Below are 67,316 nucleotides of genomic sequence, written 5' to 3'. Positions count from 1 at the left end.
AAATAGCAAAGTGCTGCAGTCAAATACATACTCCTAGGAGATGGATTCTACTAGTTTCTGCTTTCACCTTTGTAGACATCCTTTTCTGGGAATTAGAAAAAGTTTGCCCATAAAACATGTGGAATTGATAAATGTGAAGTCAAGGCAATCAGTCTAGTCAGTTTGGATAAAGGAGTCAGATCATGGGGCTGGGTTTTCTTTCTTTTTCATTGTCACATGCAGTCTGTTTGTTGGTCCCTCTCATCTCCTGCATGATGAAATACTGCTCGAGCTGTATTTGGAGAATCAGATGAAAAGGTGTTTTAACATATGACCAAGCAGAGAAAAAGTCATGGAACCGAACCTACATTAGCACTTACTGCAATAATCATTAGCAGTCCTCAAATCTACTGTGTTCTCTAAAGTCTGGTGGTCACATCCCACCCTGACTCCCTGCTCTCAGCTCTGTAACAGTGCTTGGGGGGTGCTGGGTGCCTCTCTTGCTGGATGACTTCTCTGGATAAGGCTGCTTCTTCCCTTGTGTAGCATCAGCTGAACTGGGACTTGCTTGACATCTCACCTTACAGCCTTCCCTCTTTCTCATGATTTAAAGCAGGGTGCATGTCAGAAAATGATCCACCAGTCCATCAAATAGCCTTTCCTTTTCCTAGGGACCTCACTGGACCTTGGGTAGATGTGGGCTTTCTAGGATCAGACTTCAGCTTTTCCAGTCATCCCACAGATTACTGCTCACTCATCAGCTCTTCTGACTGAGCATTATCATTGAAATATATTTTACAGCTTTTTTCCCCTCACACAGTTGAAATCAGTGCCACCTAATAAATAGCTGGTGAAGAGTGATTTTAAAGATATTTGATTTCCCAAATATATATAATTGAGAAAGACCTGTGATATAATTTCTATGTATTTTCTATGAATTTTCTTGCTGTCTATACCTTCCTTCACCTACTGTTCACTTTGGATTTGTTATTCAAGGACACAAAGTATAAAAAAACCCTTTTTTGTCCATTTTTAGTCATCTGCTTGGCCATAATTATAAGCCCTTGGCAATGTAATACTGGTAAGTGCTTCAGGATCCAAAAGAAAATCACAAGACAATGCCACTATTTTCTAGATTTTCTTCCTCCCATACCATGTAGTGGTAGATTATATCCTATGCTCTTTTTCCTATGCTCCTCTTGGAAGATCCAAAAGCAGCAAAGTCTTGTTGAAGGCCCTCTTGGCAGGAAGCAAACTTCTGCAGGAGGAGGCAGAGAGAGATCTGCTGGTAAGGCTAACTCCTTTGTCTCTTAGTCTGCAAGTGTGTTGGGGAAAAGAAAGGAAGTGACATAATTAACTTTGATAATCTCTCTGGTTGGTAGACAGTCCTGGGGGAAAATGACTGAATAGTATTAGTTAGAACAGCACTGTTCCAAGGCCAAACAGAAAGAAAGAAAGGGACTGTGAACAATGCTTTTAGCTGAGTCTGCTGTACTCAGTGCCAGTCAGGCACAGGAAAAAAATAATGATTTGAGAAAAATATTCTATTTGTTCTGAACTGCTTTGATTCATATGTTGTTTCCAGTTAAAAATGCTAAATGATTCTATAGATCTCATTTGCATATTAAATTGCAAATGGGCTGGTGTGACCTACTTAATTTTGTGCATATCACAAGGTGCTTCTCTGAATATCTATTACCTGCTGTCAAAATGAGATACATACTCCCTGTGGACCAGGAGTGTACAGAGCTGCTGCCATTTGTCAGAGTTGGCTGTGGAGGATGCTCTCCTGCAACATGAAGAACAACTGAAAGAAATAAGGAAACAAAGACAAAGCTGGAAAACTGAGGGAGTATGTTTGTAGCAGCAACTACAGAGGTAAGGGGTGAGGATGAGGGTGAGGATGAGGATGAGGGGAAGGCAGGTGGGAGAGCACAATCAGCAGAGGGTCTGAGGTGCTGAGAGGTGGCAGCAACCCTGTGGCACTGCCCCAGCTGGGTCCCCCCAACACTGACAAACAGCTGATGCTCCTCAGACCACTGTGTGCCATCTTTTTTAACTTCAGCAGTGTACAAGGAGCTTGTAACAAGTGGGATATACAGCTCAGTGCCAGGAGCTGAGCTTCTCTGTCCACGTGGTGGGAGATGACATGATGTCCTTGTTGGGACAGCAGAGTGACACTGCAGTTGTTTTGGTATCTCTGCCTGCAATTGTTTTGGTATCTCTGGGAAACAGGGTCTGTAGTACCTGCCTAGGGCTCTAGGAGAGCATGCCAAAGAAAATGCTTTTTATGGAAAGCCTGCATGGTACAGATTGAGGCAGATAACACAGATATTACAGTACTATACTTCTCAGAGACCTGAACTGTAAATTTTTTCTGGTCACAGATGAGAGGAGTAAAGATCTCTATTAAAAAATATAGAACAACTGGAGTCATCAAAAGACAGTTAATAATGACCTATAAAATGCATGCAATATTCTCGTCAAAATATAAAATGTATTTAAAATATTTAACAAAGAAAGACTACTAGAGGCAAGAGTCTCTTGTAAAAGACTGTCCTGGCAAGAGGGACGGCATAACAGTCAATTATTACAAACAAAATCCAGGTTTCTTAATTAAAATACAAAATACTGGCTCTGCTGTGTAGCCTGCAATAAGTTATGTCTTGAGAAGACTGCAATTATGCTGGCGCCTGCTAGCGCTGCCATAGTTAAGTTTGTCACCATTTCCATTATAAACCCAATTTTTAAGCAATCTATAATGTAGCCATAAAATGATTTTAGATTGAACTTGGAAACTAAATTCTTAGACTGAGAAGCTTTTTCTTTCTTTCTTTTTTTTTTTTTTTTTTTTTTTTTTTTTTAATACAAATAATCTGTTTGTTCATCTTTATGCTTTTTAGGAGAGCACTAAATAAGCCAGAAGTTTTATGGTTTTGAGGCTCTCTGGCCATTCTGTAGTATAAACACATTTTATTTTTTTCATCTGCATTAACAGGATCAGTCATTTCTTGAAAGCAGATAATTTTAGCTCTTTAAATGCCCATAAATATAGGAAAACAAACTTCACAAAGCTATACAGAAATAATGGAGACTGATTAGCTTTCAATGACAATGAAGAAATGAGAACTTAGTTAACTTTGGGCCTCAGAATGGATGTTGCAAAACTCTTCTGCCATGAGTCTGACCTTCCCTTTCTGGCATTTCTCGTGCCCAAGGAAGATGTCAGAGCCAGGAGGCAGCACTGTCTCAAAGGTGGAAGCTTTCCTGCCAGCCCATTGCATCTGGTTCTTCCAGCAGTGCTCACAGGAGCATACAGAAAATATCCAAACTGCCCAAAAGTCACAGAAAGTTCCCATTGATTTGTCCCAGTGTACATTTTATCACTAAAAGGCGATAAAGAGGAGAAAAAGAGCATGGAAAATATTGGGCATCTGCTCTGAGAAATCATGATGAGAAGGCACACCCACATGCTTGGGCTATGCTTTTATCAAATGTATCATCCTAATCTAAGATATTCATGAACAAGACTTGGGTTGTTTTTTGTAATTCAATGCTTTTTTCTAGGGAGGCAAATATATTTTTTGATGATTAGCACTGAACAACAGATGGCAAAACCTATGAAAATATCGCAGATAAATCCACTTCCCAAAGGAAAACAGTCTTGCAGTCTCAGTCAGCATATCTAGCTGTTTCATAATTTGCATGGCTTAGCTAGAATTCCTTCAGGAAATACCTTTTTTATTTTTTTTTTTTTCCAATTTAAAGGTCTAAATATTAAGGAACAAATACTGAAAGTAATAAAGCTGAAAAGGCAGAAATAAAGGACTGCTTGTGTGCCTCTTCTATGTTTAGATCACAAAGTTTCAGATGCAAGGGTAAATCAGGTTCCTCTTGCCTAAACCTGCTTAACAAGAGACTTGAATTACTCTATTTAACATCATGCAGGTTATGTTTTCAAACCTTTGGCTACATAAAGGAAAGTTTAGTAGTGACAATAATCTTTCAACTTCAATGTAAAGATTTTGCAGCTAATTTACTGGAGATTTTAGGTAAATACTTTCTCCAGTATTTCAGTTTTTCTCAACCACCGTAACAAACATCTGAGAGAAACAAATGGATTTTCTAGATCAACAGCATAAACTGACTTTTCACTTTATTCTTTTGCTTTGCCAGCTTATCAAATTCTGGTTTGAACAGTCTGTTGTAGTAAATACTGGCAACGGTTATCCAGCGTTAATTAAATAAATTTCATCAGCCGTGGCCAATTGCAATAATTTTGCAAGATCAAGGCGTTACATGCTAGAAGAGAGTATGGTCAAATGAGAGAAATTCAGGAAAACAGTATTTTAATTTAAAAACTTTTCTTGATTTCTGTTTTGCCATTGCCACCACTGTGCTGTAGCAGGTTGGCTTATTAAATAGACCCACAGCTTGAACAGCTGCATTTTTTTCTGGATTAAAAACTGGATAGTTGAGCCCAGAGAGTGATACTGAATGGTGCCACATGCACTTGGTAACTGGTCACTGGTGGTCTTCTCCAGGGATCAGAGATTTGGACCAGCCCTGTTTAATGTCTTTATTAAGGATCTGGACTAGAGAATCTATTTCATCTCAGTCAGTTTGTGGATGACACCAAGTTGGGCAGGTGTGTTGATATGCTAGACTGTAAGAAAGGGTATTTGGATCAAAGGGTTGGATCAATGGGACAATCTTATGAGGTTCAACATGGCCAAGTCTTGAGTCCTGCATTTGGGTCACAAAAACCCCATGCAGACCCACAGGCTGGGGGCTGAGTGGCTGGAAAGCTGCGCAGCAGAAAACCTGGGGGTGCTGGAGTTCAGCTGGCTGAACATGAGCCAGGGTGTGCCCAGGTGTCCAGGAAGGGCAGTGGCACCTGGCCTGTGTCAGCAATGGTGTGGCCAGCAGGAGCAGGGCAGGGATTGTCCCCTGTGCTCAGCACTGCTGAGGCCACACCTCGAGTGCTGTGTCCAGCTCTGGCCCCTCACTGTGAGAAAGACACTGAGGGGCTGCAGAGAGCCCAGGGAAGGGCAGGGGAGCTGGGGAAGGGTCTGGAGCACCAGTGCTGTGAGGAGCAGCTGAGGGAGCTGGGGGTGGAGGGTCTATATCGTCTCCCAAGTAACAAGCGACAGGACAAGAGGAAGTGACCTCAAGTTGTACCAGGGGAAGTTTAGGTAAAAAATTTCTTCACAGAAAGGACTGTCAATCAGAGAAAATGGCTGTGCCAGGGACATGGCTGAGACACCACCCCTGGTGTATTTAAAAGATACAGATGTGCCACTTCAGGACATAGTTGAGTACTGGAGTTGGCAGTGCTGGGTTAATGGTTGGACCTGATCATCTTAGACATCTTTTCCAAACTAAATTATTCTACAATTCTATGTAGAAAGAACAGTTAGCACATACCAAAGATTTTAGGATATACATAGTCCAGCAGTTCTACCATGCACAACTTTTTCTTCCACAAACCTCCTCCAACAGCAGGGGATTACTAGTCTCTCAAGGACTGTGTGATTCATGGTAGTGATCACTTTCAATTGAAAGTACTGGAGCAGCAGCTCCTTTTTTACTGCCTGAGGGGCCAGCTGATCTCTTACAAGAGAGGAAACTTTGCTAAACAAAGGAAGTAATTTTAAAAGAAGAAAATAACATCTGTCTATAGATATATAGGGAAGGGAAGGGAAAGAAGAAATGTGAAAATGGAGATGGTGGGGAAAAAAGATTTAAAGTTTAAAAAGCTGAAAAAAGTCTATGTGGGATCAGAGGCAGCACATTCAAGTGGCAGACTAAATTAGGGAGATGTAATAGGAGAAAGTATTGGGAAGAGAGGGAGAGTGGGTATAAAATGAAGCACAGGAAAATGGTGTAAAACCCCCAAAACTAATTTAGAGAGAGATTAAGAGGCTGCTGCACTAACCCATTGCCAGTAGAGGTGCTAAAGCCACAGCTATGGAACAGAGTAGCAAAATGCTCAAGGGAAGAAATAATTCCTAATGTAGATAGGTAGAGTATTTCACAATATGAACAATAGTGCTGTGCAGCTACCGAGAAGGCATCAGTTTAGAAATTAATTTCTGTATCAACCTGTAGTTGAAAATAAAATTAACTCCAGCAAGAGGCAGGATAGTTCCCTGGAAAAGCACTTCAACCAGCCTGGGAACAGCACAAGTTGCTTGTGGCTGTGCTGCAGCCAGAGAACAAGGAGAGCAGCAGGTACCAGTCTGCAGCTGGGGCACAATAAAACCCTTCTACAAGCTAAGCCAAGAATAATCTTCTTTAAAAGTGCTCTACTGCTTACAAATGTTTCTTTTGTCCAAGTGTTTTGTATTTGCTTCAGTGCAGCTCCTTTTTTTTTTTTTTTTTTTCTCCTTTAAGATAATTAGGGGCTTATTGTAAACCAAAGGGAATTTCTGGGAGCTCTTTGGGTTTCTTAATTATGCAAATGATAGCACTGTGATGTTGAATTATATTATTAATTGTATATTTTGTTGTTCTTGTTTCTGAAGTGCATGTGTGAAACAAAGTTTTTTATTTCCCAGTCGTTGAATACAATAAGTTTCAAAAAAGGCCTCAGGCAGACTGTAAAATTATTTTTCTCAATTTTCTTAATGTTAAAGAAAAATATCATTTAAATGCTGCAAAGTATTCTGTGCTGATAGTTTTACAACATCGTGTATGTACTGTGAATAGAACAAACTTCACAAATTACTGTACTTAAAACTGGAGCCCTTTCTGTAAATTTTAAACAGTGTTCTATTAAATGCCATCTATAAAATGCTTGATGACTTACCTCCTAGGCTGATTTGTGATTTTGCCTGTTCTTTTGAATACCTGGATGAAAAGGTCTTGCTACAGGAAACTGGTTGGTAACTGAATAAATAACACTATAATCTAAGTATTAAACACTGCCACATAGTAAGTGTTATTTTGCAATTGATTCCTCTTGCTGTAGCATAAAATGGAAGTACTCTTTCAATAAATAAATAATACTCTGAATAAAAGGGGTTTACAAACATCATACTTAATTTATGTCTCGGCAGCCAATTTCTGCAGTTAATTTTACCAGTTTTCATACTGTGTCCATTACAAAAGGAATTATCTTTGCATTAGAAGACGTCTTTCAGTGATGCAGAAAAATATATTTGTGCTTCATTTGTATGTCAGCAGGGTAAGAATACATCCAACTCAATAAAATAAAAAACAGAGTGAAAGTTACTACACAAGTCTTTTTGATTGAACATTTGGAACATTTATATGTATGCATGCTTATGCCCAAAGTCTGAAATGTACCCCTTATGCCCATACCACTGTGAATCTGACTCGGATACAGGTAGGGTGACAGGTTTGCCAAATTTTAGACTGCCAGTGTCACGTTTCTCCCCCAGGAGATGTCCAGACTATTCGCTTTCTTTCAGCTGGGGAATCCGTAGTTTTAGCAATTAATTCTTCTCCAGCTCTCATGAAACCTTTTTGTAGGAGTCTTTCTCCATGTACCTTTTGCAGCAATAGCCTTGCAGGGAGGTGACAAGAACAGATTTAATTATTTTTAATGCTGGATCATCTATTTATGCATAATATTGATCTGAATGTCAAATTTAGCTGATCATTAAGGAGGGAAACAGTCATCAGAATCATTCTGTGTAAATGCATAGGTTTCAGATTTAGACTGCAAATGTCCTAAAGAGGGTCTGCATTTCAGCCTAATTCACCAAACAGCTGCAGAGAACCACTGCTGTGTGGAATCACCCTCTGTTGATGTGGCACTGAGAACCAAAGGGATTCTGCACTGAGCAGCCATCCACTGATTTTTGCATACTTAGAGTAGTGGGCACTGCCCACAAACCACTTCCACCTTCAATGAATACAGTGGTCTGCTGGGCAGCTGTAGTTTTTTTCACCATTAGAGTGAATGGTGATCCATTGGAATGCAAGATTGGCAAGATCAGGATTCCCAGGTTTCATTACTTCCCTTATGCTATTTTCCCTAACATTGTTTAGATTAGTACAAACGTAAGGAGCTCTGAATTCACTCATCATGTGCATACATGCCACATTGTTTAAGCAATTCATGCAGCTGCTTCCTATCTCACACTGCCAGGGTGCCTGCACTCTGCTCTGCTGCTTTCCCACCTCTGAGTCCCTGCTCTCCAGGTGCACCTCTGCCTGTGTGCTCCTCTGTCAGAGACCTGTCCCTAAGGGGACATCACTTCAGGAGGCACTTTGGTCTTCCTTATATTTTTTAAGGGCTGAGTAAGGACTGCTCAAATGATTTCTTATGTTGCTACCAAGTTTATCATCATCTGGAGAAGAAAGAAGTCTATCTGTGTATCTTGACATGCTGAAATTGTACTCGATATTTTGTCTTCAGAAGTTCATTGTTTCATATTGAAAATGCAAAATGGGGTCTATCAACAATTACAGACATCTTTCCCTTCATTAGCAAAGACTTTCAGTTTTGGAGCTGTGTCTGCCCTGTATGAAATATCCATGCTAAGAATGAGTGTTTATGGAATACAGGCTTATGCAAAAGGACATTGTGTTCATATTTATAAACTTTTTTTTTTTTTTTTTTTGTGTTCTTGTCTAGGACATTTGGTGCCTCAGTGTAGTGCAAGCTATTGTAAAATAAATGCTTTGTCTTTATGTTACTTGTCTGGTTGTGGCTCTATCAAAAAATAACAGGAGCTCTTTTCATCAAACATATGATTACTAGTTTAGATGTGCTGTTGTTTCGTTTCTGTCTGGAAAGATATTTGCTACATAAAAAATCCTTGAATTTAAAGGCATTTTTGGCTTTTTTAATGAAAAGAAATTAACTAATGTGGAACTTCAGACACCCTAGTGATATAGTATAGGAAATTTCAATTGCTGGACATACTGATGGGCTGAGGACTTAAATCCTCTGAGCAATCAATCCACTGGCTTTTATTAATGCTTAGGGGAAAAAGGAAATATATTACTGGAAAAGAAGAAAACTTGTTTCAGGATATGTGATGGCCAAAATCAGAAAAGACATATGCATGGTAAAGTCTCACATATCATTGCAACCAACTGAGCTGAACAAGTGAAAAGAAGAAAAACCAGGAAATAATGATTTCCTTTTAACAAATAGATTTTGAAGGAATACCTTAGCAAAAAAAGAAAATGCATTCTGATTATGATTGCTTTTCTGCTAAGAAGATCAAGATTTTTGCTAAATGTCTTCCGAATTTTAGGGCCAATTCAGTAGGTCTAGCATGAGATAAATCCTTTCTTGGGAGAAGCATTGTTCATTACATGTGCTGATTTATGAGAGAGAATCAGCTGTATTTAAGGTGATAGCTGGACTAGACTGTAAAACTTGTTTGTGCTTAATATACTAGACAAATTGTTCCTGGCTTCTTAGGGTGTGACTCTACTTGCTGTCACACTCCCAAGTTTACTCAAGGACTGTGTGATTTGCTGAGTAGGTGTCATGTACAGGAAAACCCAAAGGGATGGATTTTATATACCTAGTTTTTTTCCCCAATTTCATATTGACAAAACCCCTTTTTTGTCTACCCTTCATCAAAGTCTCCTCAAGGCTAAAGACAAATTTTAGCAGCGAGGAAAATGACCACCAATAATCTGAGCAGTATGAAATTTAACACGGTGATTTTGTTTTAGTGAGAGAAAAACACTAGTTACTGGCTGTCAAAAAATTCTACACTGAACCTTAACTTCATGGGCAGCAGCTTTAAAATCTATTTAATATTCTTATTTATTCAGTTAAACTGTTTCCTTCTTCAGTTAATAACAGGCTATGGGATTAAATCTTAGCTTTTCATATTTACTGGGAAAAGTAGTATAGCACTTTATGAGTAAAAATGCATTTTGAATAAATTATCATTGCAAATTACAGTTTATGAAAGTTGTGACTATAACCATAATTACAGCATTGACTGTGCACAATTTGAAATCTTGCTTGCTGAATGAATTTGTTTTCATTCAGATTGCATTCCCAACATTTTCAGAAAAGAGTGAATCAAGCCTCACCGACAAAATTTCCAATGGAGATTTTCAGAAAGGTCACCTTTGTTTGCTAAATTTGCCTAAAACATAAACTTTTCTTGAATTAGTGAGAAGCTGTTTTAATCTGTTATAAGAGTTTCCTACTCAGGTTTACTAAACCAGAGACTCATAAGGAGACTCACAAGAGCTTCCATATTACGCCATCTATATATCTTAAAATTGTTAAAGTTAAAATTGATTGTGCAAGCTGTTATGAAGAAAACAGCCAATAGCCAAAATTAGGTATATTACTGTAAATTGGAGTGCCAGGGGGAGAGGTTTAAAGCTCTATCTGGCAAGAGAAGGGTTAAGGACTTTTTTGCTATACCCGTTTCAAATTACAATGAGAAGCCTCTTCTTTCCCAGCAGGGTTGTGCTTACATTAGTCTTTAGATCTCTCTTGAAGAGAGCTGTTATATTTGTGCCTGCTACAGTTGGAAATAACAGTTCAGAAGCTGAAAAGGGTTGAATGGATTTACAGAAGGTTATTTTTTGCAAGTAAATTCATTGCAACACATTAATTTGATTAGTACATGCTTTAGAATTACTTTACACTCAAGCTTCAAAAGATGTTAAAGTTATCTCCAGGCTGCTGGACAGATATGTGTTACACCACCAAGGTACAGATCAAGACAAATCTGTGACTCAGGATTTTATCTTGGGAAGAGCGCAAGGTGTACGAAGAACTCAGAATAACGAGGGAAGATAACTCTGGGAACTACAAAGTGTCAGAAGAACATCTCTTGCTAATACAGCTCCCCACCAAAGACCTGGTTATCTAAGGTTTATATAGGAATGCCTAGGTCAGCTGACAAAATACTGGTCTTCTGCTCCATAAATGCAGAAAAAACGATAACAACAGTGGAAAATTGGAAGTCTGAATTTCAGCTTTCTTAGAAATAACTGCAACCTGACACATTCCATAATATTTAAACAGGGTGGGGGGAGAGGAATCATCAAAGATGTTACGATGTTACGTTTAGAGATGACATTGACATGAAGAATAGGTAAATTTTGTTTTTCAACTACTGGGAAAGCAGACCTCATAGGAACTCAGAACAAGTAGGAGAAAAGTTGTTGCTTTTTTTTTTTTTTTCCTTGTTCTTTTTCTTTTCAAAGATGAACCTAACTGCGCTCAAAGCTTTCGTGGGCTTGCTCTGGAATTGCTGGGTTCTGGTGGGTCACGCACAGGGAGGTTTAGGAGACAATCATGTCCATTCAAGTTTTATTTACAGGAGGCTGCGGAACCATGAGAGAAGGGAGATTCAGAGAGAGATTCTCTCTATCCTGGGTTTACCTCACAGACCCAGACCATTTTCACCAGGAAAGCAGGCTTCTTCTGCACCCCTCTTCATGCTGGACCTGTATAATGCCATGACAAATGAAGAGGATTCTGAGGAGCTGGATTATTCACTGAAGGGATCGATGGCAGGGGAGAGCAGAGGGATTCGGAAAGGATACCCTGCCTCTCCCAATGGATATTCGCGGAGAATACAATTATCTCGCATGACCCCCCTGAGCACACAGAACCCTCCCTTAGCCAGCCTGCACGACACCAACTTTCTGAACGATGCTGACATGGTCATGAGCTTTGTCAATTTAGGTACGTGGAAATGCTTTTTGCTTTTGCTCTCTCTGACAAACTGCTAGCGTGATCGTGTGAAGGGCAAACCCCTGGGCTGAACTGTAACCTGCTCTGAAACAGCAGGATTGGGCCCGGGCTGCTGTGCCACTGCTGAAAGAAAAATCATGCGGATGGTAAAGTAGCTACATTGTAGGTGGCCACGGAAAAAGATTTTTCTCACTGTTTATATAAAGTCAGTTTCTATAACTTCCCTCTGCTGGCTTCTGTTTTCTTTCTTTCATTGATGTAATGAAAATTCTAGCCTTAGGCCAACTAACTCCTTTTTTTTTTTTTTTTTAAATCACTAAAAATCAAACACTTATGCCTGTTGCTCAGTTATTTCCCTCAGTGTTTTCCTTAAAGCTTACACATGAACAAATGTCAGTTGTTAATATTTTAAAGCCTAGAAAGGTATGAAAAGGGAAAAGTTAAACCATAAAAAAAAATTTCTCAGGTTATTTACTACTGTTTTTTTTCTGTTGTTCAGAGTCAGAGTTTTATTATCTTTTCAGTTGGATGGCTGGATTTTAAATAATCTGTTGCTGTTCCTTTGTTATTTCTATTTAATAACAACAGGCTGTGTTTTATTATACTGCTATGCTGCTCAGAATCTACAATGGTTCTTATTTTCTCTGTCATAAATAAATTAAATGACAAGTAGAGTATTAAACACCAGAAACATGCAAGCAAAGAATGCTTTTGAAAATTATATAAATTCAGATACAAAACCTGATAAAAATAAATTATATTGGCTTCTGAGTGTAATAAACATGTTTGCCAGTTACATTGTAGGAAAAAAAGCAGTTACAGATTTCTTCACTAAAATGCAACTTAAATCTCATTTAGAAAGCTGCAAATAATTAATGAAATTCATTTAGTATTTTTATAAGTATTTGAAATTGCTGCAGGACTGATATATTTGGCTTTAAAAGCCTCTTCTCATTGGACCTGAATAGCAAAAGATTTAATTGAAAACTTGAAGTTTCACAATAAGCTGGTACAAATTCTGATGAACTCTTGTTTTCTAGGGTAAAACTTTCTGTAGGGTAAAATTTTTAGCAGCGGCACATTTTCCAGAATACCTTCATTTTATCACACACATTCTGTACTTTTTATGTCTACCTGGTTTTTAGTAAATATTAATACTACAAATACTAAAATTCTAGGAAAGTAACACTCTAGAGTTTATGTGCTATAATAATAAAAATCACTTTTCATTAATTATTTGGCTGACAAGGAGGTGTTCAAGTCTGAGATCTTTTTTCCTTAAGAATAACAGATGTCCACACCTCTAAATACATTTACTTGTTGTTTTTGCTCTGGAAATAGCAGGTTAAGAAAGAATCTGTTTTTTGAATATGTGTTCGTTATCATTAAGAAACAGTTACATATTGCTCATGTATTGCTTTTAAATTAACACTGCGTGCCTTGATTTGCCCAGAGCACCTGGAGTCAGCTGAATTTAAAATAGGAAAGTTAGACAGAAAAATCAGAAATGCTTACAATGAAACAAGGCATCAATCCTGCAAAAACGTTCCTTGTGTGTCCTGAGAAGCACCCTGTGTAAATATATCAGGGACCATTCCATCAGTGTCGCTGAGGACTATTTACAGGAGATCTAACCTTTGATTTCAGAAATGTCTTTGATTGCAATAGGACTTCTTGCAGTGAATGAGTACAAGTCTTTGAAGTTTCAGTGTCAGATATGTCCTAGGCTGATCCTACTGTGCTTTCCCAGACAAACACCTTCTCTGGAAGAACTCAAGTTTCCACTGAGTGTCTTACCTTGGGGAGGAATTTTCTAATATTTATCTTATTTTCTTGGGATGCCAGTGATGCCTTAAGAAAGTAATTCCGAGAAGCTAAAGCTTATCTTATGCATCAAAACTGAATACAGGGCCACAGATGCTGTATTTTACTAGTGATTAATATTAATAGACAGCATTAACTTATTACTAAATACTGTGTAAATATCAGGTTTAATTTGGCATCTATAAAATTTAAATGTGTCTCAGCTCTAAGTTAGTTAAAATCCTAATTCCCTTTAAATACCCTTCCATATAAGTTGGATATTGTTGTATATCACACATTCCACAGTGTAAAATGTGTAAAGAATATTGATGACCAATATAGATTAGCTTCAACATTTTTATTAAACAATCCTATGTTTCAGTTTAATTAACATAAAAATGAAATAAATCATGGAAATAAGTAACCATTTTATATGATTTATGCAGTATGAGATTGTGACAGATGAGGGCAAGCTCTTTTAATGGAGAATGGGGAAAAATATGCAGTGATAAGTGAATGCTAATGCTGTACCTTAAAATCAATAAATGCTGATGCAGCACAGTAATAACTCAAATGGATTTAAAATTGAAGCCCCAGTCAACTTGCATCAAATAAATCTGCTCTGAAAATAGTATTGACCATGCTCATGCTCGCACACCATTAATTATATAATGTGTAATTGTAAAACTCTATTAATCATCATGATATTTTAAATTGAAACTTTTGTGTATAGTTGTACAGTTATAACAATTTAAGAGGTATATATTGAAAAAAGAAATATGTAGCTGAGATGTTGGATAGAAACTATTAAGCATAAGAATTGAAAAGACTGAATAAGATTAAAAAGTAAAGAAAAAATAGACAAATGCAAATAATTATATATTAAAGAATATAAATTTAAACTTATGTGCCAACTTTGATTAAAACCCCAACCTGCTGGAGCTGCAAATACCTCACTTTGAAAAACAAATTTAGAAAATAATTATCAAGGGAACTGCAATCATAATTCTGTCAAGCAACCAGGGAGAAAAATAAGAATGCATTTATTTCTCCTGAAGTTAAAATTGTAAACACCTGCTCTTTCTACTGGAATTTATATCAGAATTTCCATCTCTTTCTTTCTTGAAAGCTACAAGACAGAGACTATGTCTTGTCCTGTGTTTTGTATAAGACTGTGTGTGTTGGCAACTTGCCATAAATATTGATGAGTGTAACAGAGGAGTTAACTGGGTTTGGTCCAGCAGTCAAAGAATAAATCCTCCACTAAACACACTGGGGTTTTCAAAGATCTGATTATATCACCTTCAAATTCAGAACTTTGTTTTCCTGACTGGGTGTTTTTCTATCCTATTATAATATTTTATTATATTATTGCAAAGCCCTGATTCTTTAGAGTTCTGGCACCTTCTTTTTGGCTGGTCTCCCAAAATGACATATATAGGATACCCTGTCCCCCAGAGAACAGGCAAATAATACTTATGCAGTCCACCTCACTTTTTGCTCACTCAAAATTTAGTTAGGGAAGGACTTTTAAAAGATAAATGTTAGTTTTCCCACTCCTCACCTCTTACAAAAAGAAAGGGATTGAATAAAATAGATCTACGTGGATGAGACTTGGAAAAACAGCAGCAATTTTGGAGTTTTGTAAACTCCATTTAAACATTTCAAATACTGATTTTTCCATTATCATCAAAGTGATCATTAAATCTGCTATACTTAGGTGTTCTTTCTCATGACATTCAAATGGTCTGTATTTTCTTTTTCTTTGCAACACATCTGTTAATTTTTCTCCTAACAGACTGTTTCATTTGCTAAGCAAGTCTGTTTGCTTTCTTCATATTTTCCTGTTACTTGATATGAACCTTCCACAAAATGGGAGATATATATCTGTTCTTGTGGTTTTCTGGTATGTTTTATTTTTTAGCATATAAAATAAATTTCAAAAACTTGAATGTGAAGATCACAATAAAATTTGTGACCCTGACGTAAATATGCTAAGAGGGATACAATAATTACTGAGATTTTTTAAAGTAACTAGTACACTCCAGAAAGACATTTTTTATTCTTCACAAAGTGAATGATTCCACAATCTTAGAATAATTTTGAAACCGCACGCGCTGTGTTCGGTTCCTAAACCACACACTGAAATCAATGGAAATTTTGTCTGAGGCACAGAGGACTGTTCATATTTCTCCAGCTTCTCTGTCCCAGCTTTGAACACTGTTTTACAGAATATATTCTTCTTTAAAACCTGAATCATTAAGCAAACACATAAATTCAAATGATTTTAGCCCATTGTGTTCATTGGAGAATGCTAACATGGCATAGAACAAATTTTACAGCTACTTTGAGAAACCCATAGTACATCAATCCACACTAAATACCTGTACAAATATATTTTTGTTACACACGAGAAAGAAAGGATTCCTTACTGCAATCAGACCCTGAGCACACATAGTAGCTCGTTTCTTAAATTAAACTAATTCAGTTTCTACAACCTTCCACTCACAGCTAACATATCATCAGCGAGGAATATGGAGTGCTAAGCCATAAAATGCCAGGAGCTGAGGAAGGGGTTTGAAGGATACAGGCAAAAAGGCCTCAGGATCATTAACTTCTCTCCTAAAGCTTAGGAATGAGCACACTTTCTTTCTTTTCCACAGGATTTCAGATGTTGCTGTCTTAATTTTAACCGTACGTGAATTTCTTTGGCTGTGGTACAGTTTTAGTGTATAAATGCAGGCTTCTAATGAAAATATTGACACAGCCTTAGCTGAAGCGATGGAAAGAGCACTATTATCTTGCCTTGAACACAGGGAAGCTATTGCAGAGATAAAACCCGTTAAATAACCGATAGAACCCGTGTCTTTGCTTGTGGACTTGGATCAATACTGAGAAAAAATGAGAAAACATTTGTGAAGCTTTTATTCAATGGCAAATTCAAGTCAATAAGGTGTCGTTTTTCCACTTTTATATATCATTTAGAACAAATTGGATCAAGCAGGTCTCACTTAATTTTCATCCGAAGCAAACATCACTTGGCATCTTGAAATCCTGACTTTTTTCCCCTTTATTAAAGTTTTGTCACCCAGTCAGTGAATAGAATTAATTTCTTGTGACCTAGTACAGTCAGGCATTATACATAGCTATGAATTATGAAATAATTTTCTATGATCAAATTAAATATTAAGACAACTCTTTGAAAATAATTTTATTTGTTTCTAGAATGAAAGGACTTTACTCTCAGGATGACATGAGCTAAAAATCCTCATCCAATACAATTAATTAGTTTTAACCAGTTTTTTGTGCAATAACAGAGCAGTTTTCAGAGACTGCTTTTAATTTTTAGCTAGAAATATTCTCCATAACCCCTTTTTTGAATTACACTACATTTGTTGTTTTATATTGGAATATTTTATATTTCCTTTGAAATCTCTCAAGTTACATGAATCTTAAGAACTGTATAACTCTACCTCAAAATAGGTTTGTGTGATCCATAAATATCATCTAACAAAATAATGTTTTTATAACTGTCAATTAATTTTTTTGCCAAAGTTAACACTTTAAATCCAAGTAAATTATTGTATCTACGCAGCCAAAAAAATGTCAAGCTCTCCATTAACTGGGATATAAAACTGTCTGCCTCTCCTTGCCGACAGGTTTGAAAGAATTTGCAGATAACTGAAGAGAAACTGATTTAGCAGATGGTTAGACGTGCATGGTGAAAAGCTATATATATGTATGGATATATAAAAATATATATTATTATTAATATTTTTCCCATTGGGAAGAACGGCTGACCCAGTTCCGCTTCTTCTTTAGAAAGTGTTCCTTTCCAGACTAAACACAGACTTTGGGTGGGGTTTTGAGGATTGTATGTATTGTACAGTGCATATTTTCCCAGGAAAACACAATCTGGCAGTGACTCTGGCTAACCATGAAAGAGAAAGAGGCAGGCTTGTGGAGACATCTCTGTGTGGAGAATATTAGGGGAGGAATCCTGCCATGGATGGAGAGCTTCTCGGTTCTCTCCCTAAACTCTGGGTTGTTTTCTTAACTAGCTGGACAACTTTGGCATCTATGTCATCTCCCACACTTATTGCTCCTGCTATTATTTTCTCTGAATGTTAAATTATGCAAAGAATTTTACTGTGGCTACCTGCCTACTTACTGCCTGAGTGATGGGGGTAATTATGACAGGGGCAGTTCCTTTTTCTTTTCTTTTTAGCCATGGCAGTTCCTTTCAGCTTGCTTTCATAGGCCCACAAACTAATAGAATTTGGGGAAAAAAAAATTGATTGATTGCAGTCTGATCATTCTAGGTGTTGCCTGGTGTTTCCACATAGCTGAGAATGAACAGTTTATGAAGTGCCAATTGCAGCCTCCAGCTAAAGAAAGGCTCCCCAGGGCTTCAGGAGAGCACTGGCTGCTACCAGACTTTATAATTATTTCCCACACTTTTCCCCATCCTCTCCTCCTTGTCCTTTCCCTTGTGTCTAACCCCTGCTGCCCAGGCAGGGTCACTGAACTTTAGTTGTATGTCAGTGGCATTTGGCTGTAGAAAGGATTAAAGGCTGAGAATGGTGAGACCAGGCGGGAGATGGAGAGGGAAGGAATGAGAGCAGGCAAGGGCGAAAACAGCAAAGCCCAGGCTGGGCTTTAGGAGGAGGACATCTCTCCCCTCGGCAGGCACCAGGCAGTGTGCAGGGCTGGATACAGAGCTGCTGGGCACGGGAAAGGCTCACAGCACAGGAACAGCCTCCGCAGAAACTGCTGGAAGACAATCTGCTCCTCTGGGCCTCGCCTGGAGCTGACGGCCCAGCACCGAGGGCGTTTCCCACGTCAGCAGAACTAAAATAGTGGAAGTTTGTCATGGCAGGGAGAAGGTGAATGCAGATGGGGAAAGAGCAAAGAGCAAGATAAAGATAGATACGTACAAATGAAAGGCAGGATTAGCTCAGGTGTGGGTTTTTCCCTGAGCAAGCCTCGAAGACACAGGGAGCCCTTTCCTTGGGAATGCCTTGAGGCAGAGCAGCCGCCTCAGCCTCCCCTCGGCTCCCTGGGCAGAGCTTCTCATCCTTGCACAGCAACAGGCAGCTCCCCCCACCCTTCGGTATGTGTGCAGGGCACAGACAGGCAATGAGCGTTTGCAGCCGTAAATAACTTAGAAGCTGCTTTTACAAACCGCAGGTTAAGGGATGAGGGCTGCCATGACGCACACAGAGGCTGAGATCAGAGCAGCAGCTAAGAGGGGTCAGCAGAAACAATGAACCCCCTTGTTCTCAGTCATATTTATGAGTGCTCCATTGCACCTAAAGTTCATATTTATTGGCTAGGCCATGGGGTTTCCCCGTTTGCTCATCTCTTAAAATAACACCCCTGGTTAAAATTTCCTATAAAACACAGAAATGCTACAGTGGGCAGAACTTGTCAACCCTGACAACTCCATTATTTAAGTTTGTGGGTGGGGTACACCAAGCAAGAGCTGGTTTGTGTTTTATACCAAATTATTAATTTGTTTCTACACAAAACATGACTGTAATATAAGTGGAAAAGGAATGATTTTATATCTCAGCTCTCCACTCAGAAATTTCCCAGTTATGAGAGATGCTCCAAGAGATGTGTTTAGTTCCCAGCTCTTTTTGAGCAATTATTCTGGTGCAATAGATCAAGAACCTGTATTTATTAACCACTGCTATATCACTTAATACAGATGTGGTATATGAGGCACATGTGGTATCTCACAAAAATGTGATTCTACTTTTTTCCCCACTGTAATTCAAGGCAAACTGAGGCAAAAACTGTTAATGAGTCCGAAACTAGAAAACTAATCAGGACAGCTAGTGTTGGTTCATGATATGCATCTGTAGCTAAAAATCAGTGACTTTGCAGAAGCAAAATTCCATGTAATTATTTTTCAAGGAGAATCAGGATGAGGAAGAAATTTGAACAACTGAAAGTTCTGTAAGGTTTATCTTTATCTGGCTTAACAATGTTACTTATTCAGCCTCTATGAGAACCTTGAGGTCTTTTCCAGCTTCAATGATTTTGTAATTATATCCCTTTGTTGACTGAGTCAATTATATGAAATTGTTGGCTTAATTCACAGGTATTTGACTGTAGTCAAATTAATGAAGTTATATTCATATGATCTAGTAAAGCTGTACTCCTATTCCAGAGTAATTATCATAAATTAAGAGCTATTTTGTAAGGCATATCCATTTAAAACTTTTTTTTTTTTTTTTTTAATGGTGGGGAAATACACATGGGGTATGCAGCTATAAGATACTGCAAAGCAATTTCAAAAACTCATTGTATTGGTCTTTTTCGATTGTGAATGGCATCATTTTTGAACATAGAGGTGTTAAATTCTGTTCTGACAAAACAAAATTCTGGGAAAGTTATGTTTTGTTCTAGGCCTTAGAAAAAGAAGGAGCAGGGACACTGAATGATCAGGGACTCTGATTCTGGAGCAGTGGGCAGATGGTATCTGATGGCATCTGGAGCCTAGAGCCATGGGATTCTGGTGGGACAGTTTTCAAAAATACTAGCTGAGAAATTGAAAGAGTGGGAGAACAGTAGGGTGCATGATATCTCTGTGGGAGCAAATCCAGGATAGAACCACCTAACAGCTGTAGTCTTTGGGGTGATTTATGATGGTGGAACATAGCTCTGGGAAGGTTGTTCCCAAGGTTAGCTCAGCTGGAATATTTGTCAAAAACTACAAGCCATAACATGCTAGTGATCCCAAAGGTTAATCTGCTGCTCCTGACCAGGTTACCTTGCTGCCCCATACATGAAAATTAAATGTGTGCAAAGGTTTTGCAGTGAGTCAGTCCCACCTCCAGCTGATTCAGAGAGTGAAATGTCAGAGCAACCTAACAAGAAAATCCTGAAGAGCCTCAGGATAGAGAATGAAAACAGTGTGCCTCTGTTTTCCAGTCCATAAAACGAGGATGGGCAAATACTCCTGTGTTCATTTTCTCTTCTGTGCATTGTCATTCTTTGAAGTTGCAGAGTATTGGTATAGCTTTCTTCTTGTGAAGGCTTGTTTTACTCTGGCTGTGTGCTCTGTAAAATACTTGGCTTCTAAAAGCCTCACAACACCTTGCATTTCATCATGGTGATCTCAAATGTTATTTTAGAAAGGGCTAAAAAAGGCTCTTCTATAATGGCAACAAGCTTGCTGTTCTTCAATACAGTCTACAAAATAATGAAAATGAGAAAAGGCACTGGAATTTAAGCACCAGAACTGAAATTTGTGTTCTGGTGTAATGAAGAGAGGAAGCATGGCTAGCTTAGCTCTTGTCAGAATACAGGCTTGTGTCTCTCTGAGTCGTGTGTGCATGCATATCAGTATGTGTGCATGGCTTTGTGTATGTAATATAGAATGCATGTAAATCTCTTCAGTTTTAGTCAGTGGAATTTTTTCCCCCTTAAATCATAATATTCTTTCCCATCAATACTATGTGGCTTTAGCAGCCCTGACCTTTCAAGCTGCCTGTTTGGACCAGTGTTTATCAGATGACCATTTGACCTCCTTGTTAATTGTACTTAATTACATCCTGTTGTAACATTTTGAAATACGGAGGAGAGTTTATGGATCTGCTCCAAAGACCTGAAGACTAAAACAGCAGCAGAATTCAGTGGTATGAGGTGCTGAGTAATCGTGTACTGAGGATAATGGGAGCTGTGGCAAAATTAAACCCTTGAACCAGTCCATTTCCATTTAGGATTGTTGGTACTTCTGTGAATTTTTTTTTTTTTTGCTGCTGCTTTTTTTTTTTTTTTTTTTTTTCTGAGTAGGGCTTTTTTCCTCTGACTAACAGCTTGGATATTTCTCCAAAGAAATCAAGAAAGGAGTGAGATATCAACAGTACTGCAAGGGCTGAAGTTCACATTTGATGATACAAAAGATAGTAGCCTCTGTTTCCACAAATGAGTAATTTTCTAAAATTTCAGTTTCTTATGGTTCCATAGAATTGCCAGTTCCCACAAGTTTTTTGAGGCTTGTATAATATCTGCTATGAGATTTTCTGTGCATTGATGATTTATGAGCACATCTAAGGTTTCAACAAAGAGCAGCAATTATCCCCTGCAGCTGCAGAAAAACAAAAACGAAAACAAATCAACATCCATAAAGAGCAACAGTTCTTGAAAACTGTCACTTTAAAGGTTCAGAAAGCAACTTCAAGCACTTTTTATTTTACATTGCTTTTCATATAGTCAATGGCTTTTGAAACACATGGCATTGACCATATCACTTCTCACTAATGATGAGATACATAGATATATATGGATATATAGATATGTAGGTATATGTATATATGTTTCCTTTTCTGTTGTTGTTCCATGGCTTACTTTCCAAAATTTATAGTAAACTTGATTCCTAAAATACATGAAGAAAAAAGGAAATAGAAGCCACAAAATTTTCATTAGCAGGTGAAAATCTAGTCCCAAAATTTTAAGGCAAGGCAAAACAATACACCTTCATTTTTGTTTATTACAGCAGTTATAAATAGACTTATTGCAGAATGAAGTACCATAAAAAATAATTGTTTGTTGTGGTTAACTGCACATCATTATGGCATTATTGCAATGGTTTATCAACCAGCATAAGTCAAATTCTAGATAAAAAAGATAAGTAAATTAGGGCTGTGCTGTGAGCTCTTTGGCTGATGAAGTACTGCCCATGGTTGTCACTGTGAACTGAACACTATTGTGAAAGCCAAAACACTGTACTGTCTTTCATGTAGCAAAGGTTAAACCAATAGTTCAATTAGACACAATTTCTTTTACATAATTAAATGTTTTTAGTGTATTGATTTAAATTACAAACTTATGTGATTAAAAAATAAAACATAGAATTTGCTGGATGTCATACTAAGCTATTCAAAAGATCATAATTTTTAAATCCTCTTGGGTGTTAAGCAATAGAAAGTATACCTAAAAGCATACAATTAAATATGATGACATTCAGGAAGGGCTGGTTTATTTTTCCAAATTTTGAGAGGTAGTATAATGTGACACTATATAGCACTGTATAGCACAGTAATATAAAATTACATATCATTGCAGAATAAAGTTTTTTCTTTTTTTTAATTCTTTGGTTATCTTCTATAGTATATCCTGTAGCTACCAACAGTGGTTCCTCAAAATTTTTTCATCCCTTCTTAAACTATTGAATTAATAATCATGTTTAATGAGGCTATGTATAATAATGAGATCACATTTACAAGTAAAAATGCTTTTAGATATATAATATTTTAAATTTACGTAGTTATATCTTAAATTTATTTATAATTTTATAAAATATGTGTACATATTTATTTTTCCATAGAAATATAAATAAGCATTAATGCAAAATCCAGAGGTGATTGATGCTTTAAATTCCAAGACACAGATCACAGAATATTCAGAGTTGAAAGGGACTCACAGGGATCAAGTGCAGCTCTTAAGTGAACGGCCCATATGGGGATTGAAACCCAACCTTGGTCATACTCACACCATGCTCTGACCAACTGAGCTAATCTTGAGGTCGATTAGTTCAAGTTCATGCTGCAATTCATTGGGTCAGAATGAAGAGAGTACTGTCATTAAGATAAACAGCATATTGCCACTGTTTTGATCACCCAGCAGTTGTGTTCTGCTTCCTCCATATTTGCATGTATTCCTTATAAAAGCAAAATACAAGAGATGTGCTTATTAGCATGTGTGTGCATGGCACACCTTATCTAAAAGGTGTCCATCACTCAGCTGGAGCCACTACACAGGCACACTCATGAACTGAAATCTTGGCTCCATGGGCACAGCTCCCAAGCAAGTTGTGACCTGTTCATGCTGTGTTAACATTATCATCTGCTGCTGTGCAGTAATGAAGCTTCTTTTATTAACTCATCACTATATCATTGCATCATTATACCTGTGAGATTTACCACAAACTCCATTAAATCATGGTGCTTCTCCTTGTCTGCAGGTAGGGAGGGGGTTTTAATCAAAATGGGAATGAAAGCAGTGTCTCCAAAAGATGAGACTGTGATACTTCCAGTTTTGGGGATGAACTAATGGAGTTTTTTTATTTGATAAAAAATCTAAGCCTATCCCCAAAGATAAGAGCAGTTGTCACTTCCAACCCTACTGGAAGCACAGGTTTATCACAAAAATGTGCAAAGGTTGATCAGTTGCTGAAAAATGCACATGAAATATTCGTAGTGGTGTTGTACCAAAAAGATTGCAGGTTGGCTTCCCATTCCCTGCTCGTTCTTACCTTCTGCTCAGAAATTTACACAAATTTTGTCTGGGGACCTCAGCTCAGCAGGCAGTAAAAGCTTCAGGAGAGCATCTCTGCTGTTCCAGAGAGGTATTGCACCTGTAGATACCTCTACAATCAGCTTGGGTATTGTGCTTGTACAACAGTCAATGAGTTTCTCCCAGAAAGAGGGCAAAAATTATCATTAACTTTGGTATACTTCTTTCAGGGGAAAAAAAACCCCAAATTTGTTTCCTTCTTTTTGAGGGGACTTATTTCATATATGGATGAAATTATATCTGTGAGAATAAATCATGGTCAGGTTAGACTGACAAGAGCTGCAGAGGAGAGGGTATATCCATATTAACAAGCTGTTAAAAACTACAGCCATATCCCAAAGTGGCTGTTAAAACCTGCCATCTGAAAGTGTCATTCCTCACAGCCCTTGGCCAGTCTCCTATCCTGCTCTTCCTCCTCATCTTCCTCCCATTTTCTTCCACTGCAGTGTCTGTGAGGGTCTGCTGTGCTTCTGGCCCCATTGCTCTGTTCCTCAGCACCACTGCTTAGGCTGTAGTAGGTGGGTCCCTGGTTCCAGCCAACAGCAAGAGTGTGTAGGACAAACCTTTAAAACAAGGGCAAACAGATCATGAAACATGAAGATGAGTCTTCTTACATTTTTAATTTTATGGTGATGACTCCGTATAGTGATTAGCCCAGTAAATGTTTGTGCAACCAAAGTGTAAATCAGAGGACATCTGAATTTATTTGAGCCAAGCTTACATAATAACTGAGTACATGGCCTGTGAGCAGCTATTTTTTGCAACTGTATTTAATATCCTGTCTATATTATATTCTAGCAATTTTTAAAAAATTTCTTGTATGTAAAGAAGTCGTCTTCTACTCCCTGAATGAGATGTTCTTGAGGGCTTCCCTCCTTATCCTTATTTCAGTTGGACTGTTTTTATGGAATGTTTGGTCAGTGTTAATGAGTATGGGTAAAATTAAAATACTCAGATGTGATTGTAGAGTAAACAGAAAATATTGCCTATCCAGTTGTATCCAGTTTGGTGTGCAGACACAACTTCCATGGAAGCATTTCTAACAAACTCCACAGCAGAAAATAGATGGAGTTTGTGGGGCAGCATGTGTGAATGGTAAATGGCAGAGTGACTTGCCACCTCGAGCTGGAAGTGAGCAGAGGGTTAACAGGAGGAGAAACTAAGGAGATGTGAGAAGATAGAGTGCACTTTAATGTTTAGCTTTTCCTCCCCTGTCAGTTGCCCTATGATGATATATGCCCTTTCACCCTCCTCAGAAGTTATGTTCCATCTGTATACTTTTACAGTGTCAAAACAGTTATAACTTACACCTATTTTCTGACCATTGGATCCCAGAGGTATAACTTTTGTTTCTATCCAGTTGCAGCTGAACCCAAGAGGGATCTTTTTTTCTGTCATTTGTTAACCTTGAGGTTGTGTTGATCTGACATCCTGACTTTCACACACAGTCAGAAACCTGGCAATAATTGTTAGTTTTCTTTGTGATGATCTGTGATTATAGAAAAACAAAATTAAATGTGAGAAAAAATGGAAACCTATTAGCAGATGGTATCAAAATTTACTGGCTTTGCCAAAGGTGAGGTAAAATAGACTTCATTGAAAACAGCAGACAAAATTAGCAACCTGAGACTGGGTAGTGTAAGGATTAGCTAATTTATCTATGCATTGGCTTAGAACTACGTAATAGAAGGATCTTTGATGAGTTTTACTTTTCCAAGTAAAGATTTATTTATCACTGATGAAACTGAACACAATCAGAAATCTAGTAGATTTGTGATATGTATTTGTGATTGGAGTGCCTTTGTAATACAGAGTGTCTTAAAACAATAAAAAAACCCCAGGGTCCTTACTTACTAAAGATTAAATAGATTAAATATGTGCAGTTGTATCTTTTGTTGTGCTTCATACTACAGCTGAGCAACTGGAGTAAAAGATTTGAATTTGTGAGGTTGAAAGATACAGTGTGTTATAGTGTCAAAACCACCAGAAAAAGGAGACTTTGAGGAATCATGTTGCCAACTATCTTTTATGTTAGGATTGTGGTAACACCCAAACTTAGACTCTCAAAGTTCTGTTCACTTCTAAAACTCGATCTCTTTGTCTGGCTACTTCTCCTCTTGTATTGGCTGTGTTCAAGGCAGCATGAGAAAAGCAGGGTGTTGCTTTCCCACTTATTTTGTATCAACAACTGAAAACCTTCCAGCATCTAATTAGAATTGGACCAGCTGCAGTGCAGCACTTGTTTTGACTTGTTGAGCAAGTGCATTTGACTTGGAAGAAGAGTAAATTGAATGAATAACACATGTTTAGCAATGAGATTTTTAACAAAACATAAGCTGTTGAATGCCGACCAGCAATTTCATTAAAACTTTTATTTCACTCCATATTTTAATGTAAAGTAACAGGAAGGTATCATGGGTAATCTCACAGTGTCCAGATCACCTGGGAGATTATGTGTGAGAAAGCCAAACCCAGTTATGCCTCTGATTGAGGCATTTCTTTAGGTATCTGCTTATAAAAGCTGCTGGCAGGCACCATTACAGGTTTCTGGGAACTCTTTCCTTCTCATGCTGAATGCTGGAAGCTTTGAACTATTAACTGAGTTCTAATTCTTGAAATAATTCATAGGAAAAAAGCCTGCAAACTTATCCTTTTACATGTTCACTACTATTCTAGCATGGATGTATAACTTTCATTATTTACTGGGGTATTGTCTATCACTTACTAAAATGAAAACATTGCATGCACATTTTGAGAGCATTAGAAAGCAGAAATCACGTAATTTGAAATTCCACCTTAATAATATTGTAGTCTTTACACTATTTGAAATGTGTGTTTTGTTAATTGGCAAGGATCTATGAGATCTTATTGATGGCAATAGCAAAATGAAGAAATGAATATTTTAATAATAGAACAGCACTCTCAAAAGATGCAATGTTAAGTGCTTGGTTAAAATATATTAATATATTCTAGCTTTTTCTTTTATATATATATGGAATATTGAAATGCATTTCTTTGAGAGCTAAAGAAAGAAAACCAACAAGCTAAATATTTGCTTTGAAAAAAGGCAGGCAATGGGGTTTTTTGTTGGCTTGATTTTTTTGTTATGCTTTCTCTAGATTCTGTTGCTCTAGATTCTGTTGCCATTGTTGAAGGCTTTTTTCATTGACTTTATTTTGGTCTGAATCACTAGGCAATTCATACAGTTCAGTAAGTCTATTCAATTATAGACAGGATGGGATGTTCTACCACAAAAAATTTGGCTTTGATAAATAATATTTCATTTATTAAAAATGTCGCTAACTGCACAGTATTTCATCAAGCAATTTTCAAATTGCTTCTAATTTTGGTAAACAAAATAGGAAAATGTTGCTAATTGATATCAGTAGCTGACCTGAAAATAAAGAATTTAGTGAAATAACTCTAAATTTACAGCAATATATCTAGCTTCTGCATATTACTGATCAAACTTTATTATTTGTGTTTTAAAAAGAAAGTATATTTAATGTGAAAATAATTTATATCATTATCTCAAAACCACATCTGTAAATACACAATTATTTTAAATACAACCTATATAATAATAATAAATGCAGGGAAACTCAGATGAAAAGAACTGCAATAAATCAGTTTTTAAGAAACAGAAATACTGCAATGAAAAAAAAAATAAACTCTCCAGACTTGCCCTTTCTAAATAAGCAAAATCCCTACTGATAAAGTAAATAGCTTTGCTCCAGCTGGAAGGGGATCTGAATGTAGATTAAGTTTTTGACAATGACATTCGTGTCTAAGACAGGGTATGTGTGGAATGTAGTTTTGGGGACTCCTATTTTCATCTTCTGCCTACATTTTTCATGTAATATATCACAGAATCATAGAATCATTTTTATTGGGAAAGGCCTTTAAGACCATTGACTCCAAGTGTTAAACAATCCTGACAAGTCCAACACTTTGAGAGCTTCATCCTGCTCCCTGTACCTGTCCTCATCCTCAGGGAGCTTCCCTTCCCCACTGGCTGATCTTTTGGCACATGGGGACAGACTGCTCCTGGTCTTTCAGATTTCTCTCGTGAAGGATGCCCGTCCTTCCTGGACTCCCTTGCCCTTCAGGTTTGCTTCCCAAGGGACTCTGCCAAACACCCTGCTAAACAGCCCAAAGTCTGCCCTCAGGAAGTGCAAAAGAGCATTATGCTGACCCCCTACCTTATTTCTTTGATAACTAAAAAACCCATTAAAACTCCACAATTGCTGTGCCCAAGAGGCCTCCAGCTATCACATCAGCCACCAGTTATTCTCTGTGCACCAGCAGCATGTCCAGCAGGACACCTTCCCTAGCTGAATCCCTCACCAGCTGTGTCAGGGAGTTTGCTTCCACACATTCCAGGAGCCTCCTGGACTGTTTTCTCTCTGCTGTGTTGTATTTTCAGCACACATCTGGTGAGCTGAAGTCCCCCATGGGAACAAGCCCTGGCGACTGGGAGACTTCTCCCAGCTGCTTGTGCAACATTTCATTTGCTGCTCCATCCTGGCTGGAGGGTCTCTAACAGATTCCTACCAGGATATCTGCCAACTACCTTCCCTCTGATTCTAACCTATAAACCCTCAACCCAGTTGTCACCATAATTAAGTTCTATAAAAACATTCCCTAATATAGAGGGCTACCTCGTTTCCTCACCTCCCTTGCCTATCCCTTCTCAAGAGTTTATAGCCACCTTTAGCATCACTTCAGTTGTGCAAGCCATCCCACCAAGATTCTGAGTTGGGAAACTACTACTTCATCCTAAATGGAAGACATGCAGTGGGGTGTATAACTCAGAATTTTGTAGTTAAAGCACACAGCTAAATGATTATGGCAATGTAGATGGTAAATGTCAGTCAAATAATAAAAAAAAATCAGATGTGGGAACAAAAATTTATTTCATTCTCATTTTGGTCCTCAACTCCTGCATTTCTTCTGTGGAATGGCTCAGGATGTCCCATTGCTGGGCTACTGGCATCCTGCCATGTTAGCCTACAGTCACTGAAATCAGCTGATAAGGATTGAACTGTCCTTTGACTGAGCAGGGACTATCTCAGTCTGATTTTCTGGTGCTGTCATGGATTAAAGGGGAAAGGTAAATAAACTCCTTTGTTCTGCTTGCTGGCTGGTACAAGGCAGTTGACCCTTAACAAACAGAATTGTCTCTCCACTGACTGCACTGACTGTATCAGGCAGCCATCTCTGATGTCCAAAACAATACTTTAAGGACAGGTGACTATTTTCTTCAATTTCAATGTCCAACTCAAAATAGATTCCCAAAAACAGATAAACCTAGTAAAGCAATAGTGCTTAGAGAAGTAGAATCATAGTCTGCTGCTTTTTTTTTTTTTTTTTTTTTTTTTTTTTAATCACCACTTTGGGAAGTTATTTTTCTTCATTCTTGGACTTTAAAAGTCCACCTGATTTAAAACATTTTCTAGAAGACTGTAATCCTCATTCAAACACCAATGAGCAGAATGAAATGGCTGCCACTTACTTCAATATTAACTAGGTTTTGCATTTTTAGGACATCCAGGGTGAAAAGAGGAAAGGTATGCCTGCCCAGATAAAGTTGATGTTCATTTCCTACAAGCCAAAAAAGTTGCAAAGCGTAAAAATATCAAAATACGTATTTTAGAGTCTGTAGTCTGGTCTCTCTTCAACTGAGAATGACATTCTGGTGAATGTCCTTAACTTCTCTCAGATGCACTTCATTCAAATATTTACACCCAGCATAGCTGTTTTATTTTGATGGGGCTTTTTTAACCCTCTCTGCTTCTCCAGAACCACTTTTCACCTTTCCACACACTCTACTAAACATTTGTTGCTTTAATTTATGAAAGGTGAGTCTCTCTAAACAGTCTCATCTGTGATGCTGGAATTTGAATGAAAGAGAGAAGAGCAAGAATGAGGTAAACAGCTATTTGATGTCTGTCTTTTCACAGTAGCACAATAGCTAATTCCTAGGGCCTCTGACCTTTCAGTGTCCTGTAACAGAGTACTTGCATTAATCTGTTGCTTATCTGTCACCTACCACATTTGATATTTCCAGTCTCTGCTTTCAATTATCAGTCATTAGAGGCAGCACTGAGTAATTTCAGGAGAAAATGCCTGGAACCTTTGACCTGTTTTGGTCAGATAACCACAAGTGTTCACTGTAGATAAACTATCATTTCATTATATTCAAGATGTAAATGAGTGTCGTTTGTAGTGTATCAGCTTACTGTAAACTTTATCACCTTGAAGTGATTAAAACTGACTGGTTTACTTAGTACTTGTACAAAGAATTTCGAGTCAAACAGTGAAATTCATTGAGGTTAGTGTAAATGACCCTTTATAGTTACATAGGTCTGTAAGACCCTCCATTTTGCCTTGGCAGATATGTTTAGGAGTTAAAAAGTGACATTAATTTAAATAGTGAGACTTCACTGTTTGTGAATCCAGCTGGGATCCTATATTGTAAAATCAGATTATTGTAACGTGTCTTTCAGCATATCTCTGGTTTATTACCCATTTGCCAGAGCAGCTTTCACTTTGCCTATATGTCACAGCCATACACCAACATCTTCAGGAAAAGTGAAGCACATATCAGTGTGGAGCTAATCACTAATGAAAGAGCACATCTAATAGTCCCTCATGCACTATGACCTAAACTCATTGTTAGCAGTTTTTATGTTTTTAAGCTCAGTCAACATAATCAGATATTTATAGCTAAATGTCTCAAATACTGATTACTTGTTATACACCCATATAAGTACTTTGGGTGTTTTTTAGTTGGGTTTTTTTTTTTCCCTATAAAATAAATAGTTTTGTTAATGAAAATCAGTGCAGTATATTTTATTTTGGTGTGAAAGAAGACCTCTTTTCCATAATACCTTTTTCCTGTAAATTTGACTTTTTTTCTTCTTACAGTTAGACTCAGTGTGAATGTTTCATCAGTTTGCCGCATGGGTGGAAAATATCATTCTTTCCCATCTTACACACAGGTGTTTGTGATATTCCCCTGAGCCATGATTTGTCTGATGTAACTGTAGTGCTGCATATATTAATTTCAGGTGGTATAAAAACACCATTTTAAAAAATCAATGCTAAGAATAATGACCAATAAGGAAGTTTTTTTGGGTTTTTTTTTTTTTTTTTTTGTAATCAGTGTTGACCCTAATATCCTACTTATTTTTTACTTTGAAAAATTATATTCCTCCAATAATTAAAAAAATACTGATTTTTCTGGTCAACTGGTTTTTAGATGCTGTGATTTGTCCCACAGAAATGCATTTTGGCAGATGTACTGAGCAGGGCTGGAATGACATGAGAACATTCTGAAAAGATTGAATACTTTAAAATCTTAACCTGTGTTTTTCAGGCTGTCATTGTTGAAAAGCTCTACCCTGTGAAATAAAAATATTTGAGAAATGGTGCCTCCATGCACTTCATGCCATTTCAGCAGGACAAAGGACGTGACAGATACCCTACTGAGCATTCACAGTCTTGCCTGTCAAGGCATTTATTAAATGCAGAAGGGATCAAGATTTGTGTATTATTTTCAGTAATAAAATATTCAATATAATTAAAATTTTAACTTGGTTGCCGTTCTAACCGTTGGTCATTATTGCAACATCACCATCACTGCTTTTTTGCAGTCAGCTATATAATGCAAGATTTTAAGTGCCTGCTTTTTTTTTAATTTTTTTTTTTTTTTTTAATACATTGGCTGATATAAATTTGCAGATAGAAATTCTGGATCCATTGCAGGGAATGGAACTTCTTTGAACTCAGGGTGTGTAAGCAGTGTTCTGTGCTTGTTTCCTACAGCCCTGCTCTTCTGCAGACTGTTGATACTCTGTAAATGCTGTCTTAAACCAAAGAAATTTTGAACTTGTGTCCCTTGCAGATGACAGTGCTGCATCTTCCTTGGATATATATGTGAAAACACAGATAAGTACTATCTGTGTGAGTTGTAGCAATTAATTTGAGGCCCACCAGAAAGTGTCTATCAGTATTCTTTCAGCAGTTGTGAGTGACTCTAAGAGATCCCCAGTGATGTTATTAGGGGTATTGTGGAGATTTTGGACCAAATTATATCATATAGGGAGACAACTACTGTTTCTGAACTGATGTTACTAATTAGAACAATTAGCTTGGTAGAAGCTAGACAAAAGGAAGCTTCCAACCCAAATAAAAATCAATCAGTCCATCAGTAGTGGCATTTAAACCTTTTATTCAGTGTCTAATTATTAAATATTTATTCATAGTGAGTAGTGCTTTATTACTCATGCAGGCTGGTAAATACTTTTGGAAAAAATACTATCCAGAGAGAGCAGAAAGGTTTGTGCTACCCTAAATCTGTTTTAAATATAGTTCTCATTTGAAGGTTATTGACATATCTGTTCCATGACAGGTTTGAAATGCTCAGTTCTAACCTCAGAAGCCTGCAGCAGACTTTGTACGAGCAAAAGCCCTCCCGGCTCAGTGCTCTTGCATATGCTAATCTCTGCCAAGTTCCTCTGAAATGAAAGGCTTTACATGGGCATTTAAAAAAAAAAGCAAACAACTCCCAAACCTTAAGTCAGATCTCTGTGTATATCTCACAGTTTAGAACGGGGCAGTAGAGCTGCTAAATAGACTGTATCCTGTTTCTCTTCAGTAGCAGCCCATTCATCTTCAGCTACAGAGCAGCCAGTTTACATGCTTCTGCTGCTTTTCTGCTTTACTTTTTCTACATGGTGCTCGATGGCAAACCCATGTAAGCTAAATATGCACTTGAGCCAAGTAAACCTCACAGTTAGCAGACAATTTTCCTTTTGTCAGCCAGGAGAAAGTTCATTTTCACTGAAGATAAAATGTTCTTATAGCCTATATATTTTATTTTTGGTGGTGCTTAAGGCAACACAGATTTGTATGTAAAAAAAACCAAACCAAACCAAAACCCTAATGAAAGCAAGGACAGTTTGCAGCTTTGAAAAGGTGACAGGGAAGTCAACTGTAAAGGACCAGTTACATGACCACAGGTGATTTAACTAGTAACTACTGCTCTGAAAATTGTGTTAAATACTTTCTGCTCAATAGCTCTCACTTTAATATGTCCATAACTATACCTTTACATGACAAGCCCAAAATTATTTTTTCTTACCCTTTAGTGCATTTCTATTTTGTGAGACAACATTATAAAAATGGACATATATAATTTTATGGATAAAATTATATAATTCTATGTATATACATGCAAACACATACACATTATGTATGCAGAAAAAGTTTTGGGAGTTTGGGAGGGATGTACAAATGAGTATGTAAGTGTAAATATTATAATACTATACACATTATTTACACACGTAGCATTTAGTAATCCAAATGTGTGCTTTTTCAGAACTGACATTGTGCCTCCCTCAGATCTGAGGACTAAAATGCAATAAAAGAGCTGGGGTTAGAGCAGAGAGTGTTTAGGGAAGCTGAGTGTTTAGTTGGTTATCTAAACCAAATCCCAACTCTGAGTTTTAGAGTTTGTCCACCATCAGTAAAACAAAGCATGCAGGTCACGAGGCAGGTAGAACTTTTCCAGAAGAGAGAAATTCTCTCTTCCCACAGAGCACAGTTTATTCATAGGTCAATGATACGTTGTACTCTGTGGAAGTGGAAACCATGGATCATTTTCCTTTCCACATCCTTAAAGTCTGAAGTATTAATCCCATAAGGCGATCATCAGCCAGTACTCTGGCCTGCAGTTTCCGTTGTCACATCAAAACATATATTCCATTGCAAAAGTAGCTTCTAACTCGGAATCAGAACTGCAGCAGACAATGGAAATAGATCCAATCCAGTTGTAAATTAAAATCCTCTGTTTTGTTCCTCTTAAAATTCTGCAGAAACCTCAGTTAAACACTCATGAAGTTTGCTTCTTTAATTTTAAATTGTGGCAGTGTCAGAAGCAATGGGAGCTGCACCTGCCCACCAAGAACAGGTTTGAGAGGACTTTTCAAGCCAGAATTGTACATCCCATGCTGCTGGGGTGCAAGAACCACTTGGCCCTGACCATCAGTCCCTTCTGACCACTGCAAAGACAATGTGCATGCCATTACAGTACAAGTTGTGTTAATTTATATAACTTGACTGCTTCTTAACTATGTAGTCGTTGCAGTGCACTTTAGTTTTAACTTTTAGTTTTAACTTTTATTATGTTAAATGGCAATGAGTTGCATTCCTCTCATCAGCCTGGTTATGAAAGGCAATTAATGTTTTCCAAAGTCATCTCTATTTCTGACATTGCTATTGCTGTGCTTATGGCTAACAGGAGTCCTAAATACTTCCACAGCTTTTGGTTTGTCCATATTTCTAGTTACTTTACAACATGCCCCCTTTCAGCTTTTTTTGATATTCTTTCCACTCCAGTTTCTGGAATTTATATAAAAGCCACGGAGTATTTTTTCCTTTTGAACTGAAGATACTGGGCTGGTGGAATTTCCTTTAACTGGAAGTATGTCTGGGCTTGTGGTTTTATTATTTGCACAGTTTTACATTGTCATGTTTGTTAACCCCCAAGCAGAGGGAACACTCCATGAATCAGGGGAAACGGGCGTTTGTTTCACATCTCTAGTTGACATTCAATTCTTTTGCTCACAGTTGAACGGGACAAGGACTTCTCCCACCAGCGAAGGCACTACAAGGAATTCCGCTTTGACCTGACCCAAATCCCTCACGGAGAGGCAGTGACGGCCGCCGAATTCCGCATCTACAAGGATCGCAGCAACAGCCGCTTCGAGAATGACACCATCCAGATCAGCATTTATCAGATCATCAAGGAGTATCCCAACAGGTACCCTCCTGCCATGGGCTCCTCACGAGTTCAATGCCATCCCAGAACCAATAATCAATCACGAGTCAGTGATCGATCATAACTGTACACCTGGCAAGGCACTGCTGCTGCTGCCACTGTGGCTTGTGCAGTATTAATTCTTAGGCAACAATTTATTTCAGGTTTATGTCCAAGTTCACCAAATAATCTGCCCACACACAGATTACATGTTCTCAGTGAGCAAATGGCAGAGTCCCATGCACAGTCTAAGTGTCTGGATTTGGGAAATGCACCATTTGCTGACACTGAGGTACTGTAAGACAAGATTCACTTACCCCCTTAGAGGCAGAAAGATTGTCTGACTTTGATTACTTTTGAAGAAGCATGGCTTTTTTTGCTTGTGTTTGACAATTCTGCAGAAGGTAATTAAACTCATGCACTAACTTTAAGATGATGTGCATACTTTACACATGCTGCTGTGTAACTGAAAAGTAAAACAAATCACAGAATCCTCTAGATTGGAAAATATCTTTGAGACTGAGTCAAGCCATAAACCTCACACTGCCAAATCCACCATTAAAGCATGTCCCTAAGTGCCACATATGATATTGCACATGAGCAAATCCCTGAATTTGAGTTTGCAGAGCTCTGTATATGACATGTTTCCAAGACTGTACAAGATCTCAGTAAATTAGCAGATATCACCAGGCAAAGTAGCCAAATACCTGAAAATTATTATTGAAAACTAGTATCAATTCCACAATGCTTCTGAAAAAGCTGCATAGACCCAAAATGTGGAGATTGAAATTAAATCAGTTTATGTCTTTTCTCAGAAAAGAAGTTCAGTTTTAAGAAAAACAAAAACTCTACTTCATCTTGGAACTGATTTCTATCCCAGGAAAGTTTGGAAACCCAAAGAAAATGTCAGCTGAAACTTGCAGATTATTCTGGAGGAAATAAAAGCCCCAACATAGGTTAGCTTGAAGGCTGGGTTAGAACTGAAATCTCTTTTCTGCCTACAGAACCTTGATCTTGTATCCTCCAGGTCAGATCTCTGAACATCCAGTTATATTTATGGCTATAAACACGAATTCATTTTATACCAATGGAATCAAGAAGGAAAACACTCATCCTTCCAGAATAATTTTTACTTTCTTAGTAAATTTGGGGATGAAGAAAATAAAGTCGTTTCTTTGGTTTTTTGCTTTTTGGTTTTTTTAAGCTCTATCTTCAGCTTCCCAAAAATTCTTTTGACATTGTTTCTAAAAAAAAACATATTAGAGAAAGGAATGAAGCAGGAACAAAACACATCTTTTTAAAGAGCACAGGTCAAGGCTAAGGCGATGAAAGCTCTTCACCTGAGAACTCAGATGTTTTTATGAACTAATGTGAAAAGTTAGTTGCTTTAACACTTTTGATGTTTTCAAGTTTTTTAATATTTTCACAGTAGGTGGTTTGTACTCTGTTTTAGAGAAAGCAAAACTGTTTACCATTCTGATGAAGATCACAGTTAATATTATCTGACTTGATCAAATGACAACTGCCTCTGTGAAGGCACTAAACAATGCTTTTGATTTCTTTCAATGCATAAACAGAAATTTATAAATGCTTTATATTTGCATTTAAAATTATTAAGGCCTCATGTCCTCTAATGGAAACATTATGCTGACAGGAGGAACAGGCAATGATGTGCCATGCACTTCATTTCACCAGTGTAACTACAGAAGCTTCAAATGTAGGCTAAGTGTTTCCTATTGTTGATTTTGACAGTTTCTACTTGTATGTAGAGATATTACAGACAACTGCCTCAGTGGAAGAGGATTGGAGAAGAACACAAGCTCTTCACTGTTCAAATTAGAAACAAGAATTTTTTTCCACAAGCCCCTTGCTATCTCCAGACAGAAGAGACCCCAAGACAAGCTCCCAGGATTTTTTTTTTCCCCAAAGCCACATCTTTTGCTTTTGGGTCTTGACTTCACTTGTGATTTTCTTGATTTTGTCACCTCGGGTCTGTTCTACATATGTGCATAAGGTTTTAGATTCAAAATTTTTAGAAGCTGCAACTACAGAATGGGAGAGTGAGAGAACTGTGAAGATGAGGAGACACTGGAACATACTGCCCACATAAGTTGTGAATGCCACATCCCTGGAAGCTTTCAAGGCCAGGCTGGATGGGGCTTTGAGCCACGGGCCCAAGTGTAAGGTGTCCCTGCATGGCAGGGGGTTGGGACTTGATGATCTTTGAGTTCCCTTCCAACCCAAACCTTTCTCTGTGATTCCGTAATGTCCCACAGTCCTTACTAGTGACATTCCACAGCATAACTGCTCCTCCACCCTTTGCTTTGAACAGGAAACACAGGTGTCTGACAGAACTCTGCAATCCCAAACACAGGTGTCTGACAGGACCCTGCAATCCCAAACACGGGTGTCTGACAGGACCCTGCAATCCCAAACATAATCCTGCCATGCTGTCAGACAAGGAGTGCCCAGGGTTCAGGGTGTCCAAGCTGCATACTAAGGATTGTGCTGTAGTCTCAGGCAGTTTTTTTGTCTTGATGGCAGCATGACTGCTGAAGTGGATGTGTTTAATTCCCTTGCAGTTTGCTGAAGTTCCAGTCTTTGGGATTGAGGTTTTCTGTTTGGTCTAAGGAAGCGTGTACAGCATGGTCCATAGTAGGCTGACTTCTTATGGAGCCCCACCATGGATCCTACCCAGATCTTTCCTCAAGAAAACAGAAAATATCATCCAATATGCCAAATATTTGTTCATGATTCAGTGGCAGCTAGTCACTAATTTAAGTAAACTCTGAGAACTCTTCCCGCATTAGGGAATGCTCAAGTGGCAGTGAGACAAAAAAGCAGGTTTCTCGAACAAGGCTAGAGGCAAAACAGCATTATTGGGATGGTCTATCACACTGTAATGATTATTTGATATGATCAAGAACTGTTCTGGGTTTCAAGGAACAGAGAGATGGTTTGTTCCACCTTTACTTCCTTAAGGGTCCCAGGAGATGTGAAGCTTTTTTAGACGTTCTGCCTTCAGCCTCCTTGCTGAAATTGTCTGTGGTAGAATTTCTCCTGTAGAAAACTGATTATTGGGGACCAGACTGAGGTCACTAAACTTAAACAGCCTGTGTAAAAGTAAAGCAACTCAGTTGCATTCTGCATGAATGTATTCACTGTTACATTTCGGGCTATTTAGACACAAAGCCTTAGGTTTTCACTACGTGTTGTGGGCTATGTTTTAAATAGAAATACTTTTTAAAATTCAGCCAAGATTTGCAGCTGTTTTTCATTTTAAGCATGATTGCACAAAATAAAGGAGTATTTAAAAATTAAAAATGTCACAAAATGTGATGAGAAATTTGAATCAATGACATAAGCTAATGAGGGAAGCCTGATCCCTGAGCTCCTGCTGCCTTCTCTGGAGTCAGGTTTTTACCCTGTATCTGTATCAACTGTGGAAAAAGTTGTTTTTTTTCCTGACAAATACTTTGAATTTCTGTAGTAATATGTGGTTATGTGGGCTAAATAATTAGTATTGGTCCAGATACATTTTCTCTATTCTTCTATGTGTTTTCAAGAATCAGTTCTGGTTTTCTCTAGGTATCCCCAACTCATTTTCATTTCATTTGCTGAGTTAATGAGTAAGAGCAATCTGTCTCTTTAAAGTTTATTACCTTAGCCAGATCACTATAATTGCAGGGAGACAGCCAAGTAATTGAAGTATCAATAGCAAAGACACTTTAGTTTGAGTTTCTGCTGCAGTACAAAGTAATAAAGTCACACTGAGGCAAAATTTGTCTTTTGTAGGAATTTCTGGATGGGGCCATTAGTAGTGCCTGATTCTGATTTGGCATGGGAAACACTGTGATTTTGAGAACATTTAGTATCAGCCCTGGCTTTGGAATGGAAAGACTCTGTATGAGAAAACAATTATATATTCTACAGGGAGAAAAGACAAGTGTGGAATTATATCATTGTGGTATTGTAGTATTTTATATTCCAAACACTTTTACAGTTTTCTGTTAAATCTACTGAGTCATGCAAAAGCATTTTTAAATAAAACATCTCAAAGACTATTAGTCAGAATTAAACTTTCCAGATTTAAAGTTCTGATAAAACTGCTTATAAGAGAAAAAAAAAAAAAAAGTTGGCATTTAAGACTCCAGAGAGTACTATTTATGAGCTTGTGGTACGTTGTTAATTTGTTCAGTGCTAGCATAGCAGGTCAGGCTCTTTAGAATTGTAAGATTTTCTTCATGTTAACTCCAGAGGGGAAATGTAGGTTTTCTCTTTGTGTGGTCATTAGCACAGTTCTACTAGAATGGAATTGATAAGAGCCCAACAAAAGATTATCCTTTAACAAAAGATAAAAAAATCCCTTTCAATTAATTTTTTTTTTTAATTACCTTCCTTTATAATTTCTGAGGTCTTGGACCTGATTTTGCAGATATATCTCATGTAAGTAAACATATGCTTGTCATAGTTCATTGGTCTTATTTTCCTCACTATTTAGCAGGCACAATTTCAAAAGGTGCCCATGATGCTTTTTTCAGTATCAGACCTTCTAGGTGCATTTACTGTGTTTAGATAAGACAGGAACTTTCTAAGGTGTCATTGTGATTAAGCACTGTGAGAATACAGTGAGAAGACACTAGCAATTTTAAATCCACTTTTTTACACAAAGCCTGTTCTTTCAGTCTGTCTTTGCTCTTTAAGCATATATTAATTCAGTCTGTAAGGCAACAGCACAATTCCCAGGTCTGTGTGAGCCAAGTCTTCCTTTAGCTGACTTGTACAGTAAAAAATTAGAATAAAACACTTTTTCTTGTGTCTTACTGTTTTAACTACTATTTATGGCACAAAATAAATAGATTTCTATAACTATAGATTTAGGTTTAAAAGGTTAAATGGTGAAAACAGTTTTTAATAATGCATGCTGCTTTGAAGAAGCGTGTAAAATGAAACTGATGAGAGTTAAATATCTTGGGTTTAGTCTGGTCATTGTAGTAAATTATTTGTAATACAGATGATGATCTGGAACCAATTGTGTCACGAGATATGTGAAAACAGAACAAATAAATGACCCGTACTAAAAATTTAGTAACACAATTATACTAACTCCCCTGAGCAGCCCTTCTGAATTACTGGAAGATTTCATGGGAACAAATTTGAAAATATATCAGGGAACTGAGGGTTAAAATGTAATAATTTTATTATTGAATAGATATGTAATTTCTGCTTTGATATAGAGACTTATTTTCTAAACATCTGTAGTAATAGGAAACGGTCTGAACTGCCATCTATTCATGTTTTGTCATAGGATACAGCTGCCCTCATATGTTATTAACAACAGATCTTTTTAGAAATACTATGCCTCTGAGTTTTTGCTGAAATTGGAAAGTGATTTTGAAATTTTTTGTCTGCTATGCTGAAAAGTTTATAAAAGAGAATCTCCCTGAGACATTCTAATGTTGAAAGATGAATTTTTTATACACAGCCTCAATTATGTATTTCGTGTAGTTATATCAGGAAGTTGTATTTTTCAGATTTCCCAGAGCTATAGTTTTTTACATGCTGAAAATCATTTCAGAAAGGCCTCTTAGGGGAAATACCTGTATTATACCCAACAACTGCTTGTTAGCTACAGCACATGCTGCAGTGTGTCATAATGAGGATGTGTCAAAGGATTATTAATTTGGACTCCAAGAAGTTATTGTCAGCAAGAAAATGAGGGGAAAAGGTAATAATATTTGAATGCCTTAACTCTCTATTTTCTTTAACTTAGGGATGCAGACTTGTTCCTGCTAGACACAAGAAAGGCTCAAGCTTCTGATGTGGGCTGGTTTGTGTTTGACATTACTGTGACCAGCAATCACTGGGTGATAAATCCACAGAACAACCTGGGCTTGCAGCTCTGCGCTGAAACCGGGGACGGTAAGATGGAAACTAAGTGTGCTCTTGTCAAACCTTGCCAGGACTCTCTTCTGGATGGCTGCTTTCTAACTTCACTGGCTGACAGTTCACTGAGAGAATATAAGCAAATAACACAAATCTTATCCTGCTGCTGTTGTGGTCTGCAAATTTTCTATTATTTTCAATTCTGTAGAATATGTCAATTATAAAACTAGCTGAATCAAGTGAAATTGGGTTCAGGATAAGAGCTCCTACATACAAAATTAGGTTCCATTTTAATGCTCTACTACTGATGATTACATTCAGGTAACTCAGGCAGATTTGCAGAACTTCTTGGGCTGAAGCATGGAGAAAGTCATAAAACAAACTTCAAAGCCATTCAGAAGGTACAGCTGCTGTTGATACTGATGTTGAAAAAGGTTAACAATAGGGTAATGTGGGAATTGGTTTTCTTTAATTTGAAATCTAAAAATTATGATTTTTTTATCTTGAAATGGGTCAAAATTTTGAAATCTTGAAAATTTTGTTTAGCTGAAAATTAGAAAAAACCACTATCGAAACAGAAATTTTGAGCTGTGGATGTTTTTGTACAAATTTACTGGGCTACTGCATTATTCATAGTTATGCTCTTCATTAAATTTGAAAATGCATCTCAATGCAAAACAATATTTTTAGAAGAAATGTTCTTTACTTAGACTTCTTTAGAAACTAATAAAAAGAGACTTACATGCTGTTTTTTCTGTGATGGTTCACTTAATCCATACCACTTTACAAGCAAACTCAGATTTAACTCTTTTTGTCAAAAAGCTTTTTATGTCAGAGGTCAAGGGATCTATGATGCCAGTTAATCTAAACCTTAGCTGACATAATGTTAATGAGTAGCAGAAGAAACCCTGGTGTAAGGATTAATATTCTTTTCTTCTTTGTTCTGGCTACATTTTCTCATTGGTTTTGATCTAAGTTCTCCCTCAGGCTCAGCTGGGCTGTGAACAAAGCGTCTCATACTTTTTCAGCAAGTGCCCTGGCTGCTGGAGAGTTATGCAAAAACTCTCCTTTAGGCATGATGCTTAAAAAGAGAGCTGGCAGGCTTGCACCAAAGCTCGTGGCCATCTCATCTAAAGTTACCTTTATGGTCAGAGCACAGCCTGTGGACAGGGGGGCAATGCAAAGTGTTGCTTGCACATTGTGGCTGCCTCCACCCAGCCCTCAAAGGCAGCACTCTGAGCCTGGGCTGAGTGGGCAGCAGATCCTCAGGCAGCCTGGCTTAGTGAGGCCATTTTAAAGCTCCTACAATGCTGGGGAGGTGACACCTCCGTCAGGAATCCAAATTAGGTGGGCTGGCTTCTGGCCAGCTTTCCTGCTCCAGAATAAACTCCATCCTTGAGTTGTTTTTGTTTTGTTTCGTTTTGTTTTTTCAGGGGATTTGAACACAGAAATTGTTGAAAATTAAATATCCATGAAAGGCATTCGTTAAGAAACCAGCAATTTGTTGGTTCTAGCCTCAAAATTACATCAGTTTGGTAAACTACAGGAAAGCTTGTATGGGTAAAAGGAAACCTTTAGATTAATACACTGAATAAATTGTATAAGAATAGCTCACATAAATATTTCCCCTGTCCTACTCCCAAGATCAGAAAGGTGATAAATAATTTCCTATTTTAAATTCCAAAACCACAAACAGCTTTACCTTTTGCACTTTATTTACCTGACTTCTGAAGGAACTGGCCTTTTCCCTCACTTCCTATTCCCCTTTTCAGTTTATTCGTTCAAGGAGTCCACTTCTAGGGACTAAAGTTTTCAAAACTATAGGACAGACCTGTGCTACACCACTTCAGCACAAGCAAAATCATCCTTTCATGCTCTTACAATTTTGCTCTTAAGGCTTTGATTATTTTTATTGGGTTGCTGTTACTTCTGGAAGCTATTAGAAACACCAGCAGTTGAATGACACGTTTGTGTACAGATGGAACATGAATTTTTATACGACTCAGTGTGCAGCGGGCTTGGTTCGTAACCCAGAGAACCCCACCCACCTTTCCTCCAACCAGCTCTCTGTGAGAGCTCAGGGACTGCTTCAAATCAACTGGAAAACCTTCCCTTGGCTCCAGTGAACTTCAGGCCAGGCAGGTCTGAAGCACATTTCTTCATGCCGAGTTTACAGGAGGTATAGTACTGCTGTCCCCATAACTGGAGAGATATTTATGATAGGACCTGATCCATTAACCTTTCTATTGCAACAGATCATTAAACTAAATGGGATTCTGTTAAGTAAGAGGATCCCTGATTGAGTTATTCCAGTGCTACACTGTGGTCCTGGATAATCAAGTCTGCATACATGCTAATTTTTAGATTTATTCATGCAGCCAATGGGCACCAATAGTTGCTGAGACTCCAGGTGTTACTATATTGTTATCACTACCATTAAAAGCAATCTTTCTCACAGTTATCTATCAGAAGCATTTTAGGCAATTGCTTGTGAAGATATATTTCTTTGCATCCCTGAAGATAGTGCACAAATAATAATAATAATGTCTACATAAGGAATTTTTAAAAAATTAACTATTTAATATAACAGTGTGAAAAAAATCTTTGGAAAAAATGTCTGGTTGCTGTAATTCATATTTTTCCCCTCTTTGAAAATCTTGAAAAAGTACAAAAAGCCACATGACATTGGAATGTGGAATAATTTTTTTTTAGGACAGTATTTGGTATCATACATCTCATTTTAGCATGAAATGTAGACTTTTTCTCTTAATGGGTCATTTTATTTTGAACAGTAAGAATAAAGGTTTGCATGACACATATGGAAGCTGTCAACATATAATGCACTGTTTCCCTGGGGCTGTGGTAAATTAAGGATCAGGTTTTTTTGATTCTCTTTTTTAATGTATCCTCTACATTCTACAGCATCCCCTTTTGGCTGATTCCCTGCTTTTGACACCAAAACTCTCTGTCATGATTCAAATAAGAGGTGATCTTTTTCATGCTGATGGATGCATGAATTGCAGCATAAAATCAATACGAATGCACAAACAATTTGAAAAGCTCCATGCAACCTTTTCCCATATATATGCCACATGTCTCCTTAGACTTAAAACTTGTTGTAGCGAATCAGCACCTTTGAATTAACATTTAGCATTTTTATAAGTGGATGTTAGCAGTGATCTGAACATCGCTATTGCTGAAGAGATATAAAGGGCAACAAAACGAATCCTTTTTCTGTTTGTGCTTGCTGAAGAGAACCTCTGTTTACAGAGAATTGGGAGAGGGAGATAATGTGCAATGCGATTGGTGGTGATCCACATAACAAAACAGATTCCAAATACACAGCTCTCAATGCAACATCCTGAGTAATCCCAGTCATGTAATTCTGTGTCTTTTATTAGATTACTGCAGCTCTCACTTATTTTTCATCTACCAGTACATCAGTGGGGAAGAAACTGGTGTCAACTTTGAAAAACACGGAAGATTAAGATTTCTGTTACCACGTAGTCCTATAGAAGGTTTCTTTGGACTTTCTGCTTTTTGAGGTGGACAGGCAGCAGGAACCCTCAGCTCCCTGACTCTGACTCTTCAAGTATTTTTTTCCTTAGAGCAAAAACAAACTTGAAAAAAATTGATTCCTTGATCCAAGTGAAGGCCAATTCCCCCTTCAGCATGAATTTGGATATGCTCTGATGTGTGTCCCCTGGAAGGGAGTTTGGTTCTTAACCCTACATGCTGCACGAAGGATTGGTGAAGTTCTTCTCCAGAGATGTTGGGGAAGAAACTAAAAAAATAGCCCCTCTTCTTTAGCCTCTCTTCTTTTTAGCCTGGATCTTCTGAGGTCCTTTAGTCCAACTAGGCCTTCAGAAAGCCAGCTGTCTTGGAGTGACATGGAGTGCCATGACAACCTGTGGCAGCACTCTGGCCTCTGGCTGTATATTTGATGTTGTTTTGGCCTCACCATTACCACACTAAAGGTCATCAGTCTATCCCACAGTTGCCCCTGGACAACCTTGGCACCTCACTTACATGACCATGGTAGCTCTCAAGTACTCTGGGAGATGCTGCTGGACCTTTAAAACTCTTCATGGATCTGATATTTACAAGGCAAAGTATAAGGAGCAATTTCACCTACATTGCTGTCCTTGTAGTGGGGAAACTTAGGAAATATTTATTAATATTGATACATATATGGACTTTGGCAGGCAATAGCTCTGACTAAGTTCTGAGCCATCTGGAAGCCATATAGCCATGTTAGCACAGCACTGAACCCAAGCTAATACATCCTGCCCCTCAGCAGGTTTTATTAGCTTGGGCTCAAGCTCTGCCTAAGTACAGCTACATTCATTTCAGTTCAGAGCTGACTTTGGCCAAAATTGCACTAGTTTTAAATTAAACACGCTCAGGAATACTGTGGTGTGAAACAAGCTGGAGGGATGAGTCTCAGTCTCCAGAACAGAGTGATCCCATGACAGCTGTCCCCATGAGAAAGCTCTCAGTGCTGCAGTGCTGCCTTGGGGCTCTGCTGACTCTGAGGTGGAGCTGGCACAGGATGTTAATGCATCAGGAGCACGCTCCCACCCTGAGCAGAGTGGGTGATCCAGTTCCAGCACTCTTTAATTTGCTCAGTTAGGTGCAAACACTGTTTCCAGCTGGGTCACAAACATTGTGTTGGCTTGAAGCAAGTGAACACACCCTTTGTTGGTAAGGGCACTCACTTTAAGCAGAAGGGCCAAGGGGGACAGTGAAATGGGCTCCCACCACCACTGGTGCAGACTGGTCCTGGCTGTGCAGCTGTGCAAATCACCCCACACCCTGCTCCCCAGACAGATGAAGGATACATCTGCTTTTCAACACCATCAGTTTAGAGATAATGGTATTTGTGTTCCATTCCATTCAGAAGACTTTTATCCATTTTATTCTTTGGTGGATGACCAATTAATCTAATCTCTCCTTGTTTTATTGTCTTCCTGAACACATTTTTTAATGGTGCAGAAAAGCCCCAGGACTCCCACAAGCCACTCACAGTTTAAGTGCATTAACTTGAAAGGATAAATCAAGTACTTACAGAGCATTTTTATGTATAATTACATCAGATTTTTTGTATAAGCATATATGGTACTGTCATATTATACATATCAGGGTTCCTTATGTGTTCCTGAGTACTTTCTTCAAAAGCTTTATGAATACCAAAATGAACACAAATACCCAAAATGCCTTCAAACGAACTGAGCAAAAGCAACTAAATGTAAGATTTGACAAACAAAAGATGGATCTAGTCTTGACTAGAGCTGTGAAACCTAGGAAAGGCAGAGCAGAGCATCCAAGACCACACATTTGTCAGAATTCCTTAGTGCCTCCAGGGAGAAGAAGAGTTAACAAAACACATAAAGCTTGTTTCAAAAGCATATTTTATACTGTTATAGATAAATGTGTCCACCAAAGGGGTAGTTTGCACAGCAGTTTATGTAGATAATGCAACAGAGACAGTAAAAAATATTTTAGAGTTGGAGTGTTGAGGATGTGTTATATATGGACCATCACATTGGCGTTATTAACTTTTCTCTTGTTTTTTTTTTTAAATAAGCTTAGGTAGCCAAACTCTGCTTTAGTCCTTTTGTTTCAAGTCCCATTGCTCTCAAGAGTACTGTTCAGGCATGAGAAACTACAGAAGTTCCTCTAATTTTGAAAACTACTGTATGAGCTTTCATAGTCAGAGCCTATGAGCAGTTTTTTGCTCCAATTTTAAATGTTATTGGATCTTGAATGCTCAGGATCATTCTTCAAAAGACCTTTCCCAAACCTCATTTCAGATGTCAGTCCCCAAAAGAAGGAAGCCATAGGTGTGGCATTGGAATTATTTTTTTTTCAGCAAACTGTGTTGAAATGAATTCTTCAAATCACTAAATTTTTCATTTCTAAGTAAAAATATGTAAAATAATTACCAAAAATAACTGTTGTGACCTAGCAGTAGTGGTTAATCTGCGAAATGTGTTTTGTGACTTCTTGAACACTTTTGAAAGCAAATAATTCTTGTTTTTCATAACAAAATGAGTAGTTTGCTGCAGGCTGATGACTCAGGACAAAATAATGGATTTTGGAATTACTAATTGTGCTGTGTTGCCAGTATAAATCTGGCTAGGAAGCATAATGACTGAAAGCTCTTGCAAAATAAGTATCTGATCAATATGTTCCTTAAAATATATACTGTCTGAGGAGATAAAGCCAAGGCACAAGGTCTTACTGTCATTGGCATGCACACTGGCAATCTCAGAAAAAGTGAGCTTTCTGAATGTTATGAAAAACAAGGACATGTCTCCAGGTCAAAACTGCAAGACAGATTGTTATTGAAAGCTTGAAAGGCTCTTGCATTTCCATTTGGAGCAGCTGGGGGGAAATGAACTTTTAAGATGGAACTCAGTCAGTTCACAAAAAGAATTGTATGATATGGCTGCATGTGACAGCACTGAAGCAGACACAGTGACACAGCAAATAGCTCTGCAGTTATCATCCTGAGTGCTATTCCTACTTTGTGGGTAAAAAACCAAAAAGCACAAAATTGTCAGGATTGTTGAGATAGGACCTTTCAGTAAACTGAACTTCACAGTTGTTTTTGCAGCACTGATTCCTTTATTATTAGGGGAGAGAATGTGAAAAGGCAAATAATATTCATTCAGTTCAGTCAGTCAAACCCAAACTTCCATGCAAGCTTTTATGCAAACTGCTAAGGGCACTTTACTATCAAATAGCATAAAAGCCAAAAAGAAGTTTAAATGCCAAGTCAAACAAATACATCTTGCCAAAGAGTCAGAATCCTATGAATAAGGACTAAGGAGTTCAGCATACTTGAAATATAATGCCTTAAATAAGTCCTGGTCTCCAAATATACTTGCCAGTACGTAGAAGAGACAATTAATCGTTAGAGCAGCATTGAGAAGTGCATGCCAGAATGTGCAGAATACAAAGGCTCTGGACTATCACTGCGCAGAGCAAACTCATCTGTTATATTTTTGAGGTTTTTTCCTAGGTGCAGGGGCAATTGCAGTGGCTAAGTTCAGTGGAGCAGGCACTACCCAACTGCTGGTTATTTGCACTTTCTTCTTTTCTTCTGAAATCGGAAGAAATTCTTTGACATTCTCAGAATTAAAAATACGATGGAAAGACAAAACCAAATCCATTTTTCAGAATGCTTGACAACATTGTTGAGAGATGCTCAAGGGAAGCAGAAAGACAGACCTTGCTGTTTTGGTTTTACAAGTTTCATCTGGCTGAAGCTCTGAGTGTAGTTAAGCAGGTCAGCCTGAGTCATTCAGCTGACTTTAGAAAGTATTGCTTCAATGCCACAGTATGGAACAGCTACATGTCTAAGAGACTGGATTTTCAGCTGTCAGTGAAGCCAAGAGTTTTCTAAATGTTTGCAAGAAACAATAGATTAAAACCACTTACACAAATGAAGCCCATGAATGCTTTTTGCTACAAAGGGAAATTCAGGATAGAGTAATATTTTTTTAAATTTTTTCTGAAATTGGCACTACAAACAAAAGTAAGGACTACCTAACAAGATCATGGTACACACAATGGAGCTACTGCTGTGGCAGAAAGCTTGACGATTTTCAGAGGCAGAATGCTTTGAAATACCTCCTGTTCAAAAAGGGGCAATGCTTTTTAGACTGAAGGCAAATATCCCACACGTACGCCTTCCTTTCTTTCTTTCTTTCTTTCTTTCTTTCTTTCTTTCTTTCTTTCTTTCTTTCTTTCTTTCTTTCTTTCTTTCTTTCTTTCTTTCTTTCTTTCTTTCTTTCTTTCTTTCTTTCTTTCTTTCTTTCTTTCTTTCTTTCTTTCTTTCTTTCTTTCTTTCTTTCTTTCTTTCTTTCTTTCTTTCTTTCTTTCTTTCTTTCTTTCTTTCTTTCTTTCTTTCTCTCTCTCTTTCTCTCTTTCTCTCTTTCTCTCTTTCTCTCTTTCTCTCTTTCTTTCTCTCTTTCTCTCTTTCTTTCTCTTTCTTTCTTTCTTGATAATAGAAATTCTGTAAATGCAAACTTTCTTTTGAAAAGAAGCAACCTAAAATGGAGACGACATATGTAGTTTGGATTTCCAAACCAAACAGTTCAGAGATCCTCCTCAGAAGAAATATAGTGTCTCAAGGGCAATGTATATTTTGATTGCTTCGTCTTCTGAAAGTAGCAGTTAAGCTAAGGTATATGATAAACTGAGAGAGAAAAGTTTAACAATGTACACACAGAAGTCAATAAAAGTTTTCCTCTGCACTAGAAGCAGATCCAGTGCATATACCATTCATGAATTGAACAAATGAGTCCTAAAAATGTTTGCTGGCTGCTTAGAAGATCAAGCACATAAAGGAATATAGTCACATAAGCTGTTTCTCTGTGTAAAAAGGCTGTGGGTTACAGGATTAATTTTTTATAGTATATCTCTATACCCTGGATAACCAAGTAAGCCTTAACTTGTGGAATCTTAATAGCCATCTCATTGCTGAAGTCTAAAGGAAACCCAGAGGAAACTTAATAATATTAAAAGTTATTTTAAAGGGAGTTCACATTGGTTTGAAGGATATTTTGCTTCTCACACAATATCCACCATTGTAAATTCAGAGAACCTATATTTAAATTCAGAAAAGCTTCACACACCTTTACAGTTCTCAATATATAAATCGAATAGTATTCTTAAAATGTCCACCAGTAAAGCTTTAATATTTTACAGATAAAATTAAAATTCTGAAAGTTTTGGAATGAAAAATAAAGGAAAATAGTAAAAATATTCCCTCTAGAAATGAAGGAAAATGTGGAACTTTGTGGTAAGAAGCTAGCTTGTCCATGTTGTTATGAATAGAGAATAGCATGTACAGTTTTTCATATCTGACTAGCAACAGAAGATTGGAACATATAGAAATTAATGTTACTGAATTATTTAATAGTAACTCAAACACATGAAGAGAAGAATTAAAGAAACACAAGACTAAAAAGACATTTAAAATGAAATCAGAAGCTTCAACAAATATATTTTTCCCTTGCAGTCAAAAAAGTAATTATCAAAATTGTTCAGAATATGTTGCCAATTACTCTGCTCCATAACTGCTAACTTTCTCAGTTCTTCTCTTGCCTTTGCTGGGCTCTCTGTCACTGGAAACATCTTAAACCAATTTAAAGTGCTACACCTGAATAAACATGTTGTAAAAGTGTTTATGTATTGAAGTGGGTCAGTTCAAGGTATGGTATTTGGCTGGAACTTCTAATTTCTCTTTTTACTGCAAAAGGGCTGCCAGAAGGAGGAAGTCTGAGCTGAATTAATACATTTGTTACAGTGGAAGTAGAATGGAAACTACTTTAACCACAAATCAAACTGCCTCTTTCATTTACGCCAGTGATAGAGTTTTTTTAAGAAATATAGACTCTGGCGTGCAGCCACTGTAAGTTTGTGTTTGAAAAGGAAACCTATAGCTTATTTCTATAAGGTTTACTCCTATGCTTGTTTGCAAGTTCTTTTCCAGGGTGATTGAGTTAACAGCACTATACATTTGTGAGGCAGATGCTCCTTCGTTGCCCAGGTACCAAATTTTCCAGCGGGTTCAGAGGAGCCCCAGGCGCCCCGATGCCGCCCGGCGCGCGGTGCCAGTGCCATTCCCTCCCGGTTAAAGGACCCCTGTGTCCCCACCCTGCACAGCTGCACAGCTTCACATGACACTGTCTCGTTCGCTGACGGTTGAAGGGCTCTGCATAATACACGTACGCACAAAAGTGTTTATGCTGCCAAAATAAATTCTGTTAAGAGCGAGGGTTTATTTGCTAGAATGTCACTGATGCAGTTTCAGTGACTTGTTTTGCTTTCCTTTCTTTCAGTGAGGCTCAGACCACATAATATAGTGAGGTTACCACACAGTCCTGACTGAACAAATATTTTAAAGAAATATGCACATCCCCTGGGAACAGAACCAGAGTCAATAATGCACATATTTCAAACTCTCTTCTCTTGAACCACTGAATGGCTTCCTACCTTCATTGGTGAATGAACATCAGTTTGAGTATCACTGCATAATATTTATTTTTAAAGCAGAACTATATTTATTATCTACACTTCTATTTGCTACTGGTTTGCTTTGGGGATATAAGGTTCCACGTCCCACTGAAACGATGCAAAATTTGAAGACTGCATTACATTATCATTTCTATAGAAAATAGACTTGAATGGGGCTCATTTATTTTTCGGTTCTATAGATGTAGGCATGAGACTGAATTAAAATGCCTCTGTAATAACTAAGATATATAGCACAGAGAGACCGCAATTTTATGGAATAACAAATTGTACTGTAAAGCTGTTGAAGCTTTTGGAAATTGTTGAGCTTTTTGTCTTTTTAAATTCTGTTCAACAAAATGTGGCTAGGATTCCTAATCATGTAAATTCAGGATTGTAGCAAATTCCTTGCTATGATTCAGTCAGCAGTTGAACTCCTGCTGTGGCTTTGGGAGGGACAGAATTTTACCTTTTAACTCACGATTTCCATTGCTTCTAGGTCGAAGTATCAACGTTAAATCTGCTGGCCTGGTTGGAAGACATGGGCCTCAGTCAAAGCAGCCATTCATGGTTGCATTCTTCAAGGCAAGTGAAGTGCTTCTCCGTTCTGTCCGAGCAGCCAACAATAAAAGGAAAAACCAGAACCGCAACAAATCCAGTAGTCAACAGGAGTCCTCTAGGATGCCAAGTGTTGGGGGTAAGATGGAGCTATGATTTATTGGTCTTTTTATAGGAGGTATGGGCACCTGCTGAAATCCAGGGCAGTCACAACAGCTCAAAAAGATGCTGCTCACAGGCTGAGCTATCAGACACTCTTCCCACTCCTCTTTTGTTTTGTTGGCCCTGGGTGTGATCTACCTTCTCTAAGTCAGATCAATTACATGTATCACAGGCCCCAGGAGGGTGAAATGGCCAGCAGTTTAAGAAAGGCTGTGTCTGAGCTTGAAACTAAGCCTATGCAGTATGCAATTGGATGATATCTTTGCTATGCAGAAGTAAAAAACAGAGGTAAAGAAAAGGATTGCACCCATACTACTTGTCTAGGAAGCCCCAGCAAAACTGCCTCTCAACTGAAGAAGGCAAGATGTAACACAAAATTCTCAGTACTAGAAATGAGGATGTTTAACCAATCTGAAAAAATCGTAAACTGTTTAGGAGTTCAGATCAGCTGACAAGTAATGATGTAAATATAAAATATATCCCTCTATGGGGTGAATTTGGTCTCTTACCTGAAAGGTACTGACAATAATGCACATGAAAATGTTCTTAATCATTTTAGAGCATGGAATAAATTTTACTCCAGTTTTCCTGAAACAATTCTTTCAGCTGAAGGCACAAAGTCACTTTCTAAATATTCTCACTTTTGAACAAACATTTCTACTTTTTGGGAAAAGCTGTTACTTTCTAGAAGCATAGCAGATTTAATAAGAGTATATCAAAACTTTAATATAGGTGCTATTCTTAAATCCCATGGATGCCTACAAGTAAGCAAATAATTATTTTGTGGAAGGAATTTAGCCTTGATGTGGGGCTCACCTATTTGAGGAGAAGTGTTATGAGCAATATGCCTGACTTATATCTGTCTCAGAACCTTGACAGAGGCAAGCTAGAAACTACTCTAATGCAATGCAAAAGCCTTTCCCAGATCTTTTGCAGAGGATAATTTTACCATAACAACCAAAAATCACTGCTGAATTCCTAAAGAATTATTAAATAATATTTCATATTCCCTGGAAAGTCTGCTGATTTCGAGTATCACATTATTTTGGGCGAAGGGATAATCACCTAAATTATATCATGTGGTACACACAAGATACCTAAATACAAACATCACATTTTCAGACTGAATCCTATGTATGTAGTACATGAAAAAATGAGAATTGAATATATTTGTTAAGCCTTATTGATTATAGCAGGAAAGCCAAACACAAACTCCTTGCTGGTTTAACCTGGGAAGAATACAACCTTATCACATGCAGGTTGCATTGACATAAGAATTACCTCAAGGAGAGTTGTCTGCAAGGCTTAAAATACTTTTCAGCCTTGTCTGTGCATCAAGCTGTGCACCAGACTTGTTGTAAAACAAGAAAAATCAGACCATCTTTAGTGAAATGTGCATTATAAAAGCAAATTTTCTCCTAATCTCTTTAAGGTCTACATAAGCAAAGAGTACATCATTGCATAGGTTGATCCATGGCAGATCTCTTTCAAAAGAGACTGCAGTTCAAGGAAACCCTACTGTTAAAACAAGAGCAGTTTAAGAAGCAATTGCACATGCAATTGCATCAAAATCAGAGGCATTGGTCATTGCCTGAAGAGGGAGGCAGCAAGATATAGGCAGGCAGGAAAAGATGGCAAAGTTGAAGGCATGTAAGTGGCCACAGCTTCATACAGCAACATCCTCTGTGGCAAAACTGCTTGGAGATGCAGCTCCTGCACTGTGGCAAGCCACATTCCATACTCCTGCCTTGCAGTTTGCCTCAGCAATCCCAATGTCACAAACAAACAAACTGCTTTTATTTGGGTGTCACTAATGATCGCTCATTGGACTTTTCCCACCATGGGTGATCCTGAACTACTGCAACAATACTCTTGAAATGCTGTGGATGAGCATGCTAAAGCCTACAAAGGCAATGCACAGATTCTATGCAGATGTCACCAGTGTGCAAAAAAGACATAAAGAACACACTCTTATTTCTCTATCTCTCAGTTTTTTTCAGAATATAGTCCCTCCATGTGGAGAGCCTGCTGTCAGACAAAAGCTCTGCTCTTTTTCTTCTCTTTTCCAGCCCCAGATCTGGGGGATATACTGCACCCCTTTAGGTTTGTGGAGAAGGCTTATTGTCCATGTTCTCTACAGCTTCAGTAATGAGCAGAACTTCAAAAGGATAATTCACATCTTCATATTTAAACACAAAAGTTTTTGGGGTAAAAAATAAAGAATTTCTCCCATCATCCTTATAATGAAAGACTTTCAAGAGACTATATTCAATTCTCATTCACTCCTTGATGCAAGACACAGTGACAGGCAAAGGTAATTGTGTGATGTAGGTCTTTTGTTTCTAAGCTTCTTCCATAATCTTGTATCTTCAACATCTAAAACAGACACTGACAGTGAAAAATGCTCACTTACATAGCCAGAGGTAAGGTAGCCAGATGCAGATCATATGTTGTCATTCATATATGACAGACTTTTGATATTTCTCTCTCTGTACTTCAGTCTCAATTTTATCACAATCATGTCTTCACTTCCTCCTTGCTTCTTTCTTCTTCATTTTCTCCTTCTTTATTCCCCTTTTCTTTTTTATTTCTCCTTTTTTTTTCTCCTGTTTCCCTTTGCTTTTGCCTTTAGTCATCTTTTTTTGAGTCTTGCCTTTTGTAATTTGCCTTCTTTTTCCCTTCTTATTTTTTAAGTTCTTGGACTTCTGTGTTCTCAGCATGTCAAAAAGGAAAGCTCCACTGGATAACTCAGCTCTTCCTTTCCAAAGGACATCTTTTAAATTATTCATGAGGTTTCATGAAATCATGTAATGGTTTAGGTTAGAAAAAACCTTGTCTGGTGGAAAATGAGGGGAGTCCCTGTCCTTGGCAGGGGAGCTGGAAGTAGATGATTTTTAAGGTCACTTTCAACTAACATTCTGTGATTCTGTCATATACATAATCACAATATGAAGAAAACAAAATCCTACATATTGATTATTATAACACCTGGGAAATTGTTGACAGACTTGGGGTAATCATCCCTCTGTTGCTAAGATCTTCAAGGGAAGATTACATCAGTGCAATGTAAAGACAGAATTAAGCTTTTTTATTTACCCAGTTTTATTTTTGTCAAACTGCAAATAGAACAAAAAACAATTAAAACCCGCAAACCAAAACCAGGCAGATTATTTACAAAGTATACCACATAACTCTCTCCTAAAAAGTAGATAATTTTAATTTTTCTAGCATTGTCTAAAAAGACTGCAGTCTAACTGGGCACTACAGAATATCTACTGATATGCTGAATGTGATTAAATGCTGAATAGTGACTTACACTAGGAAACTAAAAACCAAAGCTACATACTTTTTGTTCGTATGGAGTTCATATGTTCATATAAAACCAGAAAACAATACTTAAGGCTACATTTTGTATATGCTATTGATTAGTGTTACACTAACTGATTCAAAATATAGTATTTTGTAATGCTATGTATAAACATGTTTTTATGTCTTTATTTCTCCTGGAAAAAAAAGAAATCTCATGAAATTTCTTATAAATATATTTTATTGACCTCCTTCCACAGCTCTTTCTGCTAGGTAGGGGTTTAGATTCCAACTGCAGTCACTGAATTGCTGAGGAACGTTTTCTCAATCACAATAGCCTATGGTTTTGATTCTTGACAGGATAAGCATATGGCCTTGAAGCTACAGTGTGTGAAATTGAATCCTTAGCACCAGATCTTATTATAAATGTCACATTTGATACTTACATAAAATGTTATATTGCATACATTTGTCTTACATGAAAGATGGAATTCAAGGAAGGAATTCAGACTCTCCTGAGTCTCACTTTCTTCATAGATGGTTTGATGGCTTACAGTCTGTACTTGCTGGCCATTTTATCAGGTGTTCTGGTATGACCACACATCATTTAAACCTATGTTCAAATGGCTCAGAATATCACAACAGCGACATCTATGCAGTGACTTACATATGCATTAGTCAGATTTTCACCTTTGTAGGAACTTCTACTACATCCTGGCTGTAAAACTTCTGTACATGTTCTTGAATATTAAAATGTCACTGCAGAGAAAGCTGGCAAAGACACAATGTTCAGCTTTTGTTTGTTTGCCTGCATGAGTGCTATTAAAAACCATATGGCAACTTTCCTGACTTTCTCATGTGTATCTTTTCCACATTTTTCAGTCACAGTTTTTTTGCAAAGTGACTTGTGTTCTATTTGTATGAGTTTTAAATTCCCTCTAATAGCTGAGACACACAAGCTCAATATTCACCTCTATGAGCACTGATGTTAGTGAAAATGAATGTATAGATCTTTGTGAAGAGTGATCAGTGAAACCAGCTCCAATATTTTAAAGTTCCTTTACTTTCAGCTACCTTCACTGTACTTCCAGAGTGTGTGCAAAACTCATTAGATTATTATAGACAACTCAGCACAAGGCATGACTTTGGTTGCACTGAAGGCATAAAGATTTTTGAAAAATTGTGATGTCTTAGGGCATCCTGCCTTGCTTCCAGTTGCTACTCCAAAAATTCATAGATATCCCTTGTAATGTGGGTACATATTTTGACCCTGCCTGCCCTGGACAACTGGGAGTATCTGAGATTGCAACACATAATCACCTGTATGTGTATCTTTAATGACTGTCACTGAAGGGCTAGGGAAATACCATAGGAAAGAACACAGTGTTTATCTTTGAAAACTATGAGGATTTGAAGTATCATAGCTTAGAATGCCTAGCTTAACACTCTTGATATCCATTTAGTATTGCAAATGGACATATTCTTAGTTCTGGACAGCTTTTGACAGTTTTGGGGATATTTTGGGGCCCACGTGTATTCAATAGAATGTAGGGACTGTCTGTTTGAAAAATACAGGAGAAGTCTATTCAAAGAGCATGTTACCAATAAGAGAAAAAATTGTCTGTGTATTTTGAATGACATCTTGTTGAGTCTCTTCTGGATCTGGCACAGTCCAACCTTTTATTGGCAGCTTGGATGATAGAGTACTCCTTCCAGATCTCACATCCTCTGTGAACTTCCAGAGGACACATTCTGTTCTATTGTCCAATCTACTAAAGAGGATGTTAATACCAGTACTGATCCTTTAGGGACCTCCCTAGTAATCAGCTGCCAGGTGGACTTTGCACCACTGATCCCAACTTTTTGGGCCCAGCAGCCTAGACCAGTTTCCATCCATTATATTCTTACCGATTAAAATACTCTTACCCATCAAAGTTATTGATTAGTTTGACCAATTTGACTCGAGGTATACTATGGGAGACCACATACAAAACTTTCCTAAAAGCAAAGAAATCAACCAGAGCTCTTCAAAAGCCCACAGAGCTAGCCATCACAGAAAAGGTTGGTTAGGCACAGTTTGAACTAGTAAATTCATGCTGACTGTTCCCAAAACACCTTCTTGTTCTTTGTGTGCCTGGACAGGTTCCATGATAATTTGTTCCAAAGACTTCCCAGAAACTGAGGTTAAGCTGAGTGGCCTTGTTGAAGATGGGTGTGACATTTTCCATCTTGAATCATTGGAAATGTCTTTTGGTGTATGAATGCTCAAAAAGGGCAGGAAGTGACTTTGCAGCATTGGCCAGCTCATTCCCCACCCTGAAATTCATCTGTTCTGCTCACATGGACTCATGTATCCTCAAGCTGCTTAATGATTCCTATCTCTCTCTTTTACTGTGGGTAGAGTCTCAGCCACTAGAGTCGGGGACTTGGGAGTCCTGAGGGTAAATCTTGCCAGTGAAAAACAAGACAAAGGAGTCATTGACTACATTAACCTACTCTGAGTCCTTGTCACTAGGTCCTTTGCTCCACTGAACAACAAAGCTGTGTTTTTCTTATGTTTTCTTTTTGCTATGAATACACATGTAGAAGTGTTTCTTGTTGACCTTCACATCCCTCATGTTTCAACTCCAGCTAAGCTTTAGCTTTCCTAATATCCATCCTTACACAGCCAGGCAATATGTTTATATTATTTTTATGTGTTTTGTCCCAATTACACATTACTTTTGCTTCCTAATTGAATTTGAGTTCAGTCAAGATTTTCCTAGACAACCAGAGTGGATTTGTCCATATTTGCTTGACTTTCAAGAGGTTGCTGAGCTGTTGTTGATGTCATCCCTCAGATGGGATACCTTGGTTGCTGCAGCCCCATCATGCTGCAGTTCTCACCAACATCTTCCTACCCAGTCTGTTCTTTATTCATCGATTTGTATAACTACAACAGACTCCAAAGGCTGATGGGGCAGGAATATATTAAAAAAAGTTTGGAAGCTGATTACTTGACAGTGTGGTTTTACTGCAAAACTCCTATTCTGAGTTATATTAGAAAACAAGCCTGAAGTAACTATTTTATTTTATTTTATTTTATTTTATTTTATTTTATTTTATTTTATTTTATTTTATTTTATTTTATTTTATTTTATTTTATTTTATTTTATTTTATTTTATTTTATTTTATTTTATTTTATACTGTGTTTGGTTGCGGCCATCACATCTTTGGAAAGACACAGAGAAGCTGAAGAGAACCCAGCAAAGCTGAAGAGAACCCAGAGAAGCAATGACAGCAGAAGTCAGGATGGCTGACAAGAAACACTTGACAAATTTGCAGCAAAAACTCCCCTAGGCAATATATTTGGAAGAGTTTTCTGCAAGGATGTTGAAGAACTACCCAGACTAGTTCACAGACTGTAGAAATTCCTTTCATTGTGTGAAAAATTAGCTTCTCCCTGAATCTTAATGATCCTGAAATTTTTCAGAGACCTTCCCATTTCAGTCTCAAGTCTTATAATGTTAAAAAAGAAATGTGCTTTAAAAAAATCTTTTTCTGAAACAGAAAGATTTGGTTTTTTCCCATGTCTTCCTTGATATAGTTTTGTGGTGTTTTGTTTGTTTGTTTGCTTTTTCTTCTTGTTGTTGCTGTTGTGATTTTTTTGTTGATCTGCTGTTTTTCCCAGAGTGGCTATTTTGGTTAAAAAAAGTCACCTACAGCATTATTGAATTGGAAACAGAGGAGACAGCCTGTACTCCCTGCTCTGTCACATGCCTCACTTATGGCATCACATGAACAAACCAATTTTGGGGGCTAATGCCATGAAGGCATGACCCTGTTCCCTTCCTTTCCTGTTACTTAGGAGCAGTAAGGAAGAAGTACTAGAATTTCTCCAGGAATAAGGTTGTCATGAAGAAGCATGTATGGATGGTTCTTGATGTCCTTCTATCCTGACACATTTCTGACAGTGAGCTTTCAGTCCTTTAAAAAGCACCTGTTCATCTACTGGTTTACATTGGTACTAACAATTAAAGACCATCAAGTGGTGAATATTTCCAGAATACATGGTAAAATTTAGGAAGTACAATATGTGCCACTATGTGTTTAACTAAGAGATGTTTGGAAATTCCCTTGTTTCAAGGCATTTTTTATTTCTGCTAATCCATTTTTTGAATTGGGCTACTTTCCTTACCTGTCAGTTAAGACCCTGCCAACCTACAGACAATTTCCCCATATTTTGCATCAGACTCTCACTTGTCCTCTTTGATTATCAGAGGTGGTACCCAGCTAGCCAGCAAATAGACATCTTGTAGACCTGTTTCCCCTAATGCTGTATGCATTATTTTGCCAGCGTACAGAAATCATGTCAGTTTGACTGTGCTGATTCTGTATTTCCAGGTTTATGTTGCCTTTACAACTAATCCTAGGAATATAAATGAGAGAATGGTTTTCCTTTTTTTGTACAGCTTGGTAAAGATCTCAAAAATAGCTAAAGCTTGTCAGTTCTAGCAATGCTTCCAAATAATTTATTAATGCTATTTACTTCCTTAGATTACAACACAAGTGAGCAAAAGCAAGCATGTAAGAAACATGAACTTTATGTGAGTTTCCGAGACTTAGGATGGCAGGTAAGATTATAAATGCTCTTTTCTAACAGTTCAAATTGGGACAATCTATTTTAAAGTCTTCCATTATTTACACCCTGTTTTTTTAATGGAAATTGGTATTACAATGATAAGAGAAGAATTCTTTAAATACATTTTGTAACAAGTCCTTATCAGTATTACTATAACTTTACCTTTTTTAGCTCTTCTTTCAAATATATTGCATACACTAGCAGCTTTATGATTTCAATTAATTCACATAAAGATAAATTTCAACTACTACTCAAGAGATGAGTGAATCTGCAGTAAATGAAACCAAAATCACCACACCATGTAATGAAATGCTTTAAATTTTCACTAGTTTAGATTTAAACTTCCCTTGTTCAGTGCTGTCTGCTGCAGGTCATAGAGATTTCACTTGGGTAGGGCCCTTAGGGAAATAAATCTTGGATCACTGCTCAGTGATCTTTATGATACCACAGCTAATTTTATATAATTTCTGAGGAAAACTCATTCTGCCATACACTAACAAAAAAATAGTGTACTTACAGTAAAAGGTCATGAAGTCAGAGGCAGGGCATTATGGGAAAAGAAAATAAAGATCAATCTAAAGATTTTTCCCAGAAAGCAAGGAACTATCTATAAAGAAAGAAAAAGAAGGCCTTCAGACACCTATAGCTATTGCATATGTAGGTAAGAACTCAGGGATGATTGTCTGTCTGTTTCACATTTCTCTGAATTATTTTAAAACAAATCTCCAGGAGCAAAACAAGTCTATGAGGAGAAAAAGTATGTTATCTCTTTAGTGACAGCTCATCCTCTATGTATCTAGCTCTGGTTCTCATATGGCCTCATTATCCTGTCTGATATTTTGTAGTATATTTATCCCCACAGCAGCCTGAAGAAGTAGGCAGAGGCTGTTTTCCCAAGTCTGCAAAGCATAATTACCCTGTCCAGGGCCACAGAGCAGGCTTGTGGTATTGAACTCAGACCACTGAACAAGTGAGCCATTGTCTCTTGACTACAGGGGATTTTTTTCAGATATCAACAGTTTTTTTGGGGGATTTTTTTTTTGGATAGTAAATTCTGGTATGCTCCAAGATGTGCTAGGCTCTCAGATCAGTGGCCATAATGGCCACGATAGCCAAAGAGAAAAGAACATCTATTTTTAACACAAAGACTATTATGAGAATTAGAAGTTTCATCTGGAAAGCCAGAGCTACACTGTGCAATATTTGATCAGTGAAACACAGAATGAAATAAGATTAAAAAAAAAAAAAAGTTTTAAATCCCAAGAAATAGCTGCTTGATCCTCTCTGCCCTTCCTGCAGCACCTCCTTTACCTGGCAGAGGAGGAATTCAGCAAACTACACACACAGCTTTCATTAACATTTTAAAATATTTTCCCTCTTGTGGTCTTTTGACCATGCTATGTTGCTTGAAATGCTAAAAATGTATGATACATTGACACGCCAACAGGTAATCACTAGCAACACACAGTCTCACACAATAATATAGTACGTGCTGAAGGAAGATAATGCATTTTAATTACTTTTATTGCACCAAGAAGTGCTCAAGATTTTTAGTCTGGAAGTAAAAGTATGTTGCAAATGTATTTTAATCTCCCTTATAGCCTCATTAGTTGGTATTCAGTACAGATTTTTAGGTTTATTTGATTTTCATTTCAATTTTGCATGAACAAAGAAAGCACTTTTTTTTTTTTAAACCCCATTCATTTAATTCATGCCACCTTCTAAAGTTCATTTTGTCATTGAGCAAGTCTTAGTTTGATATAAAGTCCCTGAATGAGGAAATACAATGAGTGAGTTTGTTTGTTGCTGTTTCAGGACTGGATCATTGCACCGGAGGGCTACGCTGCGTTTTACTGTGATGGAGAGTGTTCTTTCCCCCTCAATGCCCACATGAACGCCACAAACCATGCCATTGTCCAGACTCTGGTATGCCTCTCACTGGGCTATAGCTGCCTGTGCTCCACTTGTTTGTGTCTTTGCTCACACTCTTCTCTTTACTACTACTGAATTTTTGATTATTTCTGGGTAAATCGTAACTCATTGCAAAACCTGCTTTAGAGATTTTGTTGGAGAGAGGATGAACTGCTCAGGTTGGCCTGTGTGGTAGCTTTCACCTCCATTTCAAATGCAAGAGCACATGAGAAGACTGTGTTATATTACTGGAGAATTGTGTAGACAGGAACCAAAGGGGCCCCCTGGTCTGACTTCCAAGAGTTTTTGCAGTTTATTGAAGCTCAATGTTAACATCTACATGTTATACCTTCCAAAAATGATGACACTTGGCCACTCTGTGGACCTCTGTTGTCAACTGTTGGCAGAGATTCTTACACTGTAATTTAATGTGAAGCTTTGCAAACAGATGCATTTGCATGTAAGAAATTGTGTTCAGTCATGCCTGGCTTACAAATGCAATTCAAAAATAAGTGTTTTTGGATCTGTTGCTCTGCCTGGTACATGTAAAAGGGGATTTGCAGCCAGCTTTCTGCCTCTGCTAATTCTTATGTGCTTATTCCTGTGCCTCAGCTGGAGCAGCCAAAAAGATGATCTTAGTTGAGGCAGCTGGCTAGGTCTCCTCTACCCCAGCAGCATTCAGCTACAGAAATCATGACCTTTAGACTATGACTAAATGTAATGCTGTGAGGCCAAAGTCTGGTCAGTCTGGTCAAAAACTGATTTTCGACCTGTGCCAGCTGGAGAACTGGCTCAGAATAGCCCTGGTATTAGCAGAATGATTAAGAAGGAGAGGAATGAGAGATAAAACACAAGGAGGGAGTCACAGCATGAAATGAGAACAGGAAAGGGTTGTCATCCCCAGTTAGTTTCTGGAAAGTTCGAGGCAGTCAACTGAGATTAGAGAAACATGGATTTAAGGTTCCATTTGATTTAAACTGATAATGGTAAGGTATCCTGACCATCAGATTATGCTGATGAACCTGTCCAAGGATAATGATATTTTTCTTATATTTTCACATTAAAATCTGGGCCTGGAAAACCTTTCCCCCTTGAGAAATGAGTGGAGTTACTACCTGGGACACCGGCCCAAACACTCGTCCTCAAATTTAAACCCCACACCAAAAAACAACCCAAAACCAAGTAAGCAAACAAATGAAAATAAAATTTTATTTCTTTCTCTTAGCAAATAAGTTCTGTTTGTGAAAATTGCCAAGTATTTCTATGAGAGGTACATTGTCAAAAACTCAGCATGTGCTGAGACCTTTTCCCTTCCATTCAGTTTTTCGTTTACTCACCTTCTCCAAGTCCAGTCACCAATGCAATATTATTCCTCTATACTAGGATTCCAGTCAGGAAGATTTTCCAAACAAAAAAAAAAAAGGGAAAATGTCAGAGGCTGAAAATAAGTAGAAGTGTGTTAAGGAGTTCAGGTGAAAGGGAACAGAAAATGCCAGTTGGCAAGGAATATAGCAATATTCTTAGAAGACAATGAAGAACAGCATATCTGCAGTCCTGAGATGAAAAGAACTAGGTCAGCAAAGGAATAGTTCAGTATTATGCAAGCGTTGTCCAGAAAAGTTGCCAATATCACTGAGATCCCCAGGTTAGAGTTCCCTCCTGCAATTATGGACTGTTAAATAAGAGTTGGCTCAGTGCTACTTTCTCTTGTGTGTTTCTCCTGTCCAAAATGGTTGTTTTCCCATTGTTAAGAAATGTGTGTAGTTTGTCCTATTTTTTTAAATTGGATACTTAATTTTTCTTCTCTTTATAGCCATTTTGGAATTGTGTATCTCCCTTTGCATGTACTATACATGCATTCAGTGAAGCCAAAAAATCATGAGGCCAATTAAATTTTAGCTGTACATAAATTAGATGAGATAACAGTAGTTGAATGCTTTCTGGTTTAAATTATACAAAATTCAGATTTACACAAGGTGTGCATATGGGGATGGCTTGGGAAGCAATTATTCATATGCTCCACCCTAATCCAAATGCAGTCACCTCCTGGCCATACTGATTACACCATTCTGAAAAAGCCTGCTCTTTGGGTTGGGAAAAGATTGTTCCTTGGTACCCCTCCAAACTTTACTGATTCTTTTTTATTTCCTTTTGTAACAAGAATAGGAGAAATACAGGACAGTACCTCTCTCTCTCTCTTGTTTTTCTGCAGCTGAGCTCAGGCAAACAGACAATACAGATGCATATAAATAATAGACAGGGTGCATTTAATGAGCTCTATGAACTTTCTTCTTGTCTCCTGCATCACCTTCAGAATAGGCACGTTGATCCCCTGGTCATGCAAGGCAGTGGATCCTCAGGTTGGCTTCCACTGAATTTGGGGTGAACATTTGACAAAGATGTGAACATCTCTTCCATGGGGGCATTGTGGGGCTATGGATCTTCCATCAGGGCTGGCAGGGGCTGGTGGAACCAGGATTTATGGCTGGACAAACATCTGCCCAAATCAGGCACAATGATTTTTTCCTACAGTGCTTTGCCATTCATTTGTTAAATAGTTTTTAAATGTGTGTTTAAACTGTTACAAAACAGCTACTTCAGCATTTATTATTGCTCATTTCAAAAGACCTTCTCATGGCAACTGTTATGTAAAAATCGTTTCCTGATAGACTGTTCTCTGTTGTCTGGCAAAGGCTCTGGGTTTATATCACTGCAAGACAGATGGCTCTAACAGATTTACAAAGACTTAACACACAAACAAAATCTATTACTGCTGAAGTCTTCATCCATGCCTTAATAATCTCCTGCCCTCTCTATTACAATTCCCTCTTCTCTGGCCTCTCCATCTTCCAAGTCTTCAGCATGTGTAGAATATTACATCCAACCTTCTTTCAAGTACAAAGAACTTGTATTTCCCCCATTTTATTTCCACTAGGTCTTGTTTGTTCTGGGACACTTTTCAAAACTCTTTTCTTTTGCTTTAACCTTTCATTGATGTATTTCAGCCTGGTGAACATAAAGAGTTTTCTGCTTCAGCCCCTGCCCCAAATATTCTGTCCAGCTGGCACCCACCCTTATGAACTGATTTTTATTTCAATGGAAGTAGAATTGGATCCACTGATACCTAGATAAGACATTTAAATGCACTCATACTGAGACCCCACACTTTACCATTTCATAAGCTGAAAACAGTTTAGTTATGAGGCTTTGCCTGCACAACCTTTGCTGTCTGCAGTAGATTTTCCTCCACACTGAGCCTCAACACAGGAAAGCATTTTAGCACATGCTGGGGTCCTGGTGAGACCTGGGGCTTCAGCCTTTGCTGCATGTTATGCCCTGACCTCAGCAAAGACAGTATGGGCAATATATTTAAACGTTTTCCTGAGCAGCTGCCTAACTCCAATTCTCTAAATTTCATCTGAAAACCAACTTTCTGTCTTGGCCGCTTCTCATTTATCTCTCCATCTGCTTTTATTGTGTAACTCTGCCCGTGCAATTGAAATCAGAAAAACGTGCTGGAGGTAAGCTCCACTTTAAAGTTGCTAACCGAGGAAAATTTGTGACCACAGCCGTTGCTGAATTGCAGAGACATGTTTTGCACTGACATTGTCCTTGCACCTCTCTGTTTGATATATGAGCTATGTATTTATCTGTCTTTCAGGTTCACTTGATGTTCCCCGATCATGTACCAAAGCCATGCTGTGCACCAACAAAACTGAACGCAATCTCCGTGCTCTACTTTGATGACAGCTCCAATGTTATTTTAAAAAAATACAGGAATATGGTGGTGCGTTCATGTGGCTGCCACTAAAATAAAAAAATAATAATCTAAAGCAGAGGGTTTTATTCAAAATTGTAATAAAGTCAAGATATGAGCATTGCTGATGAAAGGGCAGGCCTAAATTTATTCCATTTCATGTCATCTCTCATTTAATTGTACAGTATAATGTACATAGTAGCATTTATTTATTTTAAAGTATATAGTTTCTTTTGTATGAGCAAAATTTCAGAACCATTTACTTAATGGGTCATCTCACCATGCAGCAGAAGTTCACAAATTATTTTTTCAATTGACCATACTGAAATCTGCTTTATCCCAGTTCAATATTCTAAAGTAAAGTCTTTTTGTATAGAATTTTTAAACTAGAAACTCCAGAACTTCCATAACTGCTTTGTATTGTTAAAGGAACTAGAATGCATTTGGTTATATTATGCCAATGAAAACTGTGGCAAGATATTTATTTAGAAAAAGGCGTAGGAGGGAGAAAAAACTAAACAAAACTGCTCAGCTAAACATATTTTTTCTTTTAGAAGTTCTGCTCCATTAGAAAAAGTGAAATGTTGAACAGTGCTTAAGTAAATAAATAGCAGATAAAAAATAGAAGTGAAAAAAGTGCACATAATTGTTATAACCATTTTCTCTAACAAGATGAGTGTAACTGGAGGAGTATGTTACTTTTTGGCTTGGAGATGCAGAGTTTTCTGAAGCTCCAGGCTTCAGAAATTCCATGTAGACAGACTCTTGCCTCTATCTATGATTTTCCAAGTTAACACTAAAAATTGAACTACAACATTCTTACCTCAAATCATATCAGTCTATTATCTATGACACTGCTCTGGTAGGCATTTTTATAATAGTATAAAACAAGCCAAAGTCAAACAATAAACCCCACACAAGCCTTCCCATAACATACACAAATTGCTATATACATGAAGTGTACAGAATACAGGGTATGGAAGGGCTTTGCTCTGTTTAGCTCCCACTTCTGGAGGTGTTTTAGGAGTGTGCAAGGGAAGGCACAGGGGGTACAGCAGTTGTCACTTGTTTAATCAAAAATCTTATCCCTGGTGGTGGCTGTTTTCAGGAAAAGATAAAAAATATCTTTCATAAGAGGATGTTGGGTACCTTGAAGCCTACTTGCAATCCCATCTGCTTTTCTATCAGGTGGGGTTTTGTTTAAATAATGAGACTCAATATGGGATACTTTTCCTTTTATTTAGCATTAACTATTGTAACTTTAATAGTTCTTAAATCTATATAAATAACTTTTGAATCCCACTGAATTTGAATCCCACTAAGTTAAATCCTTTGTCTGTGAATTACACAACCAACAAAAAATTACCATTCCCATCACCACTAGACACAGGTTTGAGTTAATTAATTACACTTAATGTCTTTGGGCACCCCTTTGTTTTAGTGTTATGAAAATGGGGAAATAGAAATGTTTTTCTATTACATGGCAAATTATAACATATGCTTTTATCAAGAACTGCCTTCATTAAAAATGCTGCCTTTAAACCATTCTCAAAGAGCTGCTAAAAATGGATAGGATTTGCAAGTTTCTTCTTAGACAGTCTATTCATGTAAACTCTGACTTCTCTGATTATTTAAAACATATCTCAGAAAACTCAGATGACTGCAGACTGATAAAATCAGCATGTGTGTGACTGTGTGTATGCATGTGAATAGGCGGCTGCTGTTTTTGCAGAAACTAATTTATTTTATCTTGCTATTGGAGTAATACATAAATCCTTTCTATGCATACACTCAATTAAAAAAAAAATTAGCAGTTCTGATTTCAGTCTTGGGAACTCTTTCCCTTTAATATACTCCCATCTGTATTTTATACTGATATTACCTACATATGTACATTTAGTTGCAGTTCATGAACAAGAATGTATATGAAAAAAGGTCTGCATCTGAATTACCATTTTAGAAAAGTTAAACGAATCTGTTGTGTTCAAAAAATACTGGTTTTTTGTATAAATTGGGTTGGTGGATAGGCTTTTTTGAACTCAATTTATTAGAAATGGAATTTGATGGATAGTAAATTTTGGGTACATTAAGTAATATATTTTTAAATAATGGTGTACCATTTTGAGACTAAGAAGCTGAAGATTATTGTTATATTATTCTTTAAAATATACTGTTGGAATATATTTCTATATTTTGAGACATAATAAACCTGTAATAATGTTTTCCTCTGCTGTGGCTTTGCTTCTTAGACCCATGACAAAATGACACTGACTTGATGTGTCCTTTTAGAAGGAAAAGCAGGAGATCATCAATGGTTACAGACACTTTTTGTTATTGTTAATTTTTAGTACAGACATTTTGCAAAATTGCTTTTATTTTGCTGCTTCTCAAACAGCAGATGGTGAACCATCTACACTACTAATAAAAATCATATCTTCAAATCCAAGTGCTAGTACTCTACTCAAAATACAATAGAAAGGCGAAATGTTTTTTTAAATGCCTAATAAATCC

General features: G+C 37.6%; 1 protein-coding gene across 4 annotated transcripts; it reads left to right on the top strand.

The window, feature by feature from the left end:
• Positions 1-10,416: 10,416 nt before the first annotated feature.
• BMP5 (bone morphogenetic protein 5) lies at positions 10,417-67,031 on the top strand. 4 transcript variants are annotated; one of them, XM_079297690.1, is made up of 8 exons: positions 10,417-10,832; positions 11,265-11,632; positions 34,388-34,580; positions 40,351-40,499; positions 50,989-51,186; positions 59,053-59,129; positions 60,953-61,063; positions 64,710-67,031. In XM_079297690.1, exons 1-8 carry the CDS (start codon positions 10,825-10,827, stop codon positions 64,857-64,859), a joined length of 1,254 nt encoding a protein of 417 aa, XP_079153816.1. In that variant the 5' UTR covers positions 10,417-10,824; the 3' UTR covers positions 64,860-67,031. The 4 variants fall into 4 exon arrangements, with proteins under 4 accessions (XP_079153816.1, XP_079153815.1, XP_079153814.1 ...); XM_079297689.1 differs by having other exon boundaries at positions 10,417-11,036; XM_079297691.1 differs by having other exon boundaries at positions 10,418-10,649.
• Positions 67,032-67,316: the final 285 nt, after the last annotated feature.

The sequence above is a fragment of the Erithacus rubecula genome (assembly GCF_903797595.1).
Source record: "Erithacus rubecula genome assembly, chromosome: 2".
In the NCBI taxonomy this organism is placed as follows: Eukaryota; Metazoa; Chordata; class Aves; order Passeriformes; family Muscicapidae; genus Erithacus; species Erithacus rubecula.
The sequence above is the reverse complement of the archived record's forward strand: the minus strand, read 5'-3'. Positions and strand labels throughout refer to the sequence as shown.

Excerpts from the sequence above, each read along its gene's own strand:
- BMP5 (XM_079297688.1), top strand. The coding sequence starts at position 11,149 with ATGAACCTAACTGCGCTCAAAGCTTTCGTGGGCTTGCTCTGGAATTGC. Across the intron at positions 40,500-50,988 it reads CTGCGCTGAAACCGGGGACG|GTCGAAGTATCAACGTTAAA; the intron begins GTAAGATGGAAA and ends CATTGCTTCTAG. Across the intron at positions 61,064-64,709 it reads ATGCCATTGTCCAGACTCTG|GTTCACTTGATGTTCCCCGA; the intron begins GTATGCCTCTCA and ends TCTGTCTTTCAG.